Below are 72089 nucleotides of genomic sequence, written 5' to 3'. Positions count from 1 at the left end.
GAAGTACCATTAGTCAAAGTTATTTGGCAAAATCACACAGCAGAAGAGGTAACTTGGGAGACAGAAGCCAGTATGAGACAGAAGTACCCAGAATTATTCTAAGTTCGAGGATGAACTTTTTATAAGGTATGGGAGATTGTAACGCCTGGAAATTCTCAAAACTATTTTAGAAATATTCTATGATTTTTCTGGAATTTTAGGATATTTTTACAGAATTTTTAGAGTAGCGGAAGTAGCAAAAACAAATAGAAAACAAAAACGGCCTAAGCGGGAATTGAACCCGAGACTTGTGGTTTACGAATAATTCTAGTAACCAGTTGAACCTAGCAGGGCCGTGCTGAAAGGAAAGGGAAGCGATTAAATTTATATTAGAGTTGGGCCGAATTACCCACTTAATATAAATAGGAAATTATTAAGTGGGGTTTTATTTGGATCGGGATTCCTTCTCCTCAAACCCTCACCGACGCCACCTCTTCCTCTCCTCCCTCTCTCGGCGCCAACCACTAGCAAGGCTAGGGTTCCGTCCCAAGGGTCCCAAGGGCACATTCCGGCGACGACTTCGACACAAGGACGCTCCCCTCCGCGAGAGGAACGTGTAGGCGCGAGAAGATCGTCGAAAGGATCGTCTCCTCCGGGGATCTAGCGATTAGATTTGTAAGAAAATCCGAACTCGAGGTAAGAAACCCCTCACCTGCAGTATAAGTAGCTATCGTACGATTGTGTGCTTTTAAAATAGTCATATGCAGATTTTTGTCGATGTATAGGGCGTATTTAACCCTCCTCACAGATTTAGGGATTAGTCGGGCAGCTCTAGATGGGTCGGACACATCTTTCCCCTTCAGTTGGAGGTTTAGACGTTGTCGGGTGCCTAGAGACGACCTCCCTAATAGAGAGGAGAGTTGACGTACACCAAGCATTCGATAAAATAACTAGTATAGTTTATCCAGTTTAATAGCTCAGTAAATGCAATAGAAGCATTTAAAAATAGACTAGTTAGTCTTTCTACAGCATATATGGGACTACGGTCCAATGGGTGGGCACCCACAGTCGCCTCTAGGTTCAGATAACCTAGTAAAAGCAAGATAAGTTAATTAGCTATGATTCAGTATTTTATTTTCAGTAGTGGCACTGTACAGGATTAGATATCCATTGGGCTGGGCTCCCATAGTCGGTCCCTAGGTTTAGATAACCTAGTAAACCTTGCTAAATTCGGGATTTGCAACCCCGGGTCTAGTTAAGGATGCGCGCATAGCATGTACAGTTGCCGGGCCCATTAGCAGTATGATTATGTATTTTAATCTATTATATTATAGCTTTTCAAAACTCACAAGGATTAGTTATGATAGTTGAGTTTGAATTCAGTTCCAGCTTAGTTCAGTTCATGTTCAGTTCAGTTTTCTTTATTGATACTCATGATAGTTTATGATTAGCTTGTATGCCATGCTTTAGTGTTCATGTTCAGTGATTTCAGTATGCCATGCTTTTGACAAGTTCATCATATGTTTGATAGCATGTTTTTAAAAGCATAAATGCATCGCATGCATGTTTTAGTGAGGTAGATGGTTTCTTACTAAGCGAAAGCTTATAGATACTTTCTTTTCCTTATACTGTAGATAAAGGAAAAGGGAAGATGGACTAGCGGAGGCTGGAGGACAATGCTACAAAAATGTGTGTGGGCAGGAACTTGGAAAGAAGATCTTAGGGAACTTTAGCAAGCTTTGTTTAAGCATTAGAACTTTTCAGTATTTTATCATTTGCACTTAAATATGTTAATTGCTATGAATTAGTTAACCATGCACTGTATTATGCGTAGAACACTATTTTTATGATGTTAGAGTGTTTCTCAATCATTTTAGAGCTTGTAATGTGGTTGAGGCACGAAACAGTGCTGAAATTAGAGTTTAGCTGCAAAATCAGAAACCTCAATCGATCGGTGGATCGATTGAGGGTTCCCAATCGATCAGCTGATCGATTGGGCAATCTGTTCCGCGAACAGTAGGCTGTTGGATCGATCAGCCGATCGATCCAGCAATTTCCGTCTCGAACAGAGAGCTCTGGGATCGATCGCTGGATCGATTGACCAGCTTGGATCGATCAGCCGATTGATCCAAATTATTGCCCCGAGCACAGTAGCGTGCTGGATCGATCTCTGGATTGATCCAACCCATGTCCCGCGTGCAGTAGTGGGCTGAATCGATCACTGGATCGATCCGACATTCCGATCGATCCGTGGATCGATTGGGAGGTCTGATAACAGCCAGAAAAGGGTTAATTCAGTTCCTTGACCATAGGGGATGTAGTATATGTTAGGTATACTTTAGATTACACCCCTTAGTACATGTAAAACCAAGAATTGTTAGTAGTTTAGCAAAATTCCAAATTTGTACAGCTTCCGCATCCAGTCTTAATGGTGGTCAGGGAATAGTTTAGCACAGATTAATGTAACGATTGGCCTCACAGCCTAGTTAGTAGGAGGTGGGTCGTTACACTCGGAGCTATGGAGGCGCCTTCGGAGGCCTTCAAGGCGCCTTGGATGCCCTTTATAAGGGGTCTTCGAGCAGCAGTGAAGATCAACAATTCACAAGCTTTCCTTCTGCTGTGTGCTGCTCAAGAAACGACTCTAAAGTGCTATTGCAGTCGTCGACGACCCGAAGCTTCGGTTATTATTTTATTGTCGGTATTATTTCAATTCCAGTTGTACTTATTTCCTTGTACTTATTCACGATATTATAGTTGTTGCCTACCGGAAGCGATCAATGATCGCGGGCCTTCGAGTAGGAGTTGTCTTAGGCTCTGAACGAAGTAATTCCCTGTGTCTCTGTGTTTGACTGTTTTTATTCCGCTGCGTTTTAACTCCGATAGTTTTACGATTTCGAAAAATGAAATAGCCACGAGCGCTATTCACCCCCCCCCCCCCCTTCTAGCGCGTCTCGATCCAACAATTGGTATCAGAGCGGGGTTGCTTTGAACTGGTGCAACCACCATTCAAGCATTTTTCGTGGCTTTGTCATTCTACGCCTTTCGTTTTTTCCCTCCAAAATTATTTTCGAAAAATTCATTTTCATATTTTCACGGTTTATTAGTATTGATAAAATATTGAATATGACAAAATTTGAAATAATATTTTTTAAATATTTTTTTAATAATATTTTTTTATTTTTTTATTATTTTTTCTCGAAACTGGTGAACGTCTATTTCTATCCTTCCATACCGCACTGCTAATCCAGGATCAAGTCCTTGTACATTTTTTTTGCTATTTTTTGTGTGCAAGGTTCTTTTAAAATGACATTCCAAGAAGGATTCTGCACCGTTCGACCGCCACTCTTTTCTGGCGAGGACTTTGGATACTGGAAGAACCGGATGGAATACCACCTCAAGACACAAGTTGAGATGTGGATCATCATCCAGACCGGACTCGAACTTCCACGTGAAGACACCGGAGAACTTATCTCATGCATCAACTGGGATTCTAGCACAATGAAAAAAGTTGAAGCCGATGCCAAAGAAACCTGCATGCTACAATGTGGCCTTACCAATGAAGAACTGAACCGCATCGGCTCCTTCGCAAGTGCAAAAGAGTTGTGGCAAAAGTTGATGGAACTACACGAGGGCACTTCCGACGCTCAAGTAAGTAAGCATAATTTAATAAATGATTCATTTGAATTAGATGAGAAGAATAATACTACTTCGGCCGAGGAAGGTATTACGATGGTTGCAGGTACAAGTAAGACAGAGGAAAAAATATGATCTGAGTCTTCAGATGAATCTGGGTCCGACGAAGAAGAACCAACGAGCTTCCTCGCTCTACCAGTACTAGCAACCGTGGCAGAAACTGAGTCCGAGTATGAGTCAGAAACCGAGAGCGAATCCGAGACTGAGTCTGATCGAAGCCATGAATCCACATTCGTTTCCGAAGGACCAAAACCCACTGTAAGTTCACTAGTCGTAGAATTTCAATTAGATAACTTGCATGAATTATTACCTTACTTAGTAAAAAAGTTGGCTAAATCCAACGTCCGGGTTAAGTCGCTCCAAAAGGAGGTAGCAGCCCTTAAGGAAGCGACTGACTCGAGCTCTTTAACTGAGTCAATTCAAATTGGAAGTTCAACTCAAGTCCAACAACTTGAGGAAGAAAATTCCAATTTGAAAGCTCAAATTAAAGAACTCAAGGACACGTTGGAACGGTTCACCTTGGGCTCCAAGAATTTGGATCTGATTCTTGGAAAACAGCGAGTCGTTTACAACAAAACTGGACTTGGATTTAAAACTAAAATAAAATACAAATCATATTTTTCGCTAGTTAATAGAAATAATAGAAAAATTCTCCAAGCATGGGTGCCAAAATCCAACTTGGTTAATCAAGTTGGAACTGGTCACTATTGGATCCCCAAGGATCAAGTCTATTACCTTGATAGACCATATCGAGGCTATGATCCAGGGGGAGCTAATAGAAAAACAATATTAAGAACATAATTAAAATTCAAAATTCAATTAAAAATTTAAAATTAAATTCAAAATACAAAGTTTAATTAAAAATTCAAAATTAAATTCAAAATTCGAAATTCAATTAAAAATTCAAAATTCAAAATTCAATTAAAAATTGAAATTAAATTAAATTCGAAATTCAATTCGAAATTAATTCAAAATTAAAAGTAAATTTTAACTTAAGTTAAATAAAAATAGATGGAGGATTCAGACTCGCTGGCACCCCCAATTGAACTACCCGACAGGGTAACTGAACCTAATCTACCCGAAATGGGTAAAACAAGAGTAGATTACTCGGCAGGGTAATTAAGGTTAGATCAAAACGGGCTAGGTTTAACTTGAGCCACAGTACTGGTGAAGTTTTTGGATGATAGTACGTTAGGGAAACTTGGGCATCGCATGTCTAGGAAGATATGGCTTCGACCTGGTGCATTTGGCCAAGTGGAACTGACCGAAACTACCCTTAAATGGATCCTAACTAGTTAGACCAAGGTTTAGTATTAAGCTCAATGGGTAGGACTATTTGGGAAACCTCGAAGGCATGGTTACTTTAATGAGTTCCTTGTGACTCACCATAGCCCAGAAGTTTATCCAAAGAATACTTATTTGTTGAACCCAAAGCTAAACCTGAATCTAACATAAAGTTAAACCTTACCCCAAAATTCAACCATAATTCATCTCACAACAATTATAGGGTTCCCTGATTGACAATTTAGATCGGGTGAGATGACTAAGAAATTAAATTATTAAAATTGACTTAACTTAAATCAAGTTGATTAACAATTAAATTATTTTAACTTGAATTATTTTCAAATCTAAATTATTGTAAAAATCTTTCAAAATCATTTTAAAAAATCTTTTAAAACTTAATTTAAAAATTATTTGAAAAATCTTTCAAAATCATTTTAAAAATCTTTTAAAACTTAATTTCAAAATTATTGTAAAAATCTTTCAAAATCATTTTAAAAATCTTTTAAAACTTAATTTCAAAATTATTGTAAAAATCTTTCAAAATCATTTTAAAAAATCTTTTAAAACTTAATTTCAAAATTATTTGAAAAATCTTTCAAAATCATTTAAAAAATCTTTTAAAACTTAATTTCAAAATTATTTGAAAAATCTTTCAAAATCATTTTAAAAAATCTTTTAAAACTTAATTTCAAAATTATTTGAAAAATCTTTCAAAATCATTTTAAAAAATCTTTTAAAACTTAATTTCAAAATTATTTGAAAAATCTTTCAAAATCATTTTAAAAATCTTTTAAAACTTTATTTCAAAATTATTTGAAAAATATTTCAAAATCATTTTAAAAAATCTTTTAAAACTTAATTTCAAAATTATTTGAAAATTTTTTCAAAATCATTTAAAAAATCTTTTAAAACTTAATTTCAAAATTATTGGAAAAATCTTTCAAAATCATTTTAAAAATCTTTTAAAACTTCATTTCAAAATTATTTGAAAAATCTTTAAAAATAATTTTAAAAAATCTTTTAAACTTCATTTCAAAACTATTTGAAAAATCTTTCAAAATCAAAAATCTTTTTAAACTTAATTTCAAAATTATTTGAAAAATCTTTCAAAATCTTTCAAAATCATTTTAAAAAATCTTTTAAAACTTAATTTAAAAATTATTTGAAAAATCTTTCAAAATCATTTTAAAAATCTTTTAAAACTTAATTTCAAAATTATTTGAAAAATCTTTCAAAATCATTTTAAAAATCTTTTAAAATTTCATTTCAAAATTATTTGAAAAATCTTTCAAAATAATTTTAAAAAATCTTTTAAACTTCATTTCAAAACTATTTGAAAAATCTTTCAAAATCATTTTAAAAAATCTTTTAAACTTCATTTCAAAACTATTTGAAAAATCTTTCAAAATCATTTTAAAAAATCTTTTTAAACTTAATTTCAAAATTATTTGAAAAATCTTTCAAAATCATTTTAAAAAATCATTTTAAACTTAATTTCAAAATTATTTGAAAAATCTTTCAAAATCATTTTAAAAAATCTTTTTAAACTTAATTTCAAAATTATTTGAAAAATCTTTCAAAATCATTTTAAAAATATTTTTAAACTTAATTTCAAAATTATTTGAAAAATCTTTCAAAATCATTTTAAAAATATTTTTAAACTTCATTTCAAAATTACTTGAAAAATCTTTCAAAATCATTTTAAAAATCTTTTTAGACTTCATTTCAAAATTATTTGAAAAATCTTTCAAATTCATTTTAAAAAATCTTTAAACTTTAGGGCTCTGATACCTTATTAACACTAATTAAGTAATTTAACTTGACTCATGCTTGAACTTAAGGACCAACTGAATAAATAATCTAAATTAAAATTTTAGCTGCTCTCTTTCTCTTCAACCTAAAAATTAACAAGTTCTTTTTCAAAAATTATTTTATTCAAAATTAAGCTAAGTCCCTTTTCACTTAAGCTATATTTTCAAAATTTAATGTTTGCAAAAGGCTCAGCTAAGTGACTCATATAGCAACTTTCAAACTTAGCCATCTTTATGAATTTTTGCTGAGTTACCTATTAGATTCATTCTATACTTAGCTAAAAGTATTAAAAGCATATTCCTTTACTTGCAAAATTTTTTTGCCAAGTAAAAAGAGCCTTCAAAATAATATGCCTCCAAAATTCTTTAAAATCTAGCTAAGTTTTTCTAAACTTAGTTACATATTTTTTTCTCTTTTCCTCTAAAACCAACTAAGTTTACAAAGAGGCTAAAGCCATCCTTCAAGCCATCCATAAATTAGCCTTTTTAACTTAGGAGAAAAATAACTAACAAATTTTTCAGTTACTAGCTAAGTGTTTCACAAGCATTTTTCCAAAGACTAAAACTACTTTTTTCTAAAAAACTTAAAACATGCTTTCCAACTGGCTTGTTTTTTGATATATGGCAAAGGGGGAGAGTGGGAAATTCAAAATCATTAATTCAAAATCATTCAATCATTCAAAATCAAAAGTAAAAAGTATTTTATTAAGGGGGAGAGTAGGTAATTCAAAAGTAAAACTTTATTTAAATTCAAAAAGGAAACCCTGTATTAAGGGGGAGCTTCACAAAAGTTTAAGTGTTAGCTTAAGTTAAGCGTTCATTTGAATTTATGTACTTAAGTTTGCTCACTTAAAACTTTTTAACATACTTATGCATTTGTTTTTACTTAACTTTGAATTTGGGTTGCCATAATCAAAAAGGGGGAGATTGTTGGTGCGGGAAGTATCCGACGATCGAACCCAAGTTTTGATAATGGCAAAGGGTTCAAAGTTAAGTCTTGTTGTTATCAAACATGGTGAATGAGTGTTTCAGGAAAGTCCTAACTGCAGTTAGGCAAAGGTGAAAGTCCTAGGGGGTGGTAACCCTAGGTCCTAGGGGGCAGTAACCCTAGGTAGAGGAAAGTCCTAGCTGCGGTTAGGCAAAGGGAAAACCCTAGGGGGCGGTAACCCTAGGTCATAGGGGGTGGTAACCCTATGCGGAAAGTCTTGATAGGTCGATGGCTTCAGGCAAAAGTCCTAGGGGGTGGTAACCCTAGGTGGAAAGTCCTGGTGTCGCGAACCAGGTGAAAGACTGGACTAGCCGGGAAGCGGATGTCCAGCAGAAAGTCCGGAAGCGTCAAGTGCTGAGCAAAAGTCCAGTCGATCTGGAGGATCGCACTGGCAACAGGTAAATCTCCTGAGTGGAGTAGGTGAGGACGCGTTCCCCGTAGAGGTAACAGTAGGCGTCGGTTCAACCTAGGGTTTCCAGAAGGAAATCCGAAGTCAGACCCGAACAGTCCGGAGACTGTCTTAACATTCTTTATTATTCATACTATTGTTTTATGCTAACTTTGTGTTGCAGGATATTGTTTGGGACTAACATGTCTTGCAGGTACAAAATAATGATGTTTTCCCTCGGATGAACAGTGTCCGAGGTGCCTCCATGGGGCTTGGAGGCGCCTCAGGTGCAAAGGCTGACCTGGCCGCGAAGCAGGGCTGAAGGCGCCTCGGTTGGCTATGGAGGCGCCTTGGAAGGCGCCTTGAAGACCTATGAAGGCGCCTTCAAGGTGATAAGCGCAGAATGGTCAGCGCTCATCTGCACGGTGGACTCGGAGCTATGGAGGCTCCTTCGAAGGCCTTCAAGGCGCCTTGGATGCCCTTTATAAGGGGTCTTCGAGCAGCAGTGAAGATCAACAATTCACAAGCTTTCCTTCTGCTGTGTGCTGCTCAAGAAACGACTCTAAAGTGTCGTTGCAGTCATCGACGACCCGAAGCTTCGGTTATTATTTTATTGTCGGTATTATTTCAATTCCAGTTGTACTTATTTTCTTGTACTTATTCACGATATTATAGTTGTTGTCCACCGGAAGCGATCAAGGATCGCGAGCCTTCGAGCAGGAGTCGCCTTAGGCTCCGAACGAAGTAATTCCCTGTGTCTCTGTGTTTGACTGTTTTTATTCCACTGCGTTTTAACTCCGATAGTTTTAAGATTTCGAAAAATAAAATAGCCACGAGCGCTATTCACCCCCCCCCCCCTCTAGCGCGTCTCGATCCAACATGCTCTTCACCGGAGAAGATTTTGGGTACTGGAAGGGGCGAATGGAAAACTTCCTAAAGATCCAATTCGAAATGTGGATGATCGTCAAGATGGGATTCCAACTGCCAACTGACGGAGACGGCAAGCCTACACCCTGTGAGAACTGGGAACCAACCCTAATCAAGAAGGTGGAAGCCAATGCCAGAGCGACCTGCACCCTCCAGTGTGGACTGACCAAGGAGCAGTTCAATAGAGTTGGTCCGTTTTCAACTGCAAAAGAGCTGTGGGAGAAGCTGATCAAACTGCATGAGGGCACCTCCGACACCAAGGTAAATAAAAGAGATTTATTGTTTAATAAATTATATAGTCTCAAAATGCAGGAAGGAGAGACAGTAAGTCAACTCCACGCGCGTATTCAAGAAATTCTCAACTCCCTCCACGCGATCGGGCAAAAGGTCGAGAACAGAGATATAAAAAGGTACGCTCTCAACGCATTTCCGAGGAGTACATTGTGGGCATCAATGATCGATGCATACAAAGTCTCCAAGGATTTATCTTCTATAAAATTAGATGAGTTATTTTCTAAGTTTGAATTACATGAGCAGACTAATGCACAGCCAACCGAAAAGGGTATTACTTTGGTTGTAGGTACAAGCAGAACACGCGAACCAAGACCAAGGCGTAGAACTGAACCAGAATCGGATGAAGAACCCGACTCAGATGATGAAGACGACGAATTAACAACCGAACTTGTGAACCTTGTGAAGAAACTGTACAAGAAAAAGAAGGGTTTCAACAAGAGAGACTTAAAGAAGGTAGTTTAATCCAAGGAGAGTCAACCAAGCCCAAAAGTCAAGTTCGAGGTAATTTGCTACAGTTGCAATCAGAAGGGGCACATCAAGGCCAACTGCCCAAATCAAAAAGAAGCAAAGAAGCAGAGAAAGAAGAAGGTGCTGAAAGCAACTTTTGAGGAATCTTCAGAAGAAGATACCGACGACGAGCTCGATCAGACGAGTCTCCTTGCACTGATGGCCCGGGACCAAATCGATGTGTCCGAGAGCGAGAGCGAATCGGAAGCAGAATCGGAAAGAAGCCACGGATCCGTATCCTTTCCGAAGGGCCTGATCGCGCTGCAAGTATTTCGTGACTAAATAATTTGGTTAATTATTTGTTACGCAAATTAGCAAAATTAAACATTCGGGTCAAGTCACTTCTAAAGGAAGTAGCAGTCCTTAAAGAAGTGACTAACTCCAAAACCTTGCCTGACCCAATTTAGACTGGAAATTCAACTCAAGTCCAAAAGCTTGAGGAAGAAAATTCTAGTCTGAAAACTCAGGTCAAGGATTTGGAGAAGACATTAGAACGGTTTTCTTTGGGGTCCAAGAACCTTGACCTAATTCTTGGGACACAAAGAGCTATTTACAATAGACTGGACTAGGTTTTAAAACCAAAGAGAAATATCGATCCTATCTATCACTTATACACAGAACAAATAGAAAGATAGTCCAAGCATGGGTCCCCAAGTCTAACTTGGTCAATCAAGTTGGACTTGGTCAATATTGGGTCCCCAAGGATCAAGTACATTACCTTGATAGACCTTATCGAGGCTATGATCCAAGGGGAGCAAAAAGAAAAATTATCCTAATAAATAAATAAATTAATTAAATTTAAATAAATTAATTTAAAGGAAAATAATTCAAAATTAAAATTTTAAGTAAAAAGAAGTTAAAAGGAAAATTAATAATGTAGGAGGAGACTCCAGAATAGCTGGCACCTCCAAAAGTAATTTATCCGACAGGATAACCAAACACAATCTACCGACAGGGTAATTAGGGTTGGAATAAAAAGGGCTAGTTTTAACTTGACTCACGGTACTGGTGAAGTTTTGGATGATAGTACGTTGGGAAAGTTTAGTCCTTGCATGTCTAGGAAGATATAGTTTCGACCTGGTGCAATCGACTAAGTGGAACTGACCGAAGCTACCCTTTATGGATCCTAACTAGTTAGACTAAGGTTTTGTACTAAGTTCCGTGGATAGGACTATTTAGAAAACCTTGAAGGCTTGGTTACTCTATTGATGTCCAGGTGACTCACCAATGCCCAGAAGTTTATCCGAAGAATGTCTATTTGTTGAGCCCAAAGCTAAACCTAAATCTAACACAAAGTTAAACCAAACCCTATAATTGAACCTAATTCATCTCACAAAATAATAGGATTCCCTGATTTGAAATGTAGATCAGGTGAGATGACTAATTTTAGATTAAATTAAAATTAAAAATTAAATCAAATTAAAATTAAATTAAATTAAAATTAAATTATTTAAAAATTGATCATTAAATCAACTTTCGTTACCTTTTTTAATCTTAAAACTTCACCTTTAGTTAATCCTTTCCACTCAAAATTAATATATTTTTTAAATTAATTAACTTAAGTTTTCAAAATTAATTAACTTAATATTTTCAACTTAATTTTTTTAAATTAATTAACTCAAGTTTTCAAAATTAATTAACTTAATATTTTTCAAATTAGTATTGTTTAAAATTAATTAACTTAAGTTTTCAAAATTAATTAACTTAATATTTTTCAAAATTAATTAACTTAAGTTTTCAAAATTAATTAACTTAATATTTTCCAACTTAATTTTTTTTAAATTAATTAACTTAAGTTTTCAAAATTAATCAACTTAATATTTTTCAACTAATATTTTTCAACTTAATATTTTTTAAAATTAATTAACTCAAGTTTTCAAAATTAATTAACTTAATATTTTCCAACTTCATTTTTTAAGGTTTTTAAAAATTAATTAACTTAATTTTTTTTAACTTAAAGTTCTTAAAAATTAATTAACTTAAAAGTTTTTAACTTAAATTTTTTTCAACTTAAAAGTTTTTAACTTAAATTTTTTAAAAGAGTTTTTAAAATTCATTAACTTAAAAGTTTTCAAAATAATTAACTTAAAGTTTTTCAAAATTAATTAACTTAATGTTTTTAAAATTAATTAACTTAATGTTTTTAAAATTAATTAACTTAATGTTTTTAAAATTAATTAACTTAATGTTTTTAAAATTAATTAACTTAATGTTTTTAAAATTAATTAATTTAATGTTTTTAAAAATTAATTAACTTAATATTTTTCTAAATTAATTAATTTAAGTTTTTAAAATTAATTAACTTAATGTTTTTAAAATTAATTAACTTAATGTTTTTAAAATCAATTAACTTAATATTTTTTCAAAATTAATTAACTTGAGTTTTCAAAATTAATTAAGTTAAGTTTTTAAATTTAATTAACTTAAAACTTTCAAAATTAAATAACTTAATATCTTTCAAAATTAAATAACTTAATATCTTTCAAAATTTAATTAACTTAATATTTTTCAAAATTAAATAACTTAATATCTTTCAAAATTAAATAACTTAATATCTTTCAAAATTAAATAACTTAATATCTTTCAAAATTTAATTAACTTAATATTTTTCAAAATTAAATAACTTAATATCTTTCAAAATTAAATAACTTAATATTTTTAAAAATTAAATAACTTAATATCTTTCAAAATTTAATTAATCTAATATCAAGGGCTTTAACCAAGGTAAAATAGATCAGACCTTATTTGTCAAAATCGTAGAAAAAAATATTTTTATAGCCCAAATCTATGTTGATGATATAATTTTTGGCTCAACCAACACTAAACTTTTAAAAGAATTTGTTAAATTAATTGAAAATGAATTTGAAATGAGTTTGGTAGGGGAACTTAATTTTTTCTTAGGTTTACAAATTAAACAAACCAAAGATGGAATCTATATTTATCAAACTAAATATGCTGAGGAACTAATCAAAAAATTTGGCATGGAAAATTCAAAATTATAAATACTCCAATGACAAGTAATATCAACATTGAGTCTGACCCAGAAGGAAAATCAGTAGACTCAAAGTACTATAGGAGTGTAATAGGTAGCTTACTCTACTTAACTGCAAGTCGATTCGACATATTATTTGCAGTAGATATGTGCGCAAGGTACCAATCTTGTGCAAAAGAGTCACACCTAACATATGTTAAAAGGATACTTAGGTACATTAAGGGCACCCTAAATATAGGACTTTGGTACCCTAGAACCTGTACCTTTGACTTATTTGGCTATTCTGATTCAGACTATGCCGGGTGCAAACTAGACAGAAAAAGTGCAAGTGGTAGCTGCCAAATTCTAGGTTAGTGCCTAGTAAGTTGGTCAAGCAGAAAGCAACACTGTGTTGCTCTATCCACTACTGAAGCTGAATACATAACCGTAGGGGAGTGTGCTTCTCAACTTTTGTGGATGATGCATACACTAAAAGACTATCAACTAGAATATAAAGATATAAACATTTTAATTGATAATATGAGTTCAATAAATCTAATCAAAAATCCAATTCACCACTCTATGACCAAACACATAGAGGTAAAACACCATTTTGTAAGGGATTATGTAGCTAAGGGTGAAATTGTACTTAACCATGTTGAGTCTAAATCAAACATAGCTGACATCTTCACAAAACCCTTACCTAAACTTGAGTTCAGTGCACTTAGACGACAAATAGGAATGTGTTGGGTAGAATAGATCATGATTTTCAAACTAGTTTTTTACCTCTGTTTTTAAATTTTTACTTGATGTTCAAAATTTACTTATTTTTCAAAATTATAGAAAATAAATATTTTCAAAATCCCAATTTCTTAGATTTTCAAAAGATGGATTTAGCCTAGGCCTTAACCCTAGAAATCATGTACCCCTAGTTTCAGCCAGAGCATCTCACAAACACCCTAGGCTTAACTTGCTTGTGTTTGAAAGAAACTTAGAACGACGTGAGATGCATAGGGTACAGTCTAGACTTCAAAATGCTTATTTCTGTGCATCGTAGCAAGTCTAGACGATAAATACCAATATATAGTAATCAAGTTAAGTAATCCTGACTTAGTCAAAATCTAACTGGATTTCAGACTTAACTTGACTAACCAAGTGAAAGTTGTTACCCTCTAGGTAAGCAGTTAGTAGCTAATGGTTAGATATTTGTTCTAGGGATTAAATGTTCAATTTTAAGTCTTTTTATTGACTCATGCTTGGACTTTAGGATTTGAATAAATGGCCTTAATTAAATTTTTTGTTAAGCTCCTCCCTCTTTACAGCTAAAATTTAACTAAGTCTTTTAAACTAAATATCTTTCAAAACTTATTTCTTCTTAAGAACTTTTTAAATTCAATATTGTTCAGTTCAAAATCAAGCTAAGTAGTTTTCAATTTAGCTATATTTTCTGATAACTTCTAAAAGCTATTTCAACTTTTGCTAAAGCATCTTTTCAAAATTTAAATTATCTTTTAAGGCTCCATCAAAATTCAATGTTTTCAACTAAGTACTTTCAAACAGCTTATTAAAATTTTAGCTAAGTGATTTCTATAGTCGTTTTCAAATATTTTTAACAAATACTTTCAAACTTAGCCAATTTTGAGAAAAGTTTTACTTCAAATATAAAGTCTTTTCGAATCTAACTAACTTTTCTCAAAAAGACTTTTCAAAAAGTAACCTAAGTTTTTCTTCAAATTTTGCTTCCTTAGTTAATGTTATCTTTTAAGGCTATGTTAAAAGATCTCCTTTGAATTCTTAACATTTACTTGGCTAAATGTTTCTTAAAGAAAATTTTTCTAAATAGCCAAGTAATTTTTAAAATTTAACTAAGTGTTTTAAATACTTCAAACTTGGATAACTTCTAAATTTTTTCAAAATGTTTCTAAATATTTTTTCAAACTTTTTTTCGAAAAATTAAAGTGATTTTTTCTTTCTTTAGCTAAAAAGTGTTACAAGAATATTAAAAAGCTAAGTAGTTATCCTTCTCTTTTAAAAAATTCATTTTTATAATAGCTACCCCTCTTCTTTATTTTTTGATATATGACAAAGGGGGAGAGTAGCAAATTCAAAGAAAATTACTTTAGGGGGAGTTAATAATTAAGGGGGAGCCTTATACTTTAAAATTTCTTTACTCATGCTTGCTTATACTAAACTTTGAAAATTGTTATCTATGCATCTATTCTTTATTGCATATTTTTACTTAACTTTGAATTTTAGTTGTCATAATCAAAAAGGGAGAGATTATTGGTGCGGGAAGCATCCGACGATCGATCCTGTGTTTTGATAATGACAAAGGGTTCAAAGTTAAGTTATTTTGTGATCTAACAGTTTGAATGAGCTTATAGGAAAGTCCTAAGTGTACTTAGGCAAAAGCTCTAGCTGCGGTTAGGTAAGTGGAAAACCCTAGGGGCGGTAACCCTAGGTCATAGGAGGTGGTAACCCTATGCGAAAAGTCTTGGCGGGTCGAGCGCTTCAGGCAAAAGTCCTAGGGGGGTAACCCTAGGTGAAAAGTCCTGGTGTCGCGAACCAGGTGGAAGACTGGATGGGTCGAGGAGCGGGCGTCCAGCAAAAAGTCCGGAAGCATCGAACGCTGAGCAAAAGTCCAAGCGATCTGGAGGATTGCATTGGCAATAGGTAAATCTCTTGAGTGGAGTAGGTGAGGACGCGTTCCCCGTAGAGGGAACAGTAGGCGTTGGGTCGACCTAGGGTTTCCGGTTGGAAATCTAAAGTTAGACCCGGACAGTCCAGAGACTATCAACTCATAATTCAAGAAGTATAAAGTTTTCAACAAAGTTTACAATATCCATCTTGTTCTAGCTACTAGAAAATATGATACAAAGTTCAACAACCCAATGTTTTATAAGTTCATCATCCATCCAACAACACTAAGAATACATATAGTCATCTTCATGTGCCACAAAATCTTTGATCCCCATCAAATCTCCTTTGCCTACATAACAACAAACAAATAAACTAGATCATGTCTAACAAGAAAGATTGTAAATATTATACGATATGGCCATGTAAAAAGAATAATTGGAAACAAAACATAAATGTGAAATTCCTTAAACATTCTAATAAAAACCCTAATTCTAATAAAAGTCATATTTACCAACGATATAATCATCCATGTCATAACAACGGTAAATAAAATTATAAGAATTATTTTGAAGCTAAGTACATGTATCGTAACTACGATACAACCTAATATAATTGACACATCATATAGAGAGAAAGAGAGAGAGATATTGTGAAGTATGGTATTACCCAATCCGTTATATTGTGAATCTTGCTCATTGATGATGCACAGGTTCGGCTAATTGCTGCTCAAGCCTTAATCACTATTGCAATCAGATCTGGAGAGCCTTATCGACTACAAATATATGAATTCTTGCATGCTTTATCTCTAGGTGGTGTTCAATCTCAGTTTTCACAATCACAACTTAGTAATGGGGAAGATCAAGGTGCTAGTGGTATTGGTATTGGGTCTTTAATTAGTCCTATGCTAAAAGTACTTGATGAGATGTACAGGGCACAAGATGATTTAATCAGGTAACTTATGACAAATTTATTACAAGCGAAGAAGTTAGAATGTTTATTTTATGTTGATCTATGCTTGTTTCCTTTGATTTCTAGAGATATGCGGAACCATGACAACAACAAACAAGAATGGACAGATGACGAGCTAAAGAAACTTTACGAGACTCATGAGAGACTTCTTGATTTCGTTTCATTGTTCTGCTTTGTCCCAAGGGGAAAGTATCTTCCTCTTGGTCCTACCAGGTAATTCTGACTTGCATCTTTTGGTCATCGTAAAGCACACTTGTTTTGCATAGTGCGGAGTTTATATTCATACCCAATCCGTTATATAATACTAATTACATGTCATGTCCTAGGCCCTCATGTGAAATGTGGACGCAGAATGCTAATTTCTTGTGGAGTGGGAGATCTGTATCAAGTGTCTAGTTGGTTGAGCTTTTCATTCATTGCTTCCATATTGTGTTCTTGTTGGGTTTAACAATGTGGCAATTGATTCTTTGGATATTGTGAAGACCCATTTCTTCCCTGTTGGCGGCCACATAATTGTTAAACTAGGTGCTACAAAAAATTATTATAATGACAATGCATATAGTTCTAAACACATTACATTGAGTGGAGGTTAAACGAGAATAAATACACACCACTAGACCTGATTAGTCATCTGTGCTGAAAAACAACAAACTAGTGGTCGTTTGGGGTCAGGGCCACTACAACACTAGCTCCTGACTAGCTGTGGGAGCAGGTTCAAACATAGAGGACCATCATGACAATGATTATGTGGTTGATAATGCTATTCAAGTAAGCATAATGCAGAACTATATGGCAAAAATGCAATATCAATTTTGGTTGTAACTAACGCAAATAAGAAGATCTAGCATACCTTTTTCACATCTTGTAGTAGTTGTCTCCAGCTAATTCCCTTCTTGTTGCTTGTAAGGTCGTAAAACAGCCAAAGAATTGCCAACTCTGTTCAATTTGGCTGAGTTGAACTAATTTCACCATCTTTGACCAATTCCCTTCAAGATCGAGAGAAGAAAATTGCTTATAATGATCTTGCAATAGCCATCCGGAGGGCCTGCCGGAGGCCAGCCCGCGCCGGCAGGGAGTCCAGCGACGCCGAGAGAGAGAAATCTGAGAGCGTTTAGCTTACCAAACGAAAACCTTCCACCGCCGATCGTCGTAGATCACGCCGTCGTCGGTCGGAGATGTGGCCGAAACCTGGAAATCGCAGATGGGAAGAAGGGGGAACGGGGGCGAGAGAGGAAAGAAAAGAGAGAAGGGAAAAATAATCGGGTTGGGAATTAGATCTAGGGTTTTTAGGAACAAATATTTTTTGTTCCCAATTTCGTCCCTAAATTTGGGACGAATTTCTGGATTCGTCCCAAATTTTGGGACGAATCCAAGATTCGTCCCAAAACTTAAAATAATTTTAAAAAAAATAAATCAAAGACCGAAAGCTTATATCATGACCTAGAGACATCGGAATTTGATGAAACAAGTTTCTATGTGTTCATATCATTGGCCTGATCGTAAATATGTCACCATCCATATTTTTTAATTAATATTTTAAATGATTCAAATTATTAACCCCAAATTAGGTCAAATTTGAATTAAAAAATTCCAAAAATAAATATATTTGTGAAAAAATATTTTTATGTATATATTTACGATCAGGATAACGATACAAACGCATAGAAATTTGTTTCATCAAATTCCGATGTCTCTAGGTAGATATTTTTTATGCATATATAGGTTGCTATTAACTAAAAAGGTGTTGTGCAGTGAACGATTGTAAATTAGTGTCTGAAAGCTTATATCTTGACCTAGAGACATCGGAATTTGATGAAACAAGTTTCTATGCGTTCGTATCATTGCCCTGATCGTAAATATGTCACCATCCATATTTTTTAAATAACATTTTAAGGGATTCAAATTTTTAATACCAAATTAGGTCAAATTGGAATTAAAAAATTCCAAAAATAAAAATATTTGGTAAAAAATATTTTTATGGATATATTTACGATTAGGACAATGATACGAATGCATAGAAATTTATTTCATCAAATTCCGATGTCTCTAGGTCCGTATATAAGGCGTCCCATTTTGTTTTTTTTTTTTTTTAAAGATATTTAAATTTTTTGGGACGAATCTCTGGATTCGTCCCAAATTTTGGGACGAATCCAGAGATTCGTCCCAAACTTTGGGACAAATTCCTGGATTCGTCCCAAAAATTGGGACGAATCCAGGATTCGCCCCAAAACTTAAATTAATTTAAAATAAATTAAATCAAAGACCGAAAGTTTATATCTTGATCTAGAGACATCGGAATTTGATGAAACAAGTTTCCATACGTTCGTATCATTGACCTGATGGTAAATATGTCACCATCCATATTTTTTAATTAATATTTTAAATGATTCAAATTATTAACCCCAAATTAGGTCAAATTTTAATTAAAAAATTCTAAAAATAAATATATTTCTGAAAAATATTTTGATGTATATATTTATGATCAGGACAATGATACAAACGCATAGAAATTTGTTTCATCAAATTCCGATGTCTCTAGATAGATATTTTTTATACATATATAGGTTGCTATTAACTAAAAAGGTGTTGTGCAGTGAACGATTGTAAATTAGTGTCTGAAAGCTTATATCTTGACCTAGAGACATCGGAATTTGATGAAACAAGTTTCTATGCGTTCGTATCGTTGCCCTGATCGTAAATATGTCACCATCCATATTTTTTAAATAACATTTTAAGGGATTCAAATTTTTAATACCAAATTAGGTCAAATTGGAATTAAAAAATTCCAAAAATAAAAATCTTTGGTAAAAAATATTTTTATGGATATATTTACGATCAGGACAACGATACGAACGCATAGAAATTTATTTCATCAAATTCCGATCTCTCTAGGTCCGTATATAAGGCGTCCCATTTTGTTTTTTTTTATAGATATTTAAATTTTTGGGACGAATTCCTGGATTCGTCCCAAAACTTAAATTAATTTAAAATAAATTAAATCAAAGACCGAAAACTTATATCTTGACCTAGAGACATCGGAATTTGATGAAACAAGTTTCTATGCGTTCGTATCATTGCCCTGATCGTAAATATGTCACCATCCATATTTTTTAAATAACATTTTAAGGGATTCAAATTTTTAATACCAAATTAGGTCAAATTGGAATTAAAAAATTCCAAAAATAAAAATATTTGGTAAAAAATTTTTTATGGATATATTTACGATCAGGACAACGATACGAACGCATAGAAATTTATTTCATCAAATTCCGATGTCTCTAGGTCCGTATATAAGGCATCCCATTTTGTTATTTTTTTATAGATATTTAAATTTTTGGGACGAATCCAGGATTCGTCCCAAAACTTAAATTAATTTAAAATAAATTAAATCAAAGACCGAAAGCTTATATCTTGACCTAGAGACATCGGAATTTGATGAAACAAGTTTCTATGCGTTCGTATCGTTGCCCTGATCGCAAATATGTCACCATCCATATTTTTTTAATTAATATTTTAAATGATTCAAATTATTAACCCCAAATTAAGTCAAATTTGAATTAAAAAATTCCAAAAATAAATATATTTGTGAAAAAATATTTTTATGTATATATTTACAATCAGGACAATGGTACAAATGCATAGAAATTTGTTTCATCAAATTCCGATGTCTCTAGGTAGATATTTTTTATACATATATAGGTTGCTATTAACTAAAAAGGTGTTGTGCAGTGAACGATTGTAAATTAGTGTCTGAAAGCTTATATCTTGACCTAGAGACATCAGAATTTGATGAAACAAGTTTCTATACGTTCGTATCGTTGCCCTGATCGTAAATATGTCACCATCCATATTTTTTAAATAACATTTTAAGTGATTCAAAATTTTAATACCAAATTAGGTCAAATTGGAATTAAAAAATTCCAAAAAAAAAATATTTGCTAAAAAATATTTTTATGGATATATTGATGATCAGGTCAACGATACGAACGCATAGAAATTTATTTCATCAAATTCCGATGTCTCTAGGTCTGTATATAAGACGTCCCATTTTGTTTTTTTTTTTAAAGATATTTAAATTTTTGGGACGAATCTCTGGATTCGTCCCAAATTTTGGGACGAATTCCTGGATTCGTCCCAAAATTTGGGACGAATCCAGGATTCATCCCAAAACTTAAATTAATTTAAAATAAATTAAATCAAAGACCGAAAGCTTATATCTTGACCTAGATACATCGGAATTTGATGAAACAAGTTTCTATACGTTCGTATCATTGCCCTGATCTTAAATATGTCACCATCCATATTTTTTAATTATTATTTTAAATGATTCAAATTATTAACCCCAAATTAGGTCAAATTTGAATTAAAAAATTCCAAAAATAAATATATTTGTGAAAAAATATTTTTATGTATATATTTACGATCAGGACAACGATACAAACACATAGAAATTTGTTTCATCAAATTCTGATGTCTCTAGGTAGATATTTTTTATACATATATAGGTTGCTATTAACTAAAAAGGTGTTGTGCAGTGAACGATTGTAAATTAGTGTCTGAAAGCTTATATCTTGACCTAGAGACATCGGAATTTGATGAAACAAGTTTCTATGCATTCGTATAGTTGCCCTGATCGTAAATATGTCACCATCCATATTTTTTAAATAACATTTTAAGTGATTCAAATTTTTAATACCAAATTAGGTCAAATTGGAATTAAAAAATTCCAAAAAAAAAATATTTGGTAAAAAATATTTTTATGGATATATTTACGATCAGGTCAATGATACGAACGCATAGAAATTTATTTCATCAAATTCCGATGTCTCTAGGTCCGTATATAAGGCGTCCCATTTTGTTTTTTTTTTTTTAAAGATATTTAAATTTTTGGGACGAATCTCTGGATTCGTCCCAAATTTTGGGACGAATCCAGAGATTCGTCCCAAACTTTGGGACAAATTCCTGGATTCGTCCCAAAATTTGGGACGAATCCAGGATTCGTCCCAAAACTTAAATTAATTTAAAATAAATTAAATCAAAGACCGAAAGCTTATATCTTGATCTAGAGACATCGGAATTTGATGAAACAAGTTTCTATACGTTCGTATCATTGCCCTGATGGTAAATATGTCACCATCCATATTTTTTAATTAATATTTTAAATGATTCAGATTATTAACCCCAAATTAGGTCAAATTTGAATTAAAAAATTCCAAAAATAAATATATTTGTGAAAAAATATTTTGATGTATATATTTATGATCAGGACAACGATACAAACGCATAGAAATTTGTTTCATCAAATTCTGATATCTCTAGATAGATATTTTTTATACATATATAGGTTGCTATTAACTAAAAAGGTGTTGTGCAGTGAACGATTGTAAATTAGTGTCTGAAAGCTTATATCTTGACCTAGAGACATCGGAATTTTATGAAACAAGTTTCTATGCGTTTGTATCGTTGCCCTGATCGTAAATATGTCACCATCCATATTTTTTAAATAACATTTTAAGTGATTCAAATTTTAATACCAAATTAGGTCAAATTGGAATTAAAAAATTCCAAAAATAAAAATATTTGGAAAAAAATATTTTTATGGATATATTTACGATCAGGACAACGATACGAACGCATAGAAATTTATTTCATCAAATTCCGATGTCTTTAGGTCCGTATATAAGGCGTCCCATTTTGTTTTTTTTTTTATAGATATTTAAATTTTTGGGACGAATCTCTGGATTCGTCCCAAAACTTAAATTAATTTAAAATAAATTAAATCAAAGACCGAAAGCTTATATCTTGACCTAGAGACATCGGAATTTGATGAAACAAGTTTCTATACGTTCGTATCATTGCCCTGATCTTAAATATGTCACCATCCATATTTTTTAAATATTATTTTAAATGATTCACATTATTAACCCCAAATTAGGTCAAATTTGAATTAAAAAATTCCAAAAATAAATATATTTGTGAAAAAATATTTTTATGTATATATTTACGATCAGGACAACGATACAAATGCATAGAAATTTGTTTCATCAAATTCCGATGTCTCTAGGTAGATATTTTTTATACATATATAGGTTGCTATTAACTAAAAAGGTGTTGTGCAGTGAACGATTGTAAATTAGTGTCTAAAAGCTTATATCTTGACCTAGAGACATCGGAATTTGATGAAACAAGTTTCTATGCGTTCGTATCGTTGTCCTGATCGTAAATATGTCACCATCCATATTTTTTAAATAACATTTTAAGTGATTCAAATTTTTAATACCAAATTAGGTCAAATTGGAATTAAAAAATTACAAAAATAAAAATATTTGGATAAAAATATTTTTATGGATATATTTACGATCAGAACAATGATACGAACGCATAGAAATTTATTTCATCAAATTCCAATGTCTCTAGGTCCGTATATAAGGCGTCCCATTTTATTTTTTTTTTATAGTTATTTAAATTTTTGGGACGAATCTCTGGATTCGTCCCAAATTTTGGGACGAATTCCTGGATTCGTCCCAAAATTTGGGACGAATCCAGGATTCGTCCCAAAACTTAAATTAATTTAAAATAAATTAAATCAAAGACCGAAAGCTTATATCTTGACCTAGAGATATCGGAATTTGATGAAACAAGTTTCTATACGTTCGTATCGTTGCCCTGATCATAAATATATCCATAAAAATATTTTTTACCAAATATATTTATTTTTGGAATTTTTTAATTCCAATTTGACCTAATTTGGTATTAAAAATTTGAATCACTTAAAATATTATTTAAAAAATATGGATGGTGACATATTTACGATCAAGTTAATGATATGAATGCATAGAAACTTGTTTCATCAAATTTCGATGTCTCTAGGTCAAGATATAAGCCTTCGATATTTGATTGTCTTTTTTTAAAAATAATGTCATTTTTGGAACAAATCCTGGATTCGTCCCAGATTTTGGAACGAATTCTGAATTCGTCCCAGAATTTGGGACGAATGTAGTTTTTGTCCCAAAATCTGGGACGAATTCTGAATTCGTTCCAGATTTGGTGACGAATTTAGCAACGAAATTTTTTCTTGTTGCAAATTTGAAACAAAATTTTTTTGTTGCAATTTTCGTTTGTTATTTGGGTCGAAATTTGTTTTCGACCCTAAATTTGTCGCAATTTTGGGACGAATAATTTTCGTTCCAAATATTTGTCCCCAAATTTATGTTTTTTTGTAGTGCAAGAATTGCTTCCGAAGTGCTGTAGCGACATCCCGACGACCCAAAGCCTCAGTTTTGATTTTGTTATTGTCGGTATAAAGTTTATTTCGGTTCATAATTATACTTAGTTTGTAATATTCTTCGAGATTATAGTTGTTGTCCAACATAAACGCTCAACGAGCGTAGACCTTGGAGTATGAATCGCTCAAAGCTTCAAACCAAGTAAATCACTTGTGTCCGTGTGTGTTCTTTTTAATTCCACTGCTTTAACTCGAATGTTTTTACGAATCCGAAATGAGGGAAAGCCACGTAGCTCATATCAAGGCGAATATTGAAGGTTTCAAGGAAAGGTAGCCCACATTGAGGGGGCGCTCTATCAAATCAAGAGCACGTACTTTGGATCGAGGAAGGCCTAAAGACCGAAGACATCCAACTCTTGTATTGTGAATAAATGAATATAATCTGAATTTGATTTATTTTTTTAGTATAAATTGTATAGAAGTATGATTGTCTAGGTAGTGGGGTGAACTATTTAGGACTTGGCTATTGAAGCCTTGTGACTGTGGAAGATACTTGTTGATCATCTTAAGTCTTGGACCTTATGAAGGTTTACAATGGTCTATAAGTGAAGGGGCTGCCTAGGCATGACAATTGACTATATAGGGGTTTCTAATAGACTACTAGTCAACTGGCCAAGGTTTGGAAGTCAATTGGATGTAGGATTTGGGCAAAATGGATATTTACTTTTAAGCACTAGTCATCGACTAGAAGGTTATTCTAATTGATTGGTGATATAGTAATTATAGTTTAAAGTTCAAATTTGGTCCTTTCTAGTAATTGACAATGGGACCCCAAAGAATATAAGCTCTTGGAGAGCTTTTGGGAAATTATATATGACTCATTGTTTACATCCTAATTCTCCTATGCTCGTCAACATCAAATACCTAAAGGAATCTAAGAGCTTGGATATGATTGGAAGACGATCCAGTAATTTAGTCTCTTTTTTGTGCTTTCATTTCTATAGGAAGAGCTGAGCAATTAGAGTTAAGTTTATTTAGAGCTTGCAAAATTCTATTGGATGGGTCAATATTACTGGCTTAGAGGTTAGATCTTTGAACTTGTAAAGAGACATACTTTATCATTCCAGTGAAGAGTAAAATTAATGGAATCCTTTTGAGGATAATGCAGTGGATGTGTTATGGTCTGTGAAATAATATCTAGTGTTGGTGTGCTGTTTGATTTCTTACTTATTTCCATTGTGTTGTGAACACTCTAATCAATCACACATTTGCACACATGTGCACTTGTTTATGCATACTTTTTCATGTTTTATTGTATGAATAATTTATTTATGCATGAGCAATAGTGTTTAAAATATTTATCGTACTCTGGTACTTTATATTTGAAGTTAACAATAACATCTTAGGACCCAATGCTCTGATCCAAACCAATGGATATTATTTTTCATTCCTAGGTAGAATTTTTATGTTAACAACCTTCAAAATAGGCAAACTTGCCAAACGCATAAAATGTTATGGTCAGTGAGTTGTATAATTTACAAATGGACTAACTCTCCATCTACTTATCAATAGCTGACTCAATGATGGATGCAGAATTACGAGTTGAGGGGACAAATTACACTAATCATCATTTAAGGGTGGGGGAGAACAAAATATTTATGCAAATGCTATGAGCATTGACAATTGTGAACAAGTTTGTCATAATTTCAAATTGTTTGATTGTTCATAGAAAAAAAAAAGAAGATTAGAGTATAACACTTACATAGATGCGAAAAGGAGAAGAATTTTTTTTGGATTGATAGTTATGAAGTGGTTGAACTTCCTCATCCTTCTAACTCCTCCTTCTGGTAGATTGGAGATATTTGCCATGGGTGAGATTCCTGTAAAAGGATAGTTAAAAACAAATTACTGTTCTATTGAAATTTGACTACAAGGATTCCTTCCTACCAAATCTTGCATCATCAGTTAGCAAATTTGAGATCTTTAGGAAACTTGGTGATCCTTATTTCTGGAGAACTTTATCGTGAAGGGCACATACATTTGAATGTTGCAAAGACAATATGCACTAAACAATAGTAATTAAGCCACAAATTTATGCATGTTTTATGCATAAGATACTATGCACTCTTTACCTTTGACTAAAAACTTTTTCGCGGCTCCATCCGCATCTTGCTCTTTGACATTTCTCCAATCTATTCTTGATGAACCTTTGCGAGATAGAGTTTTCTTCTTGAGAAAAGGAAGTGTAGCTGCCTAATTAGCTAAGTTTGTTGGAAGTTGGAGAATTTCTTGTTCGGTGACAAGTGTTTTTTCAAAGTTACTCACCAACATTTTTGGATTTGCCGAACAACTCTATGAGGTTTTTGTTAGGCTCTCAATATCTAGAACTAAACTCTCGGTTTTATCAGGATTTGGACCATGACTCTGCAATTGACCAAGGGGATATCAAAGACACAGAAATATACTTTCATGTGTAGCTTTATACAACTGTAGTATTCTATCAAAGACACTCGCATTTACTTCAATGTATTGTTTAATACAATTGTAAACGTGTCAAAATAACAACACTAAATTTTGTTCGGATTCTGAAACCTTAATAACCAACAAGCTAGACATCTACAAAGTATGGAGAAAGTTTGACATACTTTTCAGATTGTGAGTCTAACAAACTTTAGAATTAGATACAACAATAGTTGAATGTGAAAATAGCCAAAAGATTTTAGAACTGGAATGCCATCCAACGATATAAAAAAAAAAGATAACCTAGGTTCTTCATAACTCCGAACTCATTTTTTTTTCCCTTCAGACCATGCAACCACCTAATCATTCTATTCCTCCATTACCATCTTAATAGTCCCTTTCTTCAATAGAGACAACATTGACCAATGAGTTCCTTGTGGTGATCTTCATTGAAAACTACACTACTTGATTCTTGCCATTTCACCAAGTTTAACCATAAAATGGACCACGAAACCATCTAATCATAAATCTCTCCCTCTTAATAGTGTTAAGGAATTTTGAACATAAAAAAGCCAAGAGGGAAATTAATAAATCCCACTTACCTCCATGAGAACTTCCTCCATTTCAGCTAATTGATCTGTCGACAAGAATTCTAAAGAGTAAACACATCATCCAATTGCTTTCAGTAATTAACCATAAACAATAATGTAGATCCTTCATAAACATATGTGAAAAACAGTTAGTGAAAGAAAAACTAAATCCCTTGAGATCAAAGAGATCCCACTTGCTGACATTTAGTCCATAAACACCAATGTGCATCACAAAAATTCTAAGAATAAACACGAGTACTCAACTATGAGCTTAGGATTTATTTCATTGATTCAAACATAGCAAAACTAAATGCAATCAGTCGAGGCAGAAAGAGAGAAAAAAAAAACTAAGACTATGAAGAAGAAACTCTCAGCTTTCAGCTTAGTCTCCACACACCTCCATCATGCAGGGAATAAAAGAGCACAAAGAAAATCGAGAGAATGGAGAACGAACAAACCTTTGAAGATTTCTTCCTTTATTTGACCAAAAAGACTACTTCTGGATCCTATTATCCGATGCTGACACCGATCGAGTGAAAGAGTGTGGCCTTTTTTGGCTAAGGATCGGAAGGCTAATTTTTGTGATGAAGGCAGTAGAAAAGCACCAAAACAAAGAGCTGGCAAGTGTGTCAATATTTAATTCTCCCACTCACTCACATCCACTAATAAAATATAAATTATATAATGCGACTGTAATCGAAGCAAAAGCTACGTCGTCGCATAGTGAATCGTGTTGGTAATGTTGTTAACGTGAGCAAGAAGGCAAGCTTACAGGACGACGGTGGGAAAGCATAGCTCCTTTTTGTTCTACTCCGTTCCACCTTTTAATGTTATCCTTTAAGAAAGAGATCATGAGAAAGAGAAAGAGAAAGAAAAAAACGAAAACTCTTTTTTACTCTAGTGATCTTCAAGTTACTCGTGATGGACAAATGTAGGGTTGTAAATAAATGAAACGGTTCAAATTTATTTGATAAAGTAATTGGGTGAATCAAGTTAAGTTTAAAATAACTAAGTGATTGAAATAATTGTTCAACTTTAGCTTAATTTTTTTTTATGAATTTGGTTAAATGTTATCAACTTCATAATTAAAATTTATTTGATTATTTAATTTTTTTATTTTTAAACTTTTTAGTTTAGTTGGTTAGTAAGCTTTATCTTGAGTGTTTATTTGTTAATTTAGTTTTATTAATGACAAATTCTGTTTATGAATATTCTTCATGAACAATTTATAATCTTTATTCAGGAGTATTAATAAATTGAATGTATATGTATTTAAGTTTGTTCATTTAACTTAATAAGTTATTTAAGCTTATTTATTTAATTAACTTAATGTGTATTGAAAGGATATAAATAAGTTTTTACCAAGTGAGCATTAAATTTATTCATGAAGGTTTAGTTCATTTATAACATAGATAAATGTTGTATATATATATATATATATATATAATTCAGATGTTCAGATCTTTACAAACTTTACTAATCTTGGAGGTGAACGACTCTCCCCCTGATTCACCCACCGGATAGTGCGTCAACAGCCAACCTCCACAGTTTGTCCATCACTGTAGGGTTGCTCAGGCCCCGAATCAGATACTCGAACCATGAATCCCTCGACAAGTCTTTTCCTCCAAATTAAGTGCCCGTGAATATTCTAGTTGAGGCTCAAATCATGGTGCTTTGAGTATCCAATTAGTGTCTTACAGTTGCACCGTATCCGGGAGCTTGATAAATGTCTCTTTAGGTTACAGTTCACGTTTGTAGTAGTTTTGTCTAAGATTTTGGAGAAAATCGCTTAAATGAGTGCGCTGTTTAAAAGAAGTATTGGTTGAAGGAGATTCGTTAATAGGATTGGCAAAATTAACTTGTGATGAAATTGTTGTTGTAATACACTCACTACTGCAACGGTTTATTGTTAATAAATTCCATGCGATATAATCTTTCCTCATAGCATTCTCTGTAATAACATCTCTGTACAGATGTTATTAACACAATTGATAGAACTGAAGAACATCTCTGTACAAGGGTTTATAAATTTTAATTTTTCTGAAATACAAACTGTAGACATTTCTACCATGGAAGAAATATTCCATAGAATTACAATTACTTATACGTTGCTCCAATACATATCTTGTATTTTTACATAGGTTTGGATTGCGTAGAGCACAGAACTTAGTCAAGTAACATAGCCACCTTATCCCTCAAACTGCTCTTCTTTTTTGTCAGAACTGCATCATTTTTCCAGATTTCCTTTCTTGTGGTGGATGGCTTGATAGTTGTATAGCTGAAGGCAATATGTTCTTTAGCAAATGTTGCTGCTTCATAGTCTTCAGATTTAGGTTTCTTCAGGAGAGGACCCAAAAGGAGATCCAGCATATTCTGGGCAGAATCTCCTGTTTGGGGGGCATTTGCTGCTGATGTTTCAGATTCAGAATTCTTTGCCTGGAACAAATGGCAAGTGGAATGATTGGAAGTTGGCATTTCAGTGCATCTGGATAGGGTTTTGTTGAATCCAGAATCCAGGTGTGGACCGCATACGCTGGAAACAGAAGAGATTGAAGGATGTGTCTGCAATTGCTCCTTTGAAGTTAAGCATTCAAGTTGTCTCTGCCTATCAGCATTTACATACTGCAATGGATGGTGAAAGTAATTCAGTAATAAGCAGAAATGCAGTGGTAAAAGAGACTTACAAATGATGTCCTGTTAATTGAAAAAAGGGACCCTGAAAGCATTAGCGCTATAGAAGATAAGAGCAGCATAAAATGTATGTTGATGTGTCAAAAGATTGAGGCAGTTGACACTAGTATCACAGATTTGATGGGCCCTACTTGTAATTATGCAAATACCTCGGAATGTATATGTCGATACTAGTGTCACATAGATCTGTTAGAACCTACATATACTTATCTAAGTATCTAGGAATCTATAGATAAGATTACAAAATGTATAGACGGGACGCAGGAGACTCCTTAGGAGTAGTTAATCCTAATAGTTTTCCCTAAATTAACATGGTATTAGAGCACCAAGAATCTAGAAGCCAGCTTCTTTTTGTTCTCCATCCGCACATGTCATCTTTCTTGACTATCTCAAGCTTTTGCTCGCCCCTTGAGCTATTGCCAATGCCTCTCTATATTTCTAATGATGGAGCAATCAACAGCCTGGGATGGTGGTGATTGATGGAACGCCAATTAGTAGATCATTATGTTGATGATATTCACAACCAATGGGGATCCACTAAGGAGCGAGATCTCTCTGCCTATGCCTATGACACTTTGTCATACAGATGCTATGGCTCATCTCACATTTAAAGTGATCCAAATCATTACATAAAATGCCCTGGTTAAATAAGTAGGAGGAATATTCTTGTAGGGCAAAAATTAAAAGGACATTTTTAATTATCTAAATATCTCCTTACTTGTAAGAGTCAAAAGAGCACCACACCATATTTATCGTACTGAAAATGCCCTTATTCCAGTGTTATAGTAGGCACAGAGTAACAGCTACAACATGTAAAAATTAAATGGATTCAACTCGGTCAAAAAAATCTATATATAAATCATTTTTATATCAAAAATCTCTTTTACGAACTTGTTCAAAATTGCTTAATTGTAATCAAAATCACTTCAAAATAATCAAAATCATAGTAAAATTATTGTAGCAACTACTTAAAACTATTTTAACCTTTTTGCAATGCTCTTGACCTTTTAAAAGAAATTTAATCAAGATTAAGCAAGTTGATAAAGAATTTTTTTTATATAAAAGTGCTCTATATATAGTATTTTTGACCAAATTAAAATTTAAAAAATGACTTAATTTTACATGTAATAGTTACTCTGTGGCACCTACAACAGTATAAAATAAGGGTATTTTTGAAAAAAAAAAAAGTGTTGTTTTGACGTTTTAAAAAGGACGGACACCCTTTTGACAATTCTGATAACTAGGAGCTCCCCTTTGATTTTTGCCTATTTTTGTATGCATGCCACAGTTAGGGATAGCATGACGAACTGCTCTTAGGGAGAGGCATCAAGGCCATATCGTTAGATCCTATAAACAACAAGCTAATTTGTTGCCTGTGGTAGCTTCTCCAACACCCATGTCTAATGTTTCCCAACTGTCTACTCAAATTGATTTAAGCATTGAAGAGCCGACTCCTGACTTACATCGGTTTTGCTATACCTTTTAAAAAAAAAAAAAACTGAGGGCCTCGTTTAATAAAAAAAATCCAAGGGATTTTTTATAATATTTTTTATTAGATCTCTATAACCCTTCTCCCTCTCATGTGCTCTATGTCCATGAAGTAGAAACCGCCCCTAGGTGGTTTGGTTGTTAATCCAGCAAACCCTCCATATGGATTGGATATTGTCGCCTCCCATTCATGTTGCTGCCCTCTCTACACAACATGTGGTCAACCCTCCTAATGGCAGTGTTGAAGTCTCCTTAATTGACTCAACCAAATCCAAGGCCCGCGATCTCATCTCCATGACAAGTGGACAGAGCGACTCAATCTCCTCCTCCCCACCTTAAAACTTGCCGCTTTATGTGGTTTTCCAACCCCAATTCCTCACGTAAATGACAACTCCCCCACTCAACCAACCCTTGTACACCAACCCCTCTAACCAGAGCCATCAAGACTATAGCGTTGACAAATCTAATTAGAAAAGGTTGAAGGATTATATGGCGAACAACAAAAGCCTCATCTACCTTCCCAGTGCTTAACATTGATTCCCTCGCATGCTAGGTACCGGCAAAACCAACAAACAAAGGCAGTCACCTCCCTTGAGTGTGAGGCCTTACCACTCGTGCTAGATTCCTTTCCCATTGCACTTATGCATTTGAGACTAATGATTGTGGAGACTCCTGACTTCAACATAAGATTACTAATGATGACATTGCAAAATCACAAGGATAAAATTTATCCTTCACGACAATTTTAAGCGAAGATTTAAGCAATCTAAAGTCCTTTTATGATATAGAAGTTGCTAAAGACATTTATATCTCATAAAAAAAGTATGTGCTTAATATGCTTAAAGAAGTTTATATGCTAGTCAATTTGATGTTAAATGAGATACAATGGAAAAATAGTTGGACCAAATAATATTCCTATAGAGGTATGAAAGTGCCTAGGGAAGTAGGATTTTAAATGACTTGTGAAGTTGTTCAATCTAATATTGAAAATGAAAAAAAGTCAAATTAGTGGAGGATAGTCCCCTGTATAAAAAAGGAAACACACAAAATTATACTAATTATAGAGGCATTAACCTAATGAGTCATATTATAAAACTTTGAGAAAGAAGGATAGAAAACCGATTAAGGAGAACAAGATGACCAAAAGTCAATTTGGAATCATGCATAAAAGGTCAACAATAAAGTTATGGGAAAAGAGGCAAAACTTACCCATGGTGTTCATTCACAGAAAAAAAAACTTATGATAAAATCATGAAGGAAATTATATGGAGAATTAAAAAAAAAAAATATTAGCGTAGCGTATATTTAAATAATTAAGGATATGTATGAGAATGTAATGATAAAAGTGAAGACTCGTAAAGGATTAACTAAAACGTTTCCTATAAAGATAGGGTTACATCAAAGATCAACTCTAAGTTCATAGTCTTTTACACTAGTCATGGATGAACTCACTAGATACATCCAAGATGTGTTACTATGTTGCATGTTGTTTGCAAATAAGATTGATTTGGTTGATGAGACATGTGAAAGTATAAATGTTAAGCTCAAATCTACATGTAGAAGTTTTGGTGACCTACTTGTAATCATGCAAGACCAAGGGATGCATATTCTAAATTATAATAATAAGATTATAGAGGACTAACTAGGGATAACCAAATCTAATAATTTTCCATAAATTAACATGCTTGATGAGATTAAATGGTGCAACAGTATGACAACAATAAATTGCTTGAAAAAACTTATGCAAATAATAGGATAGGCATGCACAACCAATCAATACCTACAAGAAAAAACATAAAGTCATAAGTACCTCTTCTGCAATGCGCACCAAATCGTCAACTGTGATTCCAATTACATTGTCATTCGCTGGAGGGCAAGCAACTTCATCACATTTTTGCCTTTTAGATTTTCTAACTTTAGTCTTTGTAGCAGTCCCATAAGCCACTTTTTTTAGAGTTCCCACATCTTCCTCAGTATTTGTTTTAGTAGTTCCATATTTAGACAAGGAATTATCTTTGGCTACGTTTATTTTACTTGTTTTTGTCTTTTTTTGTGCAGCTTTGTTACTCTCAACAGTTTCAGGTTCACTTAAAGTAAGAACGTCATCAGTTGGTTTATTTTTCTGGGTTTTGGCAATTGAGTTTCTTTGAAAACCACCATCCAGTATGTCAGGTTTCTTTTCTGATAGTGAAGATCCATTTGTTTCACAATAGTTGCCTGTTTCATTCACAGAGTTTGACCTTTCCATCCATGAAGGCAAACGCCTCTTTTTTCCAGGATCAGTGTTGACAACTACTTCAGTCATCCTGTATTCTGTACAAATTTTAGTATTGTATCATAATTTATTGTTATCGTACATAAGAGACAGACAACCAGAAAAAGTATTACATGAAATCCACAAATAAAAAATACTGAGATTTCATAATATTATCAAACCCAACTGGGGATCTGTTGTAAAATGTAAGCTTGCAGAGATTTTATATTTTCCCAAACCCATTAAAGCTGAATAGATATGCTAATATATCCAATTTTCGATGATATAAAGTTTGCAAAAGCAACACAATTCACATGCAGAACATACACTCTTGGTGATCCATAAAATAAAAGTACACTTCTCCATAGATGAGCAGTATAAAATATCACTTTAAATGCACCAAATTTAGCATATCGATGTAAATTGGTGTCAACTATTGTGCAGATAACTTTGAAGCCTGGAGAGCAAAACAAGTGACTATTATAGGTTCCATAACGATCCACATGAACCATTGTAAGTGTTGAGATAAATGTGTTGGAGGATGATTTGACTACCCTGTCTCCAACCTCCAATTGAGAATGAAACAGCAAATAAAAACCAAGAAGAGCGTCAAGACTAGCACCAGTTAAAAAAAAAGGTGTCTTTCCCCAATTAATTCGTCATAAATTGATCTTAATGCCTTTGAAACTTTTGAGGAACCACATCTCACAATGTTTTTTTTTCCCGTCTCATTTTTCGAAAACAAAAAGTCTCTATTCTGTCACCTAATCACAATTCCATCTAGGAGCAGTCTCCGTTACGACTCACATATCCATAACAACAACGGAATTAAACGAAAGATGAGAAAATTAACCTGTAGGTCGCTGTGGTGCTGTCAGCAGCTGAATAGGTCGGAACAACTCAAGAACGCAAACCCTAATTCCGAAACAATCTCAAAACATGGCGATGAATCTACCTGAGTTTGCGCGGCAGGACCTCAAATCGAATTCTCTCTGCAAGAACACAAAAGGCGAATGGGCGAGGAACGTGAGATGCAGATCCCTCTAGTCGAACAAAAGACATTAGAATCAATCCAACAGGATCGTGATTGGGTCGGCCCAATGAAGAGTTTTGTTGTGTCCAACCCATTTTTAATTTGACTAATGGGTTCTCTGAGTAACACAAGGAATCATGAATGACCGATTGGGTTGATTTTTAAACTTATTTGATGAGCCAAATCAATCCGATCCTAAAAATGGATTAAGTCATTAAAATAATTATTTAAATTTGATTGAGCTTAATTTAAACTTGACTTATGTTATCCAACTTTAATTCAAACTATTTGATTATTTGTAATTTTTATATTTTAAATTTATTTAATTAGTTATTGAACTTAATAATATAAATTTATTTATTATTTTACAAATTTCTATATATATTTAGCAAGTTGATATCACTTGGGTTCATATTGCTAATAAATAATATATATTGAGATAGAGAGATTTAAAACAAATGCTGTATAGGCAGAGGACGAGGAGATAAACCTCCACTTAAATACTTAAATCATTTCTTAGCTGCTCTTTGGATAGCAATCTGCATTGGTTGCATGATCAATTTTTACCTCATTCTGATTGAGATATGAAATATTATCACATTAAATTTTAGGATCAAAACTTGATGTGTCGGAGCATATCTTCTTCATGCCTTGGTTATACATACTAATAATTAATAGTCACTTGTAATTTACCTCCTCTGTGTTAACCTAAAAATAGATTGACAAGAATATTGAAAGCAAGCGAATCAACTTTTACCTCATTCTTTAGCCTTTACATGATACAGAATGACTTCATCCACTGGATCAGTAGCAGGGCGATCTTAGAAGCTTGTATTTATTCTCGAAAGAAGTGTATAAAACATTAAAGCATCTTCTAGAGTTCAACATAAGATACTGCATTTCAATAAAGAATAATCTTGAAATTTCGAAATAGTCAATAGAATAATCTAAAAAGAGGATAAGATCAATAGGAATCCTTGTAAAATACCGGAATAATGATAAAGGAATTTTCCGGAATTTTTAGAAATTTTTCTGGAATTTTTCGGAGAGCGTATGGAAGAGTTTAAACTGAGCCCCGGGAAAGCCTGTTTAGGTTATCCCATTTAAGTGAGGAAAAGTTTATTTATCTTATTTATTGTTATTTTCTTTTCTTTCTCCCTTAAACGCCGTTTTCTCTCCTCACCCGCCCGATTCTTCCCCCAACCCGACGCCTCTTCCCCTTCCTCTCGGCGCCGAGCTCTCCCCCTTTCTCCTTACTCCCGAGCCCGATTCCCCTTCCTCTTCTCTTCTCCTTCTTCCTCCCCGGAGCCTACCCAAGCGCCGGCGAGCGCGAGCCACTGCCGGTCGAGTCGTCGCCTGTGCCCTAGTACCCTCTGCCGATCTCCCTTCTTTTCCGACGACACCATATAAGCGTCGGCCACCTTGCTCCTCACGCGCGCCACCACCGTCCCGGCGCCACTTCCTCTTCCTCTGCCCTAGCCCTAGTTTCCACTACCGCCAGTTGCCGGCCGAAGTTCATCTCCTCCTCTCCACTCTGTCCGACGCCATGCCCTAGTTCTGCTAGGTTGGCTGTGGTCGGCCTACCAAATGGTGGCTTGCGTTATCTTGGATCAGAGATGAAAATCTGTTAGGAGACAAAGATTTAGCTTCCTTGATCCATCGGCAACAAATCTGTGGCAGCAGTGGCTTCATCGTTGCCCCAACAACAACTTCCAGCGGTTGCATTTCCTGGCCGTGTGTCAACAGGGAGCAATCATAATAAGGTAAGCTAGAGATCAGTTGCAGTTTATTGATGGTTTTGAATGGTATCATTAACTAGTTATGATTATCAAGAGGAAATTAGAATTTAAATATAATGTGTTGAGTTAGGGAACATTTGATGTGGAGGGCAGCAACATTAATTTGCTCCGGCTATGGGTTTCCAACGCTTTCCGACAGCAGGCACATCCGGCAGTGACTCAACAGCTCGGGCATTCAGATTTGGGCTTCTTGACTCTACCATCCACTTTGGAGGTCCTTGTTTCGGCCGTGAGTAGAGAGTTGACAGCCCTACAGTGGTGTTTGGTGTTGAGGAAAGAAGTATGATATCATATTTGTAGTGATGCGAGTTTAATTTGTAGTTAGAGGTTGCGATTGTTTGTCTACCAGTCTTTGTAGCTTGGCCAACATTATTCACTAGCGATCCACAGCACCAGTCATTCTGTTTTAGGCAGGGAACCCCTTCGACCATGAGCCATCAGCGATCCTTTTGGATTTGGATGAGTTCTTATGATTGGTTTAGATTAAGTTGTTGTGATGGACTATGCTTATTGCAAGTCCAACTTTGAATGGATTGGTTAAGATACGATTGAGGAGTTAGATAATCCAATTAGGGTTTATAATTGAATCTGGATTTATGTTAGCTTCTCGAGGATTTGATTTAACTAATTTATTTATATGTAATTAGCTAAATCTGGATACCAGGTATTACAGGACTTTGACACGAGACGAGCATCTCGACGTCGGATTTGGACTGGATTGGACTTTCCTATTGGAAGCGGGTACTTTGACTTTATGTTATTTGATATGCATAATAATGTTTTTAACAGATAGCAACGATTGTGTTTTTCTTATCTGTTTCGGTTGATCACTACCCGATCTGTTACATGCTTGTTTGTTTATTTGTTATGCACATCATGTTAGTACTTATCTGATTATACATGCTTATAGGGGTAGTGACACAATCATGTTATATATTATGTCCAGGACCTAGAGTTTTTGATATCTTATCTGATCTGCGTACCTTTGATTTAGTTCATTGTTCTATGGTACACATTTTATATTTATGTATAGATATTGCTATGTTGTTTAGGATATTGTCATGTTTAGTGTCATGCATCATCTTGCATGATTGCATGCTGTGCGATAGTTTGCTCCATTATTGTCGAGCACATCGCCAGTTACATGTATCTGTACACACCACCACTCATGGGTTAGTGGTATATCAGACAGGTATGTAACAGTTCTACTGTTTGGCTCCGTTGGTCTGGTGACTCAGCGTGGTAGCCGGTAGACGGTTCTGTTCTGTTTGGCTCCGTTGGTCCGCTCATGGGTAGTGTGACGCAGCGTGGTAGCCGGCAGAGATTCCTCCCCGTCATCGTGTACCGAGAGATGAGAGCATTGAGCTCCCCCATTTATGATTTGGGGTAGGAGAATAGGTGTACTCCGACAGCATCCCGTCCACTCGGTCACTCATCAGGAGCAGTGATGGCAGAGTGCACGGTTGTCACAGCCCTACCCACTCGGTCTCACCATTGTATGTGAGATGGCTGACTGGCGTTAGGGGTGACCATGATATTGGCATCATATACATAATGCATTTATTGCTTGTGTTTGCTGCATTTACTTGCTGCATTTATATGGATGCATATGATTGACATCATCTGAGTTTATGACACTCTCGATCAGCGACGACCCTGTTATACTTATACCTTGGTCCTGATTAGTACAGTTTTCTCCTGCTTATTTCAGTTGCATTTACCCTTCTTGTATCAGGAGACTGTATGCATGATTAGTGCTAGTTGTTATTTTCTTTATTATGCATATCAGTTGTTACCCGCTGAGTTGTTGAACTCACCCCCGTGGACACTATCTTTTTCAGATACCAGGTTGTTTATGGAGTCGCTTGGAGTATCCTACCAGCCGGTCCCCATGTCACATTAGAAGACTAGTCTCCGTATTTTTGTTTATTTTTATCTTGGTAATATGATATGTGTGTATTTGGCTTTGTGTTCCGGTTTTGTTTCCGGAGTGTTGTGTTGTTGTGTGGTGTAAGTCTAGCTGGCTAGCAGTCTTCGTTTATAGTTGTATGTGTTGTCTATTGGATTTCCGTTGTGATTGGTTTTGATACAGCCGAGTGGGCTGTTAGATTTACATATAACTGCGTGGTTGTATTTTTGTGGTATCAGCCGAGTAGGCTGCATATAAACTGCGTGGTTGTGTGTATGTTCCAGCCGCCTGTGGCTGATGTATATTGTGTCTATAGAAATATTTCAGATTATCACCCGTACAGGGGAGGTGCTGCCGAAATTTCTTCGGACAGGGACTCCCCGGGGCGTGACAATTTAGACGCTCACTTGGCTACTAGGATTCATAAACTCTAGTACTTAGCCTGGAGGTCTAGAGTTCAAATCCTGGGGAAGGCAAAAATCCACCGACCAGGGGTGGGAAGTCCTTGTAAGTAACGGCACGGTCGGAGGGTCGTCGGTTGACGACATAAGGGGTTGCCAGTTGGGCCGCTATTGTGGCCGCCCAAGGGACCAAGGTTGGGCCGCCAGTTGGGCCGCTAGTGTGGCCGCCCAAGGGACCGAGGGGCCGGGTCGTTACAATCCTACCATTCACAGTTAATACAAGGAAAAATATAAGAAAAACTGTAATTTTTTCAACCACATTGACGGCACTATCTAGCTAGATGACAATTGAGTCGACTAGTTGCCTTCATGGGACACACACAACCTATTCTATTCTCCTCTTCCATCCTTGGTGGTCGACCCTTCCTCTTTTCCTTTCGTCTTTTTTGTGGCCGGCGGCATCAATCCTTGGAGAGACATTGGTGGCCAGTTTTGCTTGGAGAAGAAGAAGAAAATGAGGTGTTGCATCCTAGTTCCCTTTGGTGGAAGGTGGCCGAAACTTGTAAGGAAAGGAAGAAGGCTCGGGTGGCTTTGCATCTTGGAAGATCATCGCTCACACGACGTCCAAGAGGTGAAGAGGAATACAATAGAAAATCAAGCTAGATGACGATTGAGTTGACTAGTTGCCTTCATGAGACACACACAACCTATTCTATTCTCCTCTTCCATCCTTGGTGGTCGGCCCTTCCTCTTTTCCTTTCCTCTTTTTTGTGACCGGCGGCATCAATCCTTGGAGAGACATTGGTGGCCAGTTTTGCTTGGAGAATGACTAGCGAATTGCAACTGTTGATCAGTTATAGCAAAATCATGTACTGATATAGTATCTGATTAGCTTAAGCTTACTAAGACTTATTAATAGATAGAATTATGATAAGTCGACCGAGGAACTGCGGGTAGATTGCAAAAGAACCAGTCCTAACTTGGCAATAAAAGGCAAGGGTGCCGACGAGTAAGTCCAAGGGCACACTGGTGTGAGCAAGTAAGCCTTTAAGAACCTCCTAAGACGTAAGTAATTCTAAAAAGAAAATAAGTCCTATGTAAGAGGAAGCTAAAATAGTGTTCAGCCTATGTCTAAACATTGGGAAGAAAAGATACAGGAATGGTATACTAAGTCGCATACTTCGAACCTAGAGTACCTTAATTTAGCCCAAACCAACAAACAGCCTACAAAAGGAAAATTAGCTCATAACATTTCAGTAATATATGACCGATTGTGTTTATCCTGTAGAGTACATCTTAAAAACTTCAAACAAATCCAAGAACAACTACGAGAGGTACAAAGTGAGAATCAAAAACTAAGGGAAGCCCTAGAAAATCTCACTAAGGAGGTAACAGAGAATAGACCCTTAACTGAGAGGCAGTTAAAGGAGATACTTGTTCAAATAACTAAACAGCCTAAACTTATTGAACAACAAGCTATTCAGTTGACTGAAAATCTAAGAAAGAAAGTCGAGAAGGTAGAAATCCTTCTACGAAAAGTAGAGTCTTTCCTTACTTCATGAGTAACAGCTACATCAATACTCAAGCTACAAACTCATATAAGGAAGCCCTACAAGCTACTGAAAACATTGAAGCCCCTGCTCTAGGTTTTTGTAGACCTACAGAATACAAGGGTACTTCTAGTAGTGTAACAGCAGTGATCAAACAATCAAATACTCAAATTCAACTTCTTGTCTCAATACTTGAGAAACTCGAGGCATTAGAAGAAAGAATCAAAAGGCTTGAAGAACGGGCAGTACCAGCGCCACAAGCACTCCCTGAAGCAATTATTCAAAGCCTTACAGAGCGAGTAAAATCTCTTTCTTTACAGGAAAAGCCTAAAGAAGCAAAAGGTACTCTTCGAGTTTTCAAAGATCCGTAGGCAAAAATAAAGAAATAATGGCTTCAAGAAGCACAAATCCTCCTGTGACTACAATTACCAGAACCAATGAAAGCACTCCTTTATTTGAAGATCAAATAAGAGATTATAGACAAAACCAAAGAAGGAGGTACAGCGTTCAAAGAACAATACAAAGAGTAAGCAGGCGACTTACTGGAGGATCCTACAACCATTCACTAGAACAACAGATGGACCCTCAGACACAACTGAGGCTTTCTATGCAGGAGCGAGCTGCAATAGTACCTGCTGAGGTACTTTATCACTCCAGAAGGGATGATGCTCACCATCGAGTCTATATTCACAGATCTGAAGAGGCCATGCTGGTTACTGAAAACCAGATTGACAGAGCTTTCATTCAACAAGAAAGCTATGCCCAACTTCAAAGAAGCGGTATGAGATCCCTTCATATGGGAGTCATTCAAGTACGTATTCAAATATTACACCGCCAAGAAGAAGGTACTATGGCTCTAGTTGTCTTCAGAGATAACAGATGGCAGGGTGATCAAGCCATCTTCGCCACCATGGAGATAGATCTTACTCATGGTAGCCAACTGGTGTACGTAATACCAGATACTATGCTAACGACATCTGACTTTTACAGAAATATACAAGTGTCCATTCTTACCAGAGGCTATGAAGGATGGAGAAACGGTGAAGCAAACCTCCTTATTACTAGAGGTTTGGTCGGCAGGCTATCCAACACACCAAACGTTGGATTCGCCTACGAAGTGCAAAACGTCGTGGATTACCTTGTAAGCCACGGAGTTCGAGCTCTTCCTGGAAGAAGCTATAGTACAAGGGATATACTTGGACACAACTGGATTATCAGGCAGTCAACAGTAAATATTCCAATGCAACTAACAGAGGTAAACACACGAAATTTATTAGATGGAAGTGTTTCCCTAAAATTTGATAATTATCAAACTGCCACAACCTCATCTGCCCCAAAGTACAACTCCAAAGATGAAGAAATCCAGTCTGATGAAGAAGAAATCACCAACCATACCATTGCCGTACTAATTGAGCAAGAACAAGAAGAAGAGATGTTAGTAAAAAGAATATCTTCACTTGCTCAACTTCCTGTCAGAAGCACAAAAGGAGCTGCGGGTTATGACATCTCAATTACTCATGCACAAGATATACCTGCGAAAGAAAAGTCTCTCTTATCTACAGGGCTTTGTATACAAATTCCCAAAAATACATATGCAAGAATTGCCCCCAGGTCAAGTGCGGTTATAAAAGGCATTATGATAATGGGAGGAGTTATTGACTCAGATTACCGAGGGGCGGTAAAAATCCTTGCTTTCAATACAACTAACAAGGATATCTTTTTAAATAAACAGGAATGCATTGCTCAAATAATCCTAGAAAGGATTAGTACCCCAACAGTAAAGGAAGTGGATAATCTGGAAAATACCCCAAGAGGAGATAAAGGGTTTGGCTCCACTACACGAGCATTAACCTTCAGAAATAAGCCAGAAGGAGATGCTGGATTTAATTTTGAAGCCAAATTTACAAATCAAGTTACTTGTTCTAAAACTGGTCCAAATTCCCGATGCCCAGGCTGTCATTTCTGCTATAAGGAAGATTTTTATTCTCCTTCTCCAAACTATAACTGCTACGCCACCACAACAGAAGATGAAGTCCTAACTTTACAGGCAGAAGCAAGACAACATGCTATTCAACAGCATAAATTCCTGGAAGAAGAAGTATATCAACAATTAGTTGATGGTCCATATTCTTTGGAAAGAAGTCTAGCTATAACTAAGCGACAGCGTCGGACTTCACAAGAATACAGACGCCAACTACAGCGGGAATTAGAAAACTTGCCAGTATCCTCCTCATCCAGTACAAGCACACGCTTCTTGTGTGCCCTCACTGATGATCAAGGTAATGATTCTGAGGATGATTATCTACAATACTTACAATATTTAGCATTACAGGACGTACAACCGGTTTATGACACGTCCTCTTCTGAAGAATTTACCAATCCTTTTGCGAAAGCGGGTGGGAGTAATAAAGATCTTTCTTCTTCTGATCTTTCTAAAGATAATCACTTTATTGCTGCCGCTACAATGAACCAGGACAAGGAAGTTAGTTGGGTGACCAACTACCCTCAGCTATCACAGCTTCAGGAACAAATCTATTCTCAAGAAGCTGTCTCAAATTATAGACCACCTATTGATACTTCTATGAACCCGGTGGGATACCCTCCAAACCGAACCCTTAAAGATGAGCCAGTCAGTATGATACCACCCATCGAGCCAAGAGGAACAGCTTTTAAAAGAAAAGATACATCAGAATGGTGGAATCTACCAACGGCGCATCAACAAACTGGAGCACTACTCACTCTACCAATCCAACTCAACAGAGTTGAAGATGTTTTCCTCAGATGGGAAGCAATTACAAAGAATGTAGTCGCTCAACAGAACTTCACAGATGCTCATGACAAGGCAGATTTCATAGAAAATCTACTAGGAGAAACTGAAAGATTGACTTGGATACAATGGAGGACAGCATATCCAGGTGAATACCAGGAGTTATTAAATTCAAGTGATGGAAGAAATGACACTCAAAACATTATATCCCAAATTAGAAGGGTATTCTTGCTGGAAGATCCTTTTCAAGGATCTACTGATATGCAAGACAGAGCATACCGAGATCTTGAGAGACTCTCCTGTTCTCAGGTAAAAGACATAATTACCTTTCTAAATGAATATATGATTTTGGCTGCCAAAACAGGAAGGCTATTCATTGGACCGGAATTATCGGAGAAATTCTGGCTAAAGCTACCAGGAGATCTAGGCCGGAGACTTAAAGCCGCCTTTGATGAAAAGTATCAAGGCAACACTACAGGAGTTCATCTTAGGGTGATATTTACCTACAAATATTTGGAGGAAGAATGCAAGAATGCTGCTTTCAGCAGATCCCTCAAAGATTTATCCTTCTGCAATCAAATTCCAATCCCAGGATACTATGATGGACCAAAGAAAAAATATGGAGTCAGAAGATCAACAACATACAAAGGAAAGCCGCATCAATCACATGCCCGAATTGAAAAGAAGAAACACTTAATCAGAAATAAAAGGTGCAAATGTTTCTTATGCGGAGAAGGACATTTCGCAAGAGATTGTCCAAGGGAATACAAAAATATCAAGCGAGTAGCTATGTTTGAAAGTCTAGACTTACCTGAGGAATACGAGATTTTATCAGTACAGGAAGGTGAAGACATGCCGAAAGAATGGGTTAATCTTAAGCCCAACAAAGATGAAGATCGGAAGCCCAACAATAGAATTTCTTGGGGCGACTATAGGCAATTCAACCATAAAGCTACAAGCCCATATAATTTCAAAAGTTGCGGATTTTAAGGATGAAGAACTCAAAACTACTAAGGGGCTACGAACGCTACGTTCGTGGTTAGGCCTTCTCAATTATGCCCGCTCCTATATCCCGAATCTGGGAAAAATTCTAGGGCCTTTATATTCAAAAACAAGCCCAAATGGAGAGCGAAGAATGAATGCACAGGATTGGCGTCTCATTCGAGAAGTTAAGGCAATGATCCAAAATCTCCCAGATCTCACTATTACTCCAGAAAAATGCTTTGTTATCATAGAAGCAGATGGATGTATGGATGGATGGGGAGGGATCTTGAAATGGAAACAGCAGAAATATGACTCAAAGGCATCTGAACAGATTAGTGCTTATGCTAGTGGAAAATTCTCACCACCTAAGTCCACTATTGACGCAGAAATTCATGCTGTCATGAACAGCCTTAATTCTTTCAAAATCTATTATCTGGACAAAGAAGAATTACTCATCAGGACTGACTTCCAGGCTATTATTAGCTTCTTTAATAAGTCAGCTCAAAGCAAGCCATCCCGAGTCCGATGGGTCTCATTCACTGATTTCATTACCGGCCTAGGAATTCCAGTACATTTTCAACATATAGAAGGTAATGAAAATATATTGGCTGATGCTTTATCTCGACTTGTCTGCTTAATTACAGGACCATGCATCCTGGAAACGAGGGACCATCAGATTATGGTTCAAGTAGAAAGCGCTTTAAAGGAAATGAAAGAGAAGCCCAATCCTCAGGCAACTCAATCTCTGATCGAAGTTATCAATTCTTGGCTCAATATGAGTCTCTCAGCGGAGGAGCCGGCCCATGGGCCTGTACTACACAAGAAAAAGACTTGCGGTCCCACCTTGCAGACATTGAATGGACAGTCGGCCAGCACGCTCTTGACCACATCTGGGAGCTCAAGCTTATCCTGGATGCCAAAGAACAAGACTTTATACAAAGAAGCCAGCTCACCAGGGGCCTCCACCTCTACTACTCAGATGCTTTACCGGAAGTCACGGCCACCAAACGTGAATTATTGAATGCCTTTATTCACATCCAGAGTGTCATTCAACGTATCAGGGACACTCCCCCTTGAATTATTGACGACAGAAGCAAATGGTGGGCCTATTACCCAACAAATCCAAAGAAAGGAGATTTGCATATCTCTTTAGCTTTAATAAAGGATTCCTAAATAGTGGACTGAGCCCCGGGGAGCCGTCCATCTGTCTACGAATCTTTATAGCCTGAATAGGCATTAGCTGTAAAGGGTATAGATGTTGGTTGTAAAGGCAGAAGAGATAAGAATGAGAATAACACCCGTGAATGATGATGGGGCCCAATGAGCACCCAATTCACATGTGAAGTTCCATTCCTTAACTCTATATAAGCCTTACCTTAGCTCATTGCAGAACACACACCGAGCACCGGTACAAGTTCTACTTTGAGTTGTAAGTTCTGAATTTCCTTTCCTGTTTCCAAATTCCTTTCTTGTAAGCTTAGTCTTGTATTTTACTCCTTTATTACACTATCTAAGTTTGCTTGAAAGAAGCGTTCCCGCGAAAATTTTTGGCTTCTATGATAACAAAGCATTTTTCTGGAGGAATAGTGAGATTTGGGAGATTTTGGATCATTGCCTTAACTTCTCGAATGAGACGCCAATCCTGTGCATTCATTCTTCGCTCTCCATTTGGGCTTGTTTTTGAATATAAAGGCCCTAGAATTTTTCCCAGATTCGGGATATAGGAGCGGGCATAATTGAGAAGGTCTAACCACGAACGTAGCCCCTTAGTAGTTTTGAGTTCTTCATCCTTAAAATCCGTAACTTTTGAAATTATATGGGCTTGTAGCTTTATGGTTGAATTGCCTATAGTCGCCCCAAGAAATTCTATTGTTGGGCTTCCGATCTTCATCTTTGTTGGGCTTAAGATTAACCCATTCTTTCGGCATATATCCAACAAGATCTTCAGATGAGCCTTATGTTCTTCTTCTGTGGCTGAGAAAACAAGAATATCATCAATATAGACTGCAATGAACTGTTCAGTACCTTTAAAGCAATTATCCATTTTTCGTTGGAAAACTGCAGGGGCATTCTTTAAACCAAATGGCATAACAAGCCATTAAAATAGACCTTCTGGCACCCAGAATGAGGTCCAAGGAATAGATTCTGGGCTCATTGCAACCTGATGAAAATCACTCTTGAGATCGAACTTTGAATAAATTTTGCTTCTTCCTACTCGCTGGATAATAGTATTTATGCCTGGTAGACTGTATTGATCCTTGTGGGTATTGTCGTTGAGGCGTTTATAATTGAACACCATTCTTTCCTTGCCTCTTGTTTCTTTTCCAGTGTTTGGATCGACAGTAATACCTGAATATACTATGATAGCAGTAGTTCTGTGCTTACTTTTAGAAGGCCTTATAACTTTGAGATCTAAGAGGGACTTAATATGCCTTCTAAAGGATTCTTGCATTTGAGGAGTAACATGTTTGAGGGGTTTGTCCTCAATAACAAGATCTGGATTTTTGATCTCCAGTTTGCACAATATTTGATTTCTTTTATGAGGATCTTGCATTATAGTACCTGATTGCCATGTACAATTTGCTCTTGAATCTGGTTGTACTCTTCTTCTTCTAGCTCAAGTTCTTGATAGTGGGGCGCAGATGCTATTTCTTGTGTCTGGATGGTAGTAATATTCTTGTAGAACGTTACTTCATTTCCTTCAATACGGACCCCTCCGTACATAGCTCGTATAAAGTTGCAGCCAAGTATCATAGTGATATTTCCTCCCAAAGTAAGAGGAAATGCATATGTATAAGGAATCCGAAAATTATGTTCCCCAATTTTCATATTCCTCATTTTCAGCTTTTTGTTTGCAGTAGTCTTTGAGTTGATGTCGCTGAAATTAACAATGAAAGTATTATCTTCAATTGATTCAGGGGGAATGGATACCTGATCAATGCAACAGGTTGTGGCTCCAGTGTCAAGAATTGCATTGACTTTGAATTTTTCAACTCCTTGAATATCAAGCTCCACAATAAGGTTAAAAAGCCCGTTGCCTTTAGGTGTTGGCTGCCTTGTTTGTTCAATAGAGAAAACTTTTTCCTTGCCGTTGTTGATAAGCACATTTATTTCTTCGTTTTCTTCTTCCTCTTCTCCGATATCTTCCAAGGCAGGTAAGGCTGGAAGTAAATCTTTAAGACTTTTCTTCAAATCTTGATTTTCTAACTCTAGAAATTCCACTTTCAACTTGAGTTCTTCATTTTCGATAGTGAACTCTAATTCATCAGCCTTGGCATTTCTCATTATTTCTTCCTTTTGAAGAGAGAATGTCTTTTGAGCTTCTTCTAATTGAAGCTTAGCTAGGGCTTGTACACCAAGTAACTCTTGGTTTAGTCTTTCAATTTCAGTTTTGGCCCATGCAATGTAAGTAGCCTGCTCCTGTATAACATTAGTTGGAATAAAAGGGATATGTGTGGACCTTTCAACTGGGATCTTCATATCGAAGTAGTTGCTTGTGCATAATCCGCAGGACGTAATCTTACAGGTGCTACAATGCATTCTATGGCGCTTCAAAGTTTCCCTTTTGCAGCAATGGCAGTTGAGATAATCAGTGGGAATATTCCCATTTATTTCCCATATGTGATGGCAGTCATGTTGCACTTTAGAGACTTTAACCATTGGTTGTCATCCACCAGTTTTACCTATCATATAGGAATTTATATTTTCTATGAAAACAAATAAAAATTCCTTATGAATGATAGAGTTAACCTGCTGGTCTTCGCCTTCTGAAATACTGTATATGGCATCAGACTTGTCTTCACCTTCCTGTACTGATAAAATCTCGTATTCCTCAGGTAAGTCTAGACTTTCAAACATAGCTACTCGCTTGATATTTTTGTATTCCCTTGGACAATCTCTTGCAAAATGTCCTTCTTCTCCACATAAGAAACATTTGCACCTTTTATTTCTGATTAAGTGTTTCTTCTTTTCAATTCGGGCATGTGATTGATGCGGCTTTCCTTTGTATGTTGTTGATCTTCTGACTCCATATTTTTTCTTTGGTCCATCATAGTATCCTGGGATTGGAATTTGATTGCAGAAGGATAAATCTTTGAGGGATCTGCTGAAAGCAGCATTCTTGCATTCTTCCTCCAAATATTTGTAGGTAAATATCACCCTAGGATGAACTCCTGTAGTGTTGCCTTGATACTTTTCATCAAAGGCGGCTTTAAGTCTCCGGCCTAGATCTCCTAGTAGCTTTAGCCAGAATTTCTCCGATAATTCCGGTCCAATGAATAGCCTTCCTGTTTTGGCAGCCAAAGTCATATATTCATTTAGAAAGGTAATTATGTCTTTTACCTGAGAACAGGAGAGTCTCTCAAGATCTCGGTATGCTCTGTCTTGCATATCAGTAGATCCTTGAAAAGGATCTTCCAGCAAGAATACCCTTCTAATTTGGGATATAATGTTTTGAGTGCCATTTCTTCCATCACTTGAATTTAATAACTCCTGGTATTCACCTGGATATGCTGTCCTCCATTGTATCCAAGTCAATCTTTCAGTTTCTCCTAGTAGATTTTCTATGAAATCTGCCTTATCATGAGCATCTGTGAAGTTCTGTTGAGCGACTACATTCTTTGTAATTGCTTCCCATCTGAGGAAAACATCTTCAACTCTGTTGAGTTGGATTGGTACAGTGGGCGGTACCGGGTAAGAAGCAACCGGTACTGCTGGTGCGGGTGCCGAGTATGTAGTAATCAGCACAGATGTCTGTGGTGCCGAGTACATAGTAGCAGGTACGGCTAGAGGGGGTGTCGGGTGCACTGCGGGTACTACTGATGGGGGAGGGGCCGAATATGCTGACGGTGGTATCAGTGACGGTACAGTCGAGGTAGATACCTCTGAGGTCAGAACCGTCGGAATCTGAGGACCTGACGTGCTCCCAATAACTTGAGGAGTCTGTCCCTGACGGACAGGCTCAACCCCAGCAGATCTCTCTGGAGACTCTGTCTCTGGAGAATCTATCGCCCTCTTATGTGGACGACCACGTCTCAATACCGGAACACGTGTATGTGTCATATCTGAAAATAAAATGTTACCCAGATATTACTATAGGTATGAAAACTAAAAAATTACTTATTTTACCTATTTGTCGTCTGGAGATGTCCTGTCGCTGCTTAACCCCCAAATAGAAATCTCGTCAAATATACCTCGGAATTCCGAAATGAGAAAATCGACGAAAATCCGTACAAATCCCAAATAAATATCCGAATGCTAAGTAGTAAAACTGGCTCGATACGAAAATATTGGTATCGGATAAAACCTCAATCCGAGCACTGACAAGTAACGTACTGCGATAAAAATATTGTCATGGTAGTCCAGGGAAGAAATTTGACATCTCTCACACTCACGGTGTGATATGAATCTCTCATATATCAATACCGGTCCGGAATCGACCAATCTGAATACTAAACAAACCACGGGTTTATATAATCATTCCACAGGTTATATATATATATATAATCAATCCATCATTTAATAAGGAAGACGATATAAAATCATCTAGATATATGTAAATGCTCCCTTACTGAAAATGAAAAGCGAAATATAATAGAAAAACAATAGGAGCAAACGAAATGTTCATAAAGTCCACAATACAAAACCCATCACCGTGATACGTAAAACAATAATACAAATCAACAAGAAACTAAACATGGGCCGAATCTGGAATCCTCAATACAAATAGTAATATAACGGTGTGAGTCCATAGAACTCCAGGTGAGTAATCGTATGATATAGAACATATAACTAATAAAGAATAACTAAGACAATCAACACTACGATATAATAATGGTATAACTCTCTAACGATAATAGGTACGATAAATCGAATAAACTGCAGTAACCACAATAGGTGTATGCCTCATCGCAAGAATAGTAAGAAATGCAATCTCAAATAACCCACACTATGAGGCTTGAGTAAATGATTGTGGACATACATCTAGATAAAGATAGTCAAAGCAAATAAGTACGTCACGATTGCATCAATCGATACACGTAAGTCATCCTCCAATACGCAACAATCACAATGTTATCTACGGTATACAATACGGTAATACGGTCACCCCTCGACGCTACCACCATGATCGGTGAGACCGTGGGTAAATGATTGCACCGCTGTGACACGAATGGACGGAATTAAGTATACCTATCCTCCACCAAATCATGAGGGAGTGCAACGCCTCATCTCCGAGACACGACGGGGAGGGACTCTGCATACCATACGCCACACACTACCCACGTGACCAATGCACCACAGGCAATTGCCCACACACTGCGTACCACAGGTCTTTCACTACCCATGCAGTGGTCGTCGATGTGCTAGTTCAAGCTCAGCAATGAAAGCTCAACAACAATGGAGTCATCATCGCCCTAAGATCGTCATCTTGGATGATGCGTGACTTTGTGATATGTCATACGATATACCGTCCTAACATATCCTCCTTCATATATGAAGAGACATATATACACAAATCCAAAAACACATAACAAGTATGTCTAGCAACTAATCCAGTATAGAGAGAAGCACTACATATCATCACCTCTAAGAGCATAGGTACACATAACAATAAATAAGAACATATAAGTCTAAGGTATAGCAGCTATCAGTAGAAATATGTATCAGGTATCAACTAAACTAAAATCAGGGGAAGTGCTAAACTACCAATCACTAATAACCGCCTACAGGTATCGAATAACTATAACCAGGGAAGTGATAAATCTACCAATCACTAGTAATTATATAGAAACTGCACATATCATAAGACACTATCAAGAGATAAGTCAAAGGGTACCTGCCTCAAATAGAAGGTACTCTCATGCGAATCCAAGGTCGAGATGCCTGTCTCGAATCAGAGTCCTGCGTCAAAATAATATATATATTTTATTTAGCTAAATCCAAATGAATAGCTAAATAAAATCCCCAAAACTAAATTAGGACAAAACCCTAATCAAACTAAACATCAATCTACCTAATTGAATCCAACGGTTAATTAGGGTTAGTTACCTAATCCCTAATCAATCAATTAGATAAAAATCTAAACCTAAAACAAATCTACACATAAACCTAATTCTTCTAATAATCAAATTTATCCCTAATTCAATACATGAACCTAAGTTAACAATTCTTGCTAGCACATCTTGTAACCATCTACAACAAGGATCCATTACCCTACATCTTACCTACATTCACAGCCGTTGCAGGAACAAGTAGCTACTGAATGGAGTGGCTGTCAGAACCAGGAACAACCTCAATAGAATAGAACCTCACTGCTAAAATCAATCGGATCAAGAAGGAATTAAACAAAGATCACACTTCCAATACCACAGCAACAGAACCTCACTGCTCTGATCAAGCTGCTGTTGTAGAGTTGCCGGAATCAAACGAAGACTCCACAGAACAGAACAGAACCTCACTGGAATCAATCAGTGGAAATCACAGATCGCACAACAACCCTTCAAGCTTCTGCCCGACAACTCAATTGATCCCATCATCTTCAACCGAAACCTAAATCAACCACAAGGAGGATGAGGATCAAGAACAGAGATCACTAAATCAAACAACCTAATTAATCGCCTACCTCCAAGATCGCTGCTAGGGCGACCTTGTGCACCTCGCCGTCAGCCAGAGAATAGGAGGAATCGAAACCAGTGCTAGGGCACAGAGAATCTACTCTTGTCCTCGACGACAGTGGTGTCGACGCACGCTTCCGGCTACCGGCGATCTAGGGCACAGGTCCGCAAGAAGAAAGCTCAGTTGAAGCTAGCCCCTCTCTCTCAAAACTCCGATTGAAGACCCTCGCCGGCGATCAATTTCCCTTGGTGGCGTGGCTGTCCGATCCAGCCTCTGCGTCGTGTCGGAGAAGAGACGAGAAGAAGAAGAAGAAGAAGAAGAAGAAGAAGGGGAGTTCGGCTTGAGCAGAGGCGAGATCGGGAAGAAGAGGGCCGGGTGGAGAGAGTGGATCGGCGATTTGGGGAGGAAATAAAAAGAAAAAGAAAAGGAATTTATATAATAAACATTTCCTCAAACAGGTTTTATCCGCGTCCGCCGATCGATCTCCTCCAAAATTCTCCGTAAAAATTTTCAAAAAATTTTGAAAAAATTTTATAAGGTTATTTTCTCAAATAACCCTATTTATTTAAATTTTTCGATCTCTCACATTCTCCCCTACTAATAAAAATTTGGTCCCCAAATTTCGCTATAACTAGAAACAAACACTAGAATATAACCATAAATGCTGAAAGGAACTCTGACCCACATACCTCAAGTAAAAAAGATGAGGGTATCGAACTCGGATCGTATCCTCCAACTTCCAAGTAGCCTCCTCGTCAGAATGATACTGTCATCCGATGTTAACCAATCGAACAGTCTTGTTCCGCAGCTGACGCTCTCTATGGTCCAGAATTTGTACCGGAACTTCCTTATAAGTGACGTCAGGCTGAATAGGAACTGATATATCTGACAGAACATGTGCTGGATTGGATACATATCTCCTCAGCATAGATACATGAAATACATCGTGAATATCAGCTAGAGATGGTGGTAGCGCCAAACGATAAGCTACTACTCATATCTGGGAGCTAGCTTACCCTGAGACCAAATCTCTTCACCCTTTGTGGGTGAAACTCTCCTAATAAATACATGATCACCAATGGAGACTCCGAGAGTCTCCACCTCCGATCAAGATAACTCTTCAACGGTCCAGCCTCGACATCCGAAATGGACTACTACAGAGTATGGAAGCATCAAATGGAATGCTTTGTAATGATGGTCGCAAAAGGCAACTACGCTCGCCCAGTGCTCTCGCCAACTCGTCCTAAGGCCAACATAGAGGAGGTAAATCACGGGTGACTACTAACCTTTCGAATAGTGATTGGCGCATGAGGGGGGCATTTACCTTGGTTATACCGAAATTCGAACCTCAGACCTTGTAACGACCCGACCCCTCGACCCCTTGGGCGGCCACAATGGCGGCCCATTAGGCGGCCCCTTGGCGGTCCCTTGGGCGGCCCAACTAGCGGCCCAATTGGCGACCCCTTATGTCGTCGACCGACGACCCTCGACCGTGCCGTTACTCACAAGGTCTTTCCACCCCTGGCCAGTGGATTTTTGCCTTCCCTAGGATTCGAACTCTAGACCTCCAGGTTAAGTACTAGAGTTTATGAATTTTGATAGCCAAGTGAGTGCCACTCACTTGGCTACCAGGATTCATAAACTCTAGTACTTAACCTGGAGGTCTAGAGTTCGAATCTTGGGGAAGGCAAAAATCCACTAGACAGGGGTGGAAAGACCTTGTGAGTAACGACACGGTCGAGGGTCGTCGGTCGACGACATAAGGGGTTGTAAGTTGGCCCGCCAGTGGGATTGCCCAAGGAACCGCCAAATGGGCCGCCAGTTGGGTCCTCCAAGGGGCCGAGGGGTCAGGTCATTACACTTCACAGAGGAAGTCGACCGATTCATCTTCTCCAATGAAACCTCTCTAAATCCATCACTGTGCTGTTGTGGAGCCTTCACCTGTGGTAGATGTTCTGAAAGCAGTGAACATCCATCTCAGAGCAGTGGTCATCCTTCTCTGGCAGAAGCTCATCATCTTCAATCTCAACCTCTGTTCGACAAATTCCAATCAGTTTACTTCTGTGTTGATGAGACTTCACTGTTCACGATCAGAGATCAGCAGTCATTGTAGAATGTTTGTATGATTGTGGATAAGTAGTTGTGGTTGATTAACTTAGTTTGTTTTCATGTTTGATTTGCTTTATCTTTCTTCTTATGCATTTTGAATATTGTAGTTTCTGTTTTGATTCATGTTTGAATTGCTTAGTTGTTATTTTACCTTCATGTTAAATATTTGAGGTTAATTTAGTTTACTTTCTTGCTTAATTAGGTTGGTATGTTTTTCAGCGCTTCTTAGATTGATAGTATGCACTTTGTTTAGTTCATTAATGCATGTTAGCTTGATTTATGTATAATTGTTGATCTTGTATCATAGGGTGACAATGTGGTACAAGTTTAACTTTTATGCATAATTAGGTTTTGTTTAATTATTGTTAAGTTTGTTTAGTCAATTACTTTTGTTTAACTGTTGCTTTCTTTATGCATGTTTCTTTTGTAGAAAAGATCCTCGTAGCGTAGAGTGACACTGCGTAGTGAGTTCATATTTACTGGTTAGTTAGAATTTCCTTATTTGCATTATGTGCAGAAATGCTAAAAAAAAACCCCATTATTTGATTTCGTCTGAGAGCAAACATCCTATCACTGATTCCATATAAGAGACGATCCGGTCCTCTACTATACTACCTTATTGTAGGTTAAGGGGTTTTGTTGAGTATAAATGAATTAATTTGATGCTGTGCAAGTGGCAGTTGTGTGTTTATCAAGTACCATAATGTACAAGCTAGCAATAAGTGAATATATGTGGGAAACAATGTAAAGATTAAAGTCAAAGGAGTTGGCACATGCAAACTCAACATACATGGTGGGTGTGCCTTATTTTTACATTATGTCTTTTATGATCACGAAATCTGATAGAATTTGATTTTTATTACTTGTCTTCTTGAATTGGGATATTGATTGAATTTTAACAGTAGGTGTGTGGAACTTTTTATTAACTCGATTTTGATTGGATATGTTTTTCTAACGAATGATTTATGATTCTTAATGTAGAGCTGAATAATTATAAAATCAAAAGTTATTTTTTAAATATTAGTCTTACTAGTGATGCTAATATTAATGTTTAAGTTTGTCATGCTAGATTAGGACATATTGGTCAAGAACAAATGAACAGATTAGCTATAGAGGGTCTGCTAGGTGCTCATGCTAAGATTAACTTATCTGTGTGTTAGCATTGTCTTGCTAGAAAAACAACTAGAAAATCATTTGGTAAGACTATTAGAGTTGAATTACCATTGCAATTAATCCATTTGGATATTTATGGTCCAATTAATGTGAAGGCTAGACATGAAGCCTCTGATTTCATTACATTTATTGATGCCTTCACGTTTATTAGTCATATGTATTTGATTTCTCATAAATCTAAAGTATCAGATTGCTTTAAATGTTACTTGAATGAAGTTGAGAATCAATTAGATCGAAAGTTTAAAATATTATACAATGATCATGGAGTAAATATTTATCTGATCAATTTAAAACAATATATAATGATAAAAAGATTATTAGATAACTAACAATCCCATAAACTCTCCAGCAAAATGAGATTGCTGAAAGAAGAAATCGAACTCTTCTAGATATGGTTATGTCTACGATGGCTCAAGCTAATTTATCAATTAATTATTGAGAGATGCATTATTAGAACAACAAGTTATATACTTAACTGAGTGTCTTCTAAATCTGTTTCATCTAGCCCATATAAATGATGGATAGTAGAAACCATATTTAAATTTTTTGAGACCTTTGAGGGTCAGTTGTCTATGTTCATAATAATATTTACAAATATAAAAAATTAGAACACAGGGGTAAAAATTATATCTTTGTAAGATATTCTGATACCTCCAAGGGTTATGTTTTCATTGGTAAGCAATGAGATGGAACCTTCTCTAAAATAGAGTCATGAGATGCAACCTTTTCAAAACTGAGTTCCTAGTGAGAGGTGACATTGATAATACTATTCCTCTATTTGCAATAGAAGAGGAAGAGAATTATACTTTATCAATAAACAATGTATCATAAGAGATGTTTGAGTCTAGTCAACTTAGTGAGAGTAATTTAATAATTAATGAGTTACTTTCTTAACAATCTAACTTACGAAGAAGTAGTCGAAGATTATTCCTCGAAAAAGGTTTAACATTGAGAATGAAATCTTAATGATTCTTCAATTGATAATGAAGAATCTCAAACTATTGAAGAAGCATTGAGATGTTTAGTTAGAGACAAGTGAAAAGTTACAATGGATGAAGAAATAGAATCAATAAAAAAAACATCAAGTTTAAAAATTATTCCATCTTCCACCGGGCCGAAAGGCTATTAGAAATAAGTGGATTCTAAAAATTAAGAGAAACATAGATGAATTGATTGATTGTACAAAACTCATTTAGTTACAAAAGGCTATAACCAATAAGTGGATATTGATTTTGAAGAGATATTTTTCCTGTCATAAAATTTGTATTAATTCATGTCATTTTATCTATAGTAGCACATTTTAATTTGGAATTATATCAGATGAATGTAAAGAAAACTTTCTTAAATGGTGAGTTTGACACTGAAATCTATATGACACAGCAAGAAGATTACATTGCTGAAGGCCAAGAGGACAAAATGTATAAACTTAAAAATTCTATTTATAGTCTAAAGCAAGCTTCAAGACAATAGAACATAAGATTTAATAAAATTATTTTATCTTAAGATTTTGAAATGATCAATGAAGACTATTGTGCCTATTTAAAAAGGAAAAAAAAAAAGAAAGTTTGTCATTTATTATTATATGCTAATGATATGTTAATAGCTGGAAGTGACACAGAGTTTGTGATAGAAGTCAAAGCATGACTTTCATCACAATTTGACATAAAGGATATAGAGAAGCTGAGTACATTTTAGGAGTAAAGATCATAAGAGATTGATAAAAAAGACTTTTGGGTCTATCTTAAGAGGCATATATTACTAAAATGATACAACACTTCAATATGTCAAATTATAATATTGAACAAACACATATAGTGAAACAAACTATTCTAAGCAAAAATATATGCCCCAAGACTCCTTAGAAAATAACTCATATGAAGAATAGATCATATGCAGTATCATTGGTAGTTTAATGTATACTATATTATACATAAGTCTTGATATCAGCTATATTGTTGACTTAGTTAGTTGTTCACTGGAAAGCAATGAAGAGGATATTTAGATATTTTAAAGGGATAACAATTTATTGTCGATATTTTTAAGGATCTGATATGAGCTTGAAAGGTTACAAAGATACAAATTTGGTTGGAGACCTTGACGATAGAAAATCTATATTTGGCTATGCCTTCTTACTAAATGGTAGAGCCATCTCATGGAACAACAAAAAGCAAGCTTATATAACAATATCAATAATAGAAGCTAAGATGTGACTTGTTCAGAGACTATGCAAGAAGTCGTCTGGTTGAGAAGGTTTCTAGAAATCTGAAGATTGTCAAGGATTGTGAGAGTCTTATTACAATTTATTATAATAATCAAGCTGTCATAGTTTTTTTTAGGATCCCAAATATCATAGCAAGGGCAAGCATATATCTATTAGTATTGATACAGATATAGGTTATGACATCAGATGTAATAAGGAGGGGGGAAAGGGCAATTTGGTCTTTTGGCTTTTTGAGGGGTTGTTGTATTAATATGACACTATTCATTCGAAGGTAGGGGAGAGGTCGGGATTTTTTCTTTGGCTCAAGGCGGCCGCCGCACAAGAGGGAGGAGGCTTCGTTCCTTCCTCCACCGCCTCCTTTCATAGAGGCCACCATGCGCCGGCAGTCCTCTTTGTTAGGATCGTCGTACTCGGCTAGAGAGGGGGGTGTGAATAGCCGCCCCAAATCGTTCGTTTCTTTCTACAAATCAAGGTTAGCGCAGCGGAAATAAACAATAGAAATGACAACGGAGAATAGCAAACCTCAAACTCGTATATGTAACGAGATTCGGAGATGAAACTCCTACTCTCGGCGTGTCCGTAAGGTGGACGAAGCCTATCAATCCGTCGGTGGATGAGTCCCCGGAAAATCGGCTAATAAGAACACTCCTTCTGGGTGGAGAAACCTCGCCACAGAAACTTCTTGCAACATCAAGAAAGGTGTACAAAAATACAGCACAAAATAGAAGACAATATGAATGTACAAAACAAAGCTTGCCTACTGTTCTTGTCGACTGGAACCCAAAGCAACAACTTCAGGAAACTCACAGCAGCAGCTGATCAGTCGAGGAAAGCTCACCCGAAGCTTCAAGAAGGAGCTCACACGAAGCTCAGTAAGCTAAGAGCTCAGCAAAGCTCGATCACAGTCAGGAGTAGAAGTTCAGAGTGCCTCCGATCCTTTTATAACCTCACGATATCACGAGTCAACTCGCGAACCCGCAAGGCAAAAGGTCGAATTTCGAATAGCCTAGCTGCTGAGTCACAACGGCACTGAACTGAACGATCAGGCTCCACCTGATCGGTCTAAATCCTATCCGACGGTCATGGGGACCGATCAGCCCTTGATCGGTCCCCGAATCGACTCCTTCCGAACTGTTGCCTCCTTCGATCGACCTTCCCATCGGTCTCAGATCGGATAACCTGACAAGCTCACTGTAGTTCTTGATCGATCACGGCGGACCGATCATCACTCCGGATAGGTCACGGATCCGTGCTTAGAGCTCGACCAAACCCTAAAATGGTCCCGAGAACGAGCCACGAGCCCTCTCTTGACCTAGTCCGGAGAACGAGTCTGGCTCTCTCCGACTTTGTCCACCCGAGCTGCCGAGCCCTCTCCGACTTTCCGCGCCAAGTCTCAACTTGATCTTCTCCGGCCAAGTCTCCGGACAATCCTTTGACCTACTTGGACTTTTAAACACTAGGTGTCCGGTCAACCTTGACCCACCTGGATTTCAACGTGCTTGGCTTCACTCACCAGGTCTTTCCATCTGCCTAGCTTCACTCACTAGGACTTCCCATCCTCCTGGCTTTACTCACCAGGACTTTCACCTAGCTTCACTAACTAGGATTTTCACCTAGCTTCACTCACCAGGATTTTTAACTGCCTAACCTCTAGTTAGGACTTTCCTAGTCAAGTATCCAGTCAACCCTTTGACCTACTTGACTATCCTTCACGTCAATCTGGTCAAACCCTGACCAAAGGGGAATTGCACCAGCAATCTCTCCAATCGGATGATTGCACCTGTAATCTCCATGTATTGTTAAACATCGAAACCCAAACATCTAGACTCAGGCATGAGCCAACTCAAGTCTAGTCAACTTGGTCAACCTTGACCCAGGGGATATTGCACCAACAATCTCTCCCTTTTTGATGTTTGACAATACTTTAAGTTAGGCTAATCCAATAGCCTCAACTTCTTCTTCATGCCAAATCATGAATGAGGATTTCCTTCATTTTCTCCCTTTTCTAGATGGCAAACTCCCCTTTGGGTAATGAAGACCTAACTTAAACCCTATATTCTCCCCTTTGACACACATCAAAAACACTTCTCCATATGAGTTATCTTATCAAGTTCACAACCATACTCACCATTGTGATCAACAACTCTCCCATAAGATCTCATATCCTTCATTGTCTCCAATGCTCACCCTTGAGCATTAACCACTTCACAATGCTCATCCTAGAGCATTCGTCATTCCAATAATAAAGGTCTCCAATGCTCACCCTTGAGCATTAACTTGATAATGTCAATAGTTCTTAGTGATAATCCCATTCATAAGTCTTTAGGATGAAAACTAACCACTCCTCGACTAATAGGTAAACCCCCAAAGGTCGAACTCCTTTACCATCAAGACCAACAAAGAGTTCCAACCCTTTTAGAACTAAAATACCATCTCATTGTCACGGAATTTCAGAAATGTTCTGAAAGAAGACTCCCGAAGGTCAGCTCCAAAGCCCTTTCGATTTGGCCAACCGATCCAGTTGGAACGTCGTAAACCCTTCGACGTCCACAAACCTTGAGTTAAAGGTTCTGAGTAAGTTCTCGATTTCTCCACGAATTCAGAAACCTCTAGAAAATGAATTCCAAAATTGTGGATTTTGAGGATACATTCCAATAACATTCAAGGAAAATAGTTTCAATGAAAAATATTACATTTTAATCTGTAATAAAGTCTATCTTCGAAATAGCTCAAAGTTAATCACTCTTTGTATCACTTTGCTCAATGATGAATGTTATCACTAGAAAAGCTTCATCAAGGTTTTTCAAATCAATTTTAAAATGATTTTAAACCCTTCAATTTAGGACCATAATCTTAGGGCTAAATGTACATGACTTGTACACAAACTTTCCCTATGATCCCCAAATTAGAATTAGGCTCATCTAGGTACAAGAACTATGCACCTTGATCCTAACTCATCATCCTAATATCTCACACACATCTAAGGTGTATCAAACACATCCAAGTCAATTTTGATGCGAGATATGGGTTTAGGTCGTCTTAGGCTAGGTTCTCATGCATTTTCTAAACAACAATTTGATCTCCATATCAAATTGTGTTTTAGTCCTTAAATCAAATTAATTGATTATAAATGCAAAAGATGATGACATGGCATATAATGATATCATAAGTAAAAACATGTGCCAATGTCATGATGTCATGACATAAAGTATGAAACCTAAATAAGGCATGACATCTAAATAACCTAAGCATTATCATGACATTTCAAATGATACTAAATTAAATATGATGTCATGACATGGCATATGGCAAACAATATATGGAAAATAACATATAAAGGTATAGAAGATACCTAATTCTAGCCTTAATTGCCATTTTTGATAGTTTTGATCATTTTGCCATAGGTTCTATATTCCTAAGTGTAATAGACCTAGCATCTTATACCAAAGATTTTTAGATCACTATGTGCCAATTAGATTGACCCTAGAAAACTCTTCAATTGTGATTGGCACATCCTAAACACCTTAGGAATAATTTTCCATTTCATTTCTAAGGCTTGATTACACCTTGAAAATTCCTAAAGTGCCACCTTTTGCCATGATTAGGTTAACTACCTATTCAAGTAAGGTTGGCACACCCTAACTCATCTAGCGTGATGAAATCACGCTCCTAGGAACCCAATACCTATTGGAGCTCATTGGGTTCACTAAATATTCACTAGGGATGACTTCCCTAGCAACCCTCCTAATGACCCTCCTAGGCTTTAAAGCCTTGGTCATTTGGGACTCATCAAGATCCACTCTAGGGGTGACTCCCCTGGTGGCCACCTTCCCGAGGGAATGCATATTCCCGCCTCCGACCTGGCGGCCATGATTGATGATATCCCGGACGCCTTCTTTAATTTTGAAGACCCGGAGTGAGGCGAGTTCTTCTTTCATTTTATTTCATATCCGCCGGTGGATGCAAATGCACGTGTCGTTCGGCCTCCTTATGTTCCTTTGCTTGCATTTTTGTTTGCCCTTCATTATCTCGTTAGTGTGTGTTCGCTATTCGTAGAATCGTTGGACTCCTAGCTTCCTACTAACGACCGATTGACTTGTTTCCTCGTAATCGTTTAGCGCGGCTATGGCCTAATCCACGATTCATGAATCAGCTATGGTCGGATGATCATCGGTGGTATGAACGATCATGATCGCGGCTCTCGATCTTCGACTGCGGTGCTGCGTTAATTATAGCCTCGGTGCGGCTCGATTTTTAACGACGGGCTGCTGATCTTCCGCTCGATTTATAGACGGCGCTGCTCGTCTCGTTTTAACGCGGTGCTCGTTCGGTAGCGTTATTTATATAGCCGATCGGGCGGCTCTCGATCTTTAAGACGGCTCGTCGGTAGCGGTTATTATAGGGTCGGTGACACTCGATTTTAGCGATGCCGTCGGCGTGGTTATTTATAGCCGGTCGACGCGGCTCTCATTTTTAACGACGGGGCTTGTCGATCTTCCGCTCGGGGATTTCGGCTCGTCTCTCGATTTTTAACGTCGGTGCTCGTGGTTGTGATTATTATAGCCGATCGGTGCGTCTCTGATCTCAGTGACGGGGCTCGTCGGTTATTATAGTCGGTTTCTCGATTTTGCGGGGCTCGTCGATCTTCCCTCGAGGGATTTATAGGCCGCCTCGTCTCTCGATCTTTAACGGCGGTGCTCGCGGTTATTATACGGTGTTCTCGATGTTTAACCGGGCTCGTCGGTCTTCCGCTCGATTTATAGGCTCGTCTCTCGATCTTTACGGCGGTGCTCGTCGGTAGCGGTTATTATAGCGGTCGGCGCTCTCGATGTTTAACGAGGGCTCGTCGGTCTTCCGCTCGGATTTATACGCCAGCTCGTCTCTCGATCTTAACGGCGGTGCTCGTCGGTGCGGTTATTTATAGTCGGTCGCGGCTCTCGATTTTAACGACGGGCTCGTCGGTTCTTCCGCTTTATAGACGCCGGTGCGTCTCTCGATTTTTAACGTCGGTGCTCGACGGCGAGGTTATTTATAGCCGGTGCTCTCGATTTTTAACGACAGGGCTCGTCGATCTTCCGCTCGGTCGGCTCGTCTCTCGATTTTTAACGTCGAGCTCGCTCGGTTATTTATAGCCGGTCGGCGCGGCTCTCCGGTTTAACGTCTGGGCTAGACGGCCTTTAAGGCTAACTCCTTACCAGGTCGAGCGACCTTGGCCTTCCTTACAGCAGAGAATACTCAATGTGCTTTCATCTTTCTACTTCCTGCATCGCAAGTACATAGGCGACCAAGAAGTATATAAATTTATGTTCAGCGCACCTTTCACCCAACTTGGAGAACGTACTCCTGGCCGAACGGCTCAGGGTCTACTTCGTCGGGCATCTTGGCTCGGATAATTTACCTCCGACTGGACGGTACGGGGCCTTCGTTCCTCGAGCGCTCGGCTCGACCCATTTACCACCGGCCGAGCGGCGCGGGGCCTTCGTTCCTCGAGCGCTTGGCTCGACCCATTTACCACCGGCCGAGTGGCGCGGGGCCTTCGTTGTTGACAATGCCTTATATTCGTGCTCTTGATTTTTCATTTCTGCATTTCCAGTATTCAGTCGAAAAAAGTACACATGATTTACATTGGCACACCTTTCACCCCGCCCGGTAGGGCTGGAGGTGGTTTGCGCTCCACGGTCTATCTAGTTGTCGGCCGTCCTCATCCTCCAAATAATAGGCTCGAGATGATTTTGAGCGGGCACCTGAAGGCCCAAAGTTCTTCACTTATCCGGTTTGACTTTCTTGGAATGATCGAGGAATGACGCGGCGGTTGTAGTTTTGCTTCATCCGTTGATGGTACGCCATCAGCAGAGCGGAGGCAGCACGCTCTTCGTCAACAAATCCACTCTATATTCCTCCGTTGGCGTTGCCTTCATCATAACTCTGGACCCGGACGGACTCGACGCCGACTTCAACCGGAATGACCGCTTCACCGCCGTATACCGATGAAAAGTGTAACGCCTGTTCCTTCCTTAGGAGTTGTTCGGATGGCCCATAAAGCGCACTTCATCCGCCAACTTCCTCCCGTGGTCGGTAGCCTGAGTCTGGAGAATTTCGGTTGGCTACTTGACGATCGTTCTTGATCCGTGGTAAAATCCGGAACCCATAAGGAGTCAGCGAGGGAGGTCAAAGGGTCGATGGCTCGCGGAAAGGGCGAGCCGGACTCGAAGAAAATCGGTAGTAAAGGCACCTGGTAGGGACGAGGTCCGACTCAAATAAGCGATGCGTAATAGCAGCGGAAGGAGGTGCCGGGACGGCCAAAGAATCAAGGCCGTCGGACGGCGTTCATCGCCCGCCCGGCGGGCTGGGCACCAGTCGACGGTGGGTAAAGGACGGGGACATCTACAGCCGTCAAGTCGTATAGCTGTGCCATACTTCTAGTCCGACAACGGGTGGTCTGCCGTCCCATCAAAGAACATGCTCGGGGTGGCGGCATGGTGTCGAGTAAGCTCTCGACAAGTGCATACCGTGGTATGGGTTCTTGACACGTCACGCACCTCGGTAGGCGTGCATTAGTTCCTTCTCCGTCTTATATAAAGAGGCTATTGCAGAATCTGAATTTGGCGACCACTTACTCCACCACTTACGACTTGGCGTCGGAGGACCGTCGCGGGACACCTCCGGCTCGGTTTTGTTCGCAGTTCGGGGAGCACTTGAGATCCAGCAGAGGCGCCCGCGTGCCAGCGTCAGACTCTTGATTCGGACGAGGATCAAATTGGCGCCGTCTGTGGGAACGCTCACGCATCCGTCGGAGACAATGGGCGGTGGGCGACAACACGGTGACGCTTTCAGCGAAGAACTCGAGGCTCGGTCGAGATGAGGGCCAACTCATGGAGCAAAAACAAAAGCATCCGCCGGCGGAGCAACAAGCAACTGTCTGCACGGTGGTAGGCGGAGCACCTCCACCACCGTCGCATTCCATCGGGCCTTATTTCTCACCCCGAAGCCATACCGGCCCGAAGAGATAGAGGATCTTCCTCGGATGAAATGCCAAGGCGGGATGACAGGAAGGGAAGCTCCCGGCGGACTCCTCCCAGCGGATCAATCGCCAATTTCGGAGGTTATCCTCGAGACCCTAAGCACTACGTGCCTCAACGATCGGCGAATACAATGGAACAACGGACGGATGATCATCCGGTAAGTTCGATATCTGACCACGCTCCATCGATACGGATGGAGTAAAGTGTAAGTTTCCTTACCACCCTCTGGGATCGGCTCAGCGGTGGTTTCAAGGTTGAGGACGGATCCATCACGAGCTTGGAATTTGAACGGCCTTCCTCCACCACGCGCGTGGTGGCGTTATCAAAAGACAAGTGTCAGCTTGTCAAGCAAGAGGCGAGAGAATCGCTTCGAGGCTATATTCAGTGATTCAACCAAGTGGCGATGGATATCCCAACGGCCACACGGAGACGATGATGAATGCCTTCACGCAAGGCCTTGTGGATGGGGACTTCTTCGGTCGCTCATTCGAAAGCCGCCCGAGATTATGATCACATGCTACATCGGGCCAACGAATATATAAATGTGAAAGAAGCGCAAGCCGCTTCGGAAAAAGAAACTCCGATAGCGCGCTTTTGTTCATGCCGAAAGCTTGACACCGCTCGTGACCACCCGGAGGACCGAGGCGAGCAATTCAATCCCTCACGTCGGATCGCACGTACAAGAGGCCGCTCGGCTCAAGCCAAAGAAGAGGTGGACCCTATGTTACGCAAATTCCACGGACGGATCGCACAACACGAGGGATTGCGAAGCCTTCCTTTGTGTCCATCCTTCCCGGAAAGCCGAGCGACGGTCGCCTCCCATCGACGGGCGTAGGACTCATGAAGTGACCGGACCCGCAGGGCGACACCAGACACCCGATCCGCACCGATCCCCGGCGGAGAATCGCCGTCCAGAGAAGGCAGTCACGACCGTCGCTCGGGAGGAGGAAAATAGGAGCAATACTTCGGGCGAGATCAGCGTTATTGGTGGGCCGGAGGAGATTCAACCGAGCGAAAAGGCGGGCGTCCGTCATTGCGGATCCACGGTCAGGTGCGACCAAAGAGCGGGCAAGTGGCCGGAAATCACTTGGACCGGGACTTAGAAGGAGTTGAAGTGCCCCATGACGCGCTTGCTCATTAAAGCGATAATAGCAAATTACACCATTCACCGCATATTTGTTGACACGGGGCTCGGTCAACATCATATTCAAGAAGGCGTTCGATCAGTGCAAATTGATCGAGCAGTACTTGCCCATGTGACCCGCTCTACGGGTTCACAGCAACAGTTCATTGGTCGGACAAATCCGGGCCACCTCATTGGGAGAAGAGCCTCTCGGAGGACCAGGACAATAAACTTCGTGGTGGTCGACCTCTCCTCATCCTACAACGTCATTTTGGGATGACCGGCGCTCGGCGAATTCCAAGCGGTTGTCTCAACCTTCCACCGAAGATAAGTTTCCCGTGGAGGACAAAGTAGGAGAAGTGCGGGGAGATCAGCTAGCGGCGGTGCTATATAGAGATGATCCGGGCAGAAGCTTGTGCCCCGAATTGAGGTACACGCCATAACGAGAAACCTCCTGCTTTAATTTATGATGAAAGGGAGGTCCAGATCCATCCGACCCGATCGGAGGCCACGACTTTATCGCCTCGATCCGGGGAAAGAACAGAAGGAGAAGCTTATTCAATACCTCCAACGAAATCATGATGTCTTCGTTTGGTCGACACATGAGTTACGGAATTTCGCACGAGCCTAGCGGCATAGATTACATGTCCGATCGGACGCCTCGGCGATGAGCGAGAGAAAGGACTTGATGGCGGCGAATGCCATTATCCGGAGGTGGAAAAACTTGCCCAGGCCACATACGCGAGTGCGATGCAGGCGTGGTGGCAACGTAGTCTTGGTCTCCAAGCCGGGCGGCAGTCTGCATCGACTTTCGAGATTTAAACAAGGCATGCCCAAAGGATTTTATCCTCTGCCCCGGATAGACCAGTTGGTGGACTCCACGGCTGGCTGCGAACTAATTTGCATGTTTGACGCTTACCAAGGATATCATCAAGTACCGCTCGCCCGACAAGACCAAGAAAGCTGCTGATGGCACATATTGTTACAATGTGATGTCGTTCGGATTGAAGAATGTCTGAGCTACCTATCAACGCTTGATGAACAAGGTTTTCAAGGAGCGGATCGGGCGGAATCTGGAAGTTTATGTGGGCGACATTCTTATCAAATCCGTCCGAGCGGCCGATCTTTTCAAGGATATGGAAGAAACCTTCCGAACAGCTGCGAAATATGGAGTCAAACTAAACCCCAAAGTGCTGTTGAGCCAAAGGAGGCGCTGGGTATATAGTGACCGAGCGGGAATTGAAGCAAATCCGCAAGATTAAAACCGCAAGACATGCCGCCCCAAGAAATACAAGAGAAGTGCAAAGGTTGACCGGTCGATAACCGCTCTATCGAGATTCATCTCGAATCGCCGACCGAGCTGCCATTCTTCAAGATCTGCAAGGCTACTAAATTCGATGGGATGAAGAATGTGACCGAGCATTCGAAGAGTTGAAGCCATATCTTAATTCTCTACCAGTGTTAGCCAAGCCGGTCGGGGGTGAGTCACTTTATATGTCTTCAACTGAGCATCTGTAGGCTCGGCACTTGTGAGGGCGAGCAGCGAAGAGCAGCAGGTGTATTTTCTAAGCCACATTTTAAAAGATGTGAATCTCGTTACACTGGGCTCGAGAAGTTGGCCTTTGCTTTGGTTCTAGCCGCTCGGCGCCTGCGACCGTATTTCTTGGCTCACACCATTATTGTTCGGACGAACAGTCCACTCGGAAGAGTGCTGTTGAATCCAGAAGCGTCCGGACGGCTTATCAAGTGGACGACAGAATTAAGTGAATTTGACATCCAATATCAGCCCCGCTCGGCGATTAAAGCCCAATCCTTGGCTGATTTTGTGACCGAAGTGCAAAGGCCAGAGCCGGAAGCTATGTGGAGAATATATGTGGATGGATCCTCCACTCGGCTCGGAAGTGGGATCGGAATATTAGTACTCTCACCTCAGGAAGAAAAGATGCACCTATCCGTCCGGCTAGATTACAAAGCTACTAACAATGAAGCAGAGTATGAGGCCGTCATAGCCGGATTGCAGGCAGAACGACATGTGGGAGCAGGTCGGGTGACACTCTATTCTGATTCACAATTGGCCGCTCAACAACTTTCCGGCACCTTTGAAATCAACTGTGTTCGGCTCAAACTCTACGCTGAGGCCTTTGAAAAACTCAAAGCTACTTTCCGAGAGGTGCTTATTCAGAAAATCCCCCGAACGGAGAACCAGGCTGCCGATGAGTTAGCCAAACTCGCGAGCTCAATAACGCCGGCAACCAATTGAAAAAACGCTGCTGGTGGCGCATGTCGACCGAATGCAAAGCCTCGCATTTCCAAGTGACTGGAGGACACCTATTATAGAATTCCTCCGTTCGGGCATCACACCATCCGATGAATATGCAGCCCGGCTCCTCAGAAGAAGAGCCGGTCGGTTCACACTCATCGAGATCGCCTTTACAAGAAAGCTTTCTCGCGCCCTTTGCTGAAATGTGTAAGCTCGGAGGACTCAGCTACATCCTCCGGGAAGTACATCAAGGATCATGCGGGGATCAAGAGCACTGGCCAAGAAGATCCTCTGGCGGGATACTTTGGCCAACTTTACAAACAGATGCCGCTTCAAGTATCTACATGCCTTTCATGCCGAAGTATCACAACTTCCCACCGACCGGCAGAGGAGATGAAGGCATCAACCATCTCATGTCCGTTCGATCAATGGGGAATGGATATTGTGGGTCCATTTCCGATGGCGACCGGGCAGAGGAAATTTTTACTAGTGGCGGTAGATTATTTCTCCAAGTGGGTGGAGGCCGAGCCGCTGGCAAAGATCACTGAACAAATGGTTAAAAAATTCATCTGGCAACACATCATTTGTCGGTTCGGCATCCCTCGCCGACTAGTGTCCGACAACGGGCGGCAGTTCACAGGGAAGATGTTAGAGGATTGGTGCAAAAGCTACGGCATTGAGCAACATTTCACGTCCGTGGCCTATCCTCAGAGCAACGGTCAAGCTGAAGTCGCCAACCGGGAAATTCTTCGTATTCTGCGCGCTCGGCTCGACCATTTGGGAGGGAGTTGGCCGGATGAAGTGCCGAGCGTCTTGTGGGTCATCCAAAAGAAGGGACGGGAGTCACACCGTTCCATTTGGTATATGGCGGTGAGGCTGTCATACCGGTCGAAGTCGGCGTTGAGTCAGCCCGGATCCAGAGCTATGATGATGACAACGCCGAACGAAGAAACATGGAGCTGGACTTGGTAGAAGAGGAGAGGGCAAAGGCGTCTGTTCGGCTGATGGCATATCGTCAGCGGATGAAGCAAAACTACAACCGGCGCGTAATTCCCAGATCGTTCCAAGTCGGCGATCTTGTCTGGAAGAAAGTCAAGCCGGTCGGCGACGTCGGCAAGCTTGAAGCTCCATGGGCAGGCCCTTTCAAAATCATCAAAAGCTCCGCTCGGGCGCGTATTATCTGGAGGATGAGGACGGACGACAGCTAGATAGGCCGTGGAGCGCGAACCACCTCCAGCCTTACAGGGCGGGGTGAAAGGTGTATCACCGTAAATCACCCTGTGTATTTCATTTTTCGACTAAATACTTGAAATGCAGAGATGAAAAGTCAAAAGAGCGAATATAAGGCATTATCATCGTAAAGGCCCCCGAGCCGATCGGTAGGGAGGTTTGTATCCGTAGGAGCTCGAATCGAAGGCCCAGCCGATCGTAGGGAGGTTTGTATCCGAGGGAGCTCGGCAAGGCCCCGAGCCGTCGGTAGGGAGGTTTGTATCCGAGGGAGCTCGAGCGAGCCCCGGCCGATCGGTAGGGAGGTTTATATCCGGAGCTCGAAGCGAAGGCCCCGAGCCGATCGGCGGGAGGTTTGTATGAGTCGGGAGCTCGAACCGAAGACCCCAGGCCGTTCGGTAGTGCGTATAGAATATAAGCGGTTGAAATCGAACCTCGGCGGTTCGGTAGGCGCATACTAGTGTGGCGGGGAAGGAACCAAAGCCTGCTGCTGTTCGGGATGATAGAGGAGGTTATTGCACGGGCGAAGGCTGCGGTCGGCGGTATATGGTTTCCAGCCAAGTGCTCGACAACGAAGGCCCCGAACCGCTCGGCGGAGGTATAAGCCGAGCCAAACGCTCAAAGGGAAGCCCGTACCATTCGGACGGATATAAATTATCCGAGCCAAAATGCCGGCGGACCACGTAGTTCGGCGAGTACGCTTCTTGGGTAAAGGGCATATGGATTATCCGAGGCAAGCACCGAATAGTGAAAGCCTCCTGCGATCAGTTCAAGAAGAATGACCCGTCTTTGTTCGGTAGGGCATAAATATTGTTCAAGCGCGGGATATGAAGGCCAAGGTCGCTCGACTGGTAAGGAGTCGAACCGAGGCGCTCCGACGTTAAACCGAGAGACGGGCCGCGTCTATAAACCCTCCGGCGGAAGGCCGGCGAGCACCGTCGTTAAAGATCGAGAGCCGCGCCGATCGGCTATAAATATCCGTCTCCCACGTTAAACACGAGAGACGAGATGGCGTCTATAAACCCTCCGGCGGAAGACCGGCGAGCACCGTCGTTAAAGATCGGCGCCGATCGGCTATAAATATCCGCGCCGTCTAGCCAGACGTTAAACCGTAGAGACGAGCCGGCGTCTATAAACCCTCGGCGGAGGCCGACGAGCACCGTCGTTAAGATCGAGTCGCGCCGATCGGCTATAAATATCCGCGCCGTCTAGCCCAGACGTTAAACCGTAGAGACAAGCCGGCGTCTATAAACCCTCCGAGCGGAAGACCGACGAGCACCGTCGTTAAAGATCGAGAGCCGCGCCGATCGGCTATAAATAACCGCACCGTCGACCACCGACGATAAAGATCAAGAGACGAGCAAAGGATGGTTAATCGGAATTAAAGAGGCAAACAAGTTTGCGCGCTGAGCGGCTGATCAAGCGCGTAATGAGACATTAAAGATAATTCGCTTGTCTGGCATAGCGAGGTGCCGAGCGGAATGGTTATAAAGAATACTTAGTAAGTTCTTGCCACAATAAAAGGTGAAAGGAACAGAAGGTCATCTACTACGCAAGCTAAAAAAGTCATTACAGAGATAGTCCGGGCCGAACGGCTGGAATACAAAAAAGTTTATAAAAACGCTCCTCAGACATCAAAATCAAAGAGAGTGTCGGGGATGGTGTCCATCACGCTTGCTATATCTTCGGGGGGGATGGTCAACTCGGCAGACAGGTGACCTTTGTTCTTCAGATATCCCACCGCTGCCTTGATCGCCTCCTCGAACGTGAGGGATATCTTGTCAGTGAACTTCTCTCCGAAGTCCTCTGAACAAAGGAACGCTTTCCTCACCTCGTCAGAGCGGGCCGACTCCCCCTCCTGGTATTTCTTGAGCGCGGCATGGGCGGCATCGCTGGTGGCTTGGAGCGCGGCCAAATCTCCGTCGAATCTTTGGAGATCCGCCGAGCGGCCCTCCTTCTCGGCGGCCAACAGGGCGTCCAAGTCTTTGATGCGTTGTTCCAACCCCCTGATCTCCACCTTCATACGGTCCATATCATTGATGGCCTGTTGCTTCCGAGTGGTCGCCGTTTTGAGCTCCTTCTCTCGTTGCTTGATCATCGTTTCGAGCCGAACGACTTTGCTCGCCAAATCGTTAGCCCTTTTTCGTTCGGCATCCAGCGATTTTTTGGCCTTCGCCAGAGCGGCAGCCGACTGCCCGTTACCCCCAACAGTTTGTTGTTTTTTCAACTCGTCCTCCAGCTCGGCCAATCGATTGCTAATAGCGATCTGCTCCACCCAGTTCTACCAACAAACGTCCATAGGTTAGAAACCTAATTCGAATATGCAAATAAAGAAAAGGAGAGCATACCCCGGTGGCCTGTTGAAGGTTGCTATCGCCGAGCTGCCCGGGAGTCATCTGGGCTATGCGACGCCGAGCATCTATCCAAGCTTGGGCAAGAGGGCCTGTCAGAGTAATCTGCTGCTCCGGGACCATTGGCCGATCAGCAGCAGCCATGTACGCCTCTGAGGGGAGGCGCAGAACGGTCTTTATCAAATTTTGGCCGCTCGGCTCGCTCTGAGAAGCAGCGGCCTTATCGGACGGCCCACCAGCAGAAGAGGAGGGAAGCTCACCCATCGCTGTCTGGCGCAAAGTTGGAAGGGCGGCGGCACCTCAAGTGCCTGAGAATCCGAGGAGTTGGGGTACTCTCAGCGAAACCGTCCGGATAGCACGGTGCGCCCGCGCTCCGCTCGGCGATGGCTCATCAAGGTTAGCGCTCCGCTCGGCGGTAGCTCATCAAGGTTAGGCGGGCGGGCGGGCGATTCTGGTCTTGGCGCTTCCGAAGTGCGTGGCGGCACATCATCGGCCGAACGACCCCCTACCTCAGCCTCGGGAGGAGGTTCCAGGTCACCCGCGGCCTCATTGTGAAAGGCAGGGACATCTGAGGCTTCGGGGACAGTTGGTGCCCCCTCACTTTCTCCACCGGTCGGATCGGATGGAGCAAGGCCCCGCTCGGCGGCCTCCTTGTTCGTCACCTCCTCAATCTGAGCAGCTTTCAGTTTGAGCTTCTCGGTAGCCTTGGCACGCCACATGACTTCCGCTGCAGAAACAAAAAATAAATCAGTTAGAACAAAACGAATGAGAAGACAAGGAAACTTACTCATGCTTAGGGCAGATCGGCTGGGATAGAAGACAAGCCGAATATATGCATTACTCCCGGAAGGAGCATCTCGTCAATATGATAGCGCTGACCGACTAGCCGCTCGGCTGCATGGAGATAGTCCGCGTCACCTCTAAACTTGCCGAGCTCCGGTTGCGCGGGCATAGACGTCTGCCACTTGGTGCGGAAAGTCGGCCGCTCGGGAAAACGTATAGAGAAAAAATGCTCCTTCCAATGTTTGTTGGAGCTCGGCATATGATCAAAAAGCACGAAGCCTATCCTAGACTGGAAAACAAAGGTACCCCACTCGGCTTGCTTGGGATAGTAAAAGTAGTGGAATATTTTTGGGTCCAAGGGGATGTTGTTCAGCTTAAACAAAACTATCACTCCGCTCAGCAGCCTAATAGAGTTGGGAACTACCTGGCCGAGCGGAATGCGGAAATAGTTGCAGACTTCTAAGAAAAATTTGTGAGGTGGAAAACGCAGTCCGGCCAGAAATTGGTCTCGGAAGAAAAGCACTGTGCCGGACGGCGGTTCATGAGGCCGAGCGGCTGGTGTGGCTAACACTATTTGGTGGTCGGTCGGCAGGTCATAAGTCCG

At 39.0% G+C, this 72089-nt stretch overlaps 1 protein-coding gene and 1 long non-coding RNA gene across 9 annotated transcripts; both read right to left on the bottom strand.

Annotated features, from left to right (window-relative positions):
* Nucleotides 1-17316: 17316 nt before the first annotated feature.
* Nucleotides 17317-17700, bottom strand: LOC122054059. Its single transcript, XR_006132543.1, has 2 exons — nucleotides 17572-17700; nucleotides 17317-17437 (listed from the first exon to the last, which is right to left on the bottom strand). It is a non-coding gene; the product is annotated as an uncharacterized LOC122054059 (long non-coding RNA).
* An 11037-nt stretch (nucleotides 17701-28737) lies between these two features.
* Nucleotides 28738-51618, bottom strand: LOC122052513. Of its 8 annotated transcripts, none has more exons than XM_042614066.1 (6): nucleotides 51224-51618; nucleotides 50968-51150; nucleotides 50826-50872; nucleotides 50442-50502; nucleotides 32716-33211; nucleotides 28738-29348 (listed from the first exon to the last, which is right to left on the bottom strand). In XM_042614066.1, the coding sequence occupies exons 5-6, from the start codon at nucleotides 33208-33210 to the stop codon at nucleotides 28893-28895; spliced, it is 951 nt and encodes a 316-aa protein (XP_042470000.1). In that variant the 5' UTR covers nucleotide 33211; nucleotides 50442-50502; nucleotides 50826-50872; nucleotides 50968-51150; nucleotides 51224-51618; the 3' UTR covers nucleotides 28738-28892. The 8 variants fall into 8 exon arrangements, with proteins under 8 accessions (XP_042470000.1, XP_042470001.1, XP_042470002.1 ...); XM_042614067.1 differs by having other exon boundaries at nucleotides 50826-50912; nucleotides 50982-51150; XM_042614068.1 differs by having other exon boundaries at nucleotides 50826-50912; nucleotides 50987-51150.
* Between the last annotated feature and the right edge of the window lie 20471 nt (nucleotides 51619-72089).

This window comes from Zingiber officinale, chromosome 3A (genome assembly GCF_018446385.1).
Source record: "Zingiber officinale cultivar Zhangliang chromosome 3A, Zo_v1.1, whole genome shotgun sequence".
In the NCBI taxonomy this organism is placed as follows: Eukaryota; Viridiplantae; Streptophyta; class Magnoliopsida; order Zingiberales; family Zingiberaceae; genus Zingiber; species Zingiber officinale.
This window is presented reverse-complemented; position numbering and strand designations above follow the sequence as displayed.

What these genes read in the sequence shown, in the direction of transcription:
- LOC122052513 (XM_042614062.1), bottom strand. Translation starts at nt 33,210, where the DNA reads ATGACTGAAGTAGTTGTCAACACTGATCCTGGAAAAAAGAGGCGTTTG. An exon ending in TGGTGCGCATTGCAGAAGAG is followed by an intron (nt 29,349 to 32,715) that starts GTACTTATGACT and finishes CATCCATTGCAG; the next exon opens with TATGTAAATGCTGATAGGCA.